This window comes from Giraffa tippelskirchi, chromosome 2 (assembly GCF_054371585.1).
Source record: "Giraffa tippelskirchi isolate mGirTip1 chromosome 2, T2T-mGirTip1v1.2.pri, whole genome shotgun sequence".
In the NCBI taxonomy this organism is placed as follows: domain Eukaryota; kingdom Metazoa; phylum Chordata; class Mammalia; order Artiodactyla; family Giraffidae; genus Giraffa; species Giraffa tippelskirchi.
Window position 1 is genome coordinate 2,636,792 of NC_137276.1, and position 66,958 is coordinate 2,703,749.

Genomic DNA, 66,958 nt, shown 5'->3' on the forward strand with positions numbered 1-66,958 from the left:
GAGCCACCTGGGCCCTAAACACCTACCCAAAGCCACAGAAGTGTCCACACTGAAGAAGCAGTGTCAGCGCCCCCAAATCACTGCCAGAACCAGGCCCTGAGCCCCAAGCCTGGCTGAACACAGTCACCCTGTCCAGGGGTACAGATGTCCCCTGCCTCCCTGGGGACAATTCTGAGAGCCACCCAAGCTCCAAAGCTCCCAGCCCCACCCCCGTGGGCTTGTGTGTGGCCTCCATTGTGGCTGTGTCAGCGTTCAAGACCTCTGTCTGTCCCATCTTCCCTCAAACCCTTAAAAGTATTGTTCTGAGAACCCCTGCGATAAACGCCCTGCACAAAGCCTTCCTCTCAGTCTGCCTCCCAGGAACTGGACCAGACCTAGCCCGATACCCTCCTTTTCCATTTCAAGGGAATGGAACACAGTTCCTTCCTCAGTCTCCTTGAGAATTCTGAACCTCCTCCTTAAAGTTGTTCTCAGATGGTTATTAGTTCTTTTTCGCTGGGTACACATCCTCCCATGTGTGTAATCTCCTGGCTGTTTCTTGAGTCTCTTCCTATGATTTGTAATTCTGTTTGCAACTTGTGCCCTGGACATTTTCCCTCTTAACCTGATTTTGCAGTTGCTTCAACCTGGCCTGCAGGTTGTGTGGTTAAAAGCAGACCTTACAAGAAGCTTTGGGGGCTTCGAAAGCCTTGGTTCCACTGCTCCCTCCAGGTCTACTTCCCTTGAACCGCTGCTCCAGCCTCTGCTCTCCCTGGACTTCTCTCCACTCCTGGGGCTGGAAGCTCTCCTCTTCCTTTTGAATGTGGCTCCTTTGTTTATTTTTTTAACAGTTCACTTCTCAGCCACTTGAGTCAGGAGCAGAGAAGCGAGGAATATGCCTGGATCCACCACCGCCTCCACCCCATTGGGGCTTGGACTTTCAGCCCAGTGCTTCTGCAGAAATATCTGAATGCTCAAATGTCTTCTGCATTTTGAGTCTAAGTCAGCCTCCTCTAAGTTGGATTCATTAGCCTTGGCCCCGTCCTCTGGAACCACAGAGAAAAGGTTTCCTTCTTCAGCATGATATCCTTCCAATAGGTGACCCCTGATGGTGGTCCTGATGATGATCCCTAATGGTGGTCCCCATGCTTTTCAGGCTGAGCATGCCTGATGCAAACACAGTTTCAAAATGTTTCACCAGCCTGGAAATCCTTCCCTGGACGCACTCCCATTTGTCAATTAAAATTTAATTCTAATATAATTCTCACCATTTTGTTTTACCATTGACAAGTCTATTTAGACTCCTAATTTCACTGCCAAAATTCTCCCAAGAGCAAAGAGCTTTGCACCCATAGCCCAGCAGTCCCCTCCAGGACCTCACCAACTGATGGCCAGCCTGCCCCACTGGAACAGCTCAGAGGTAACAACACAAGAGAAACAGCACATGCAAAAAAACCAAATCTCATCACATCTGGACCAGGAAAAGTACTGTATTAATCAACAAAGAAATGAGATATCTGGGCCCTAGAAAGAAAGAAAGTGAAGTCGCTTTACCTGGGGTCGTTATTACCTCACCAACTGATGGCCAGCTCTGCCCTGCCACTCACCAGGGCAGACTCCTGGACCACTGGGCAGACACTGAATGTGCTGGTATTTTTTCACTGAATGCAAATCTTCCTCCAATTGAAAGATGAATGTACAGGGACGTCTGATGCAATGTTCTTTCTAAATGAAATATGGGGGTGGGGGGAATGCAGGCCAGACACCTCAACGTCCATCAGGTAAGGAAGTGATTTAAAAATTGAGGTAGACTTTCCTGGTGGTCCAGTGGTTAAGAATTCACCTGCCAACATAAGAGACACGCGTTCAATCCCTGGTCTGGGAAGACTGCACATGCTGCAGGACAACTAAGCCCAAGCACCAAACTACGCACCTCAGAGACTATGCTCTGCCACAAGAGTAGCCACTGCAGTGAGAAGCCTGCGCACGGCAAGTGCAGAGTAGCCCCTGCTCGCCACACCTAGAGAAAGCCCCACTGTAGCCACATGTGAATTTCAAAAAACTGAGGTGACTTATGCCACGGAAAAGGCAACATCTGTAAATGTCGGCACTGTATGTCAAGCGACACAAGCAGGTCCAGGATATGCTGCTATACGTGCAATATAATGAGCGCCGAGGGATTTCAACGACGTGAACACACGTGGTGGATCCACATTTGTCAACACCTAGAAAAGAGATCTAGGAAGCGACGTGCCAACAGCTGACAGTGGTCCTCCCCTCCGAACGGTGCAGGCAAAGCGTGAAGCAAGTGCACGCTTTGCTTTACAATTAAATACGTCCATAGTTGAAATCCCATGGACAGAGGAGCCTGGTGGGCTACAGTTCATGGGCACGACTTAGCGACTAAACAAATATTGTTGGAACTTATGAGTATGTATTACTTTTGTAATTTAGAAAGGAAAAGGGAAACACATTCTCCAAAACCATGTGCCGATGAAGAAGAGTTCTAATCACCCACATGAGTGTTTGCTGCCTCCCAGCCTGTGCTAACAGGCCACATGCCCACACTTACTGAGACTCAGAGTAGCCACCGTCACCACCTCCTGTAACAGATGGGAAGGCAGAAGCATAGACAGGTCAAGTAATTTGCGCAGGCCACACAGCAAGAGCAGTGTTGGGCCAGAGCACGCGTTCAGGTCCAACCCAGAGGCCGCTCACCCACCCTCTGCCCTGCAGAGGGCTTCTGCAGCCTGAGTTTGTGCTGATGACTTCGGGGTACAGGGGGCTGTCCAGTGTCCAGAGCAGCTGCCCTCCCTCCCTCATGGGCTGTTCCCAACCAACACCCCAGCTGACACACATCTACCCTGGTCCTATGGGGGCCTGAGAGCCAGGGTAACCAGGCCTCATTCACCTTTGCTCTTGAAACTCCCACAATAGTTGACATTAGAAAACAATAAACACATTCTAGGATGTTCCCAAATGCATTCCATGTATTCACTGATGTACGTTATATGTTAAGCCCATTATTTAGAATTTCTGTGGGTCCCGGATTTTTGGTTTATTAGTTACATGGCTTGGATCAAGATTCTTACATCCTTTAAGTGTCAGTTTTCTACCTTTTGAATAAGAACAATACCTCACAGGGACTTCCCTGGTTTCCAGTGGTTAAGAATCCACCTGTCAATGCTTGGGACAAGGGTTCCATCCCTGGTCCAAGAAGATCCCACCTGCCTCGGGGCAACTAAGAGCCACAGCTACTGAAGCCCGCACACCAGGAGCCCACGCTCTGCAACAAGAGAAGCCCCTGCGTTGAGAAGCCCACGAACCAGGATGGAGAGAAGCCCCCACTGGCCACAACTAGAGAAAATCCCGTTCAAGGCAGCAAAGACCTAGCGCAGCCAAAAATAAATAAATATCTCCAAAACAGAAATTCAGAAAATCGGGAAAAAGAACAATGCCTCATGGGATTTTTCTGAGGATTAACTGTGGACACTGACTGCGGCCACGAAATTTAAAGACACTTGCTCCTTGGAAGAAAAGCTATGACCAACCTAGACAGCGTATTAAAAAGCAGAGACATCACCTCCTCTAGTCAAAGCTTTGGGTTTTCCAATAGTCATGAACTAATGTGAGAGTTGGACCATAAAGAAGGCTGAACACTGAAGAACTGATGCTTTTGAACTGTAGTGCTAGAGAAGACTCTTGAGAGTCCCTTGAACAGCAAGGATATCAAACCAGTCCATCCTAAAGGAAATCAGTCCTGAATATCCATTGGAAGGACTTATACTGAAGCTGAAGCTGCAATACTTTGGTCACCTGATGTGAAGAGCTAACTCATTGGGAAAGACCCTGATGCTGGGAAAGATTAAGGGCAGGAGGAAAAGGGGGTGACAGAGGATGAGATGGTTGGATGGCATCACCGACTCAATGGACGTGAGTTTGAGAAAACTCCGGGAGACAGTGGAGGACAGGGGATCCTGGGGTGCTGCAGTCCCTGGGATAGCAAAGAGTCATGTGACATGACTGAGCGACAGAACAGCAACAGCAGAAAGTATGGGGACCCTGCGCACGGTGCTGGCCACACAGAAGCATCTGAATATTCAGCCTAAGTACGCATGCATTTACCACAGTGACCCCTCTATTGCCTGAACTAGGTGGCAGGTGTCGGTCATTTGGTAACATATCAGGACTCAACCCACCCACCCAATTCCAAAGTGGTCCTGCTGCACAAGGGCAGGCCGAGCACACGCTATCTGTGCTGACCATTAAGTTACTCCAGAACTTCCCAGGCCCAAGGATGCTCCCTCTAGAAGCCTCTTCTTGCTGGCAAGCACGTCACATCAGCACTGCCCACTCTGACGCAAGAGAAGGGAGCCTCTGCCTGGACACCCAGCTTCCACCCACCGGGCTCAGGACCCCTGCCTGGCGGGGGCAAGCACGTTGACCCTTCATGATGCCTCTCCGTGAAAATGCCACCCCCTGCTTACAGCAAAATGCCTTCACAGGTAAGCGTGGCTTCTGCACAGAACATTCCTGATGCTTTTTATAAACGTCACATCTGGCTGGCTGAGTTAATTAACAGAATGAAAATAATGAGAAAGACGGAATGAGCTAAGCCATGAGCTAAGCCGCTCACCATGGCGGAGGCAGGAGGAAAACACAGCCCCTCAAAGTTCTGAGTCAGGCTCGAGCCTGTTTATCAGCCTCTGATTAAATACCTGGCTCCTCAGGAAAATAAATTCCCATCATTCTTTCCTCGACTAGACCCATAAACTGTTACTGAAGTGTTTTTCCCTTAAAAGTTCTCCTAATTCCTCACTCTCAGATCCTGAAACCAAATGCCTACATTTAGCAGCAGGTAGGTCTTCCATTCTTTGCCCTGGTCCTTCTCCACGCCCACTCCGGGGGCCACCTCGCCCTGCCTCTGTCCATGGTGCTGGAGAGGCCTGCTGGAAGAGGCCCTGGTGCGGAGCCAGGCTCCTCCGCTGACCAGCTGGGGGACCAGAGGCAGCCGTGGACCACGAGTCCCCAGCAGGGAAAGCAGAACTAACAAACGACTCACAGACCCTCCTGCTTCCTGACTGTTCTGGGGCACGTACCCCCCGGGCTCAGGGAGGCCTGTGGTTTGGGCTCAGATCTGCACCTGCATTCTGTGCCTCTCCTTACCTCCCTGAACCTGCTCCCCATCTGCAGAATAGAGTCAGAGTTGGCACTCAGTCACGCTGGGACGGTACGTGCACATGAGCGCCTGGCTCCAAGCCCCTGGTCCACGCATCCCGAGAAGCGGACACTCATCTCGGCTGAGAGTACAGAAGGGGCTGCATGCAGACTGGAGCCATGTCCTGCACCCTACCCTTGGCCGTCGACACAGAAAAATGTACGAACCCATATTGATGAGGACACTTCCTTAATTGCCAACTTTGATGCATCCTTTCAATATACTAAAACCCCTAATGAAGACGTGTACGAGATTAACAGATACAATTAGAAAGACAGTCTTTCTGTTTCATTCACTACAGAATCAGCTTTTTATTGCACAATTTATAACACCTTCACATTTCAAAGTCAGGGAACAGAGACAGGGGAACTCAGCACACCCGAGTGTATCATACATAATTATCTTTAGAGGAAAATGAGAACAAAAGTGTGAGATAAATCTCATTGCCTGTTGAATAGTGAAAATCCACAAGAAACAGAAAAGTGTCCAGGAAGTCTGTGTTCATCACAAGCTTGCGTTCCACATTGGCTTCATAAACCCTTTGTGACCTTCAAGACTCTGGTTAAGTCTCCTGGCCAGCATTCTCAACATGAAATAACAGTATTTAAGGAATTTGTAACATAAGAGTTTCAACGGGTTTTGGAGCCAAGGTCAGAAAGACAGGCCGCCAGAAGCCCTGCACCAGAGCATCTTCATCTGAGGGCAGACTGGGCCCACGCAGGCCAGGTCAGGGGCCTGCAGGCACACAGGACATGGCTGTGTCCATAACAGTGAGGATGCCTCTGGCCCTGGTCATCACCCACTGTGGCCAGAGGCCTGGAGGCCCTGCTTTCATGAATGAGGCAATGGTCCAGAAAACCACCTGAACTCCAGACCCCGCCAAGGATGCTGGGCTTCTGGTGTCTGTGGCTGGACAGACATCCTCTACCAGACGCCAACCCTGAGCCTGCCTGGCAGGCCCGAGCCAGGCATAGCGGCTGAGAGCTGCCACCGAAGCACAGGTCTGCCCCCGGGCCTTGTGGTGGGTAACCACCAACCAACGCTCAGACCACAGCCAGCATTTAATAACCTCTACTGCTCAGGGCATCGGGCACCAGACCCAGGGCGGCACATGAAGAGCCGTGTGTATTAGCCTGACAGCTGCAATCCCCAAGCCACCAGACAGGGAGGGAAGGGAGAGGGGAGAAGCGGGGAGTGGAAGGGAGGGAGGGGGCGGTGGACGGGCCGGGCTCTCCAGGGCTGACACAGCCCCGGCGCTTGAGGGAGAAAAACCACATCCAACTGCTGACTATTCCTATGCGACTCCTGTAACAAGAGCGTTAAAAACCACCAGGGGGAATTCTTCTGACTTTCTGGGAGCTCTCTAAAAGGCTGAGCATTCCTCGGGGGAGGGTCATGGTAAGATTCTCTCATGTGTTAAATACCGATTAAGGCCTACGGAATGGTCACTGCAGGTCTCAACTGCAGGAGGTTACCGTGGAGACGTGGAGAAGCCAGGAGGCTGCGGCTTTCTCCCCAACCTTCAACGACCCGCAAAGCCAGCAAAATGGGACAGTGAGTTATGAAAACCAAGGCTTGGGGGCTCCTGCAGGACCTCGGGACCTTGGAGATTTGGGGCAAAGAGTGCAGAGCAGTGTTCCACACTTAACATCACTGCACTGTACACGCGAAACAGCTAAGAGGGTACAGTCCAGGTTGTGCGCATGTTACCATGATTTAAACAATAAATCAAAAGATTTGGGAGCAGGAAGTGGTCAAGCTGAGCCTGTCAGTGCCTCACTGCCCTCCCTCACCTCCTCAAGTCCCCTGCAACGCACCTCCCTAGGGTCCCCCCATCACCTCCCTAGGGTCCCCCTCACCACCCCCGGGTCCCCCTCACCTCCTCAGGCCCCACTTCACATACCTAGGGTCCCCCTTTCACCTCTCTTGGGGTCCCCCTCACCTCCCCCAGGTCCCCCTCACCTCCTCAGGCCCCCCTCACCTCCTTCGGGTCCCCCTCACTTCCTTGGGTCCTCCATCTCCCTCCCTCACTGGCCCATGGGAACTCACCCTGGCTGACCCAGTGCCCTCCTGGGTCGCAGCCCGAGTGCTCGTGTCCAAGCCCCTGGGGTGGACACTGGTGGCTCTAGCATCCTCCGCCCCCTGCCTCGGAATGCACATCCCCAGTTCAGATGGCACTAACCTGGTCCCCATCACGGAGCCTGCCTACTCCCTGGCACCCCACGTGCCTACAGATGGACACAGCCAGCTTGCCGGGGGGCATCAGGTCTCTGCTGACTTCCAGGAGGTGGTTTCATAACCTCTCCAGCTCAGCTAGGAGGATCCCCAGGTCACGTCGCCAGCAGCCCCTGTGAGGGAGACCTGGGTCTCCTTGCCGTGACCACAGGTGGGCAGAGGGCACTTCCGGGAGAGGGCTGAACTGGCCACAGCCTCCCAGCAGCCAGGGCATAAACCTTCGCGCCCCAAGAGGTGCCAGGGCTCTCAGGCACCTTCTATTACGATGGCCCTACAACGTCACCGGCGCCAGGAGGACAACAGAGGCCCACCCGGCACTCCACGGGCATGGGCTGGGATGGGCCAGCCAGGCTGGGGCATGCGGCCACCCTGGTTACAGCGAAGCCACCCGGGAATCCGGGGACTGAGAAGAAAAGGCGCGTCTGATGCAGATTCCGAGTCTGCTAAGACACTGACGGCGCCGTCCCCATCACAGGAGGAGGTCAGAGGCTCTCAGTCCAGTGATGTGCCCAGGTTCACGGCCCAGGCAGCCTGGACATCTGCAGTGAAAGCTCTCTGTGCCCACACTGCAGCTTGGTCTGAGACCTAAGTCTGGTTTATCACATATGCTAATGCATTTCCAGGTTTACTCGGGGCTCAAGGGGTCAATGCTGAAGAGAATGCATTATTTCCTATCCTTTAAATTGTGGGGGGAAATCCAGAACCTAAAATGGATCATTTTTAACTCCTCAGTTCAGTATGAAGTACATTCTCAGGGCACTGTAACCATCACTAAAACAGGAAAGGGCCTTCGTATCCTATTTCAGGTTCATCACTAGGGGGATAGTGCCTGCAAGCTTCAATTCCACATAATGGCCCATCTCCGGGAGTCCTACGTCCCAGGCAATGAGCATTAAGCTAAACTACCTTTGCTTAGCTAGTAGGAAACATCCTGACCAGACCCACCTGTGAAGGCTGCAGGAAGGAAAAAATTAATACTCCCTCCAGAGTCCAGCTAAACCAGACCTTCACTCCCTCCCCTCTGAGTATAAAAGAAGCCTGAATTCTGACTTGGGGAGGATGGTTCTTAGGACACTAGCCGCCACCTTCTCGGTCTCCAGCCTCCAAATGAAGCCACTCTCCGCTGCCCCGATACCTCGTCTTCAATCAACTGGCCTGTCATGCAGCAAGGACTGCAAACTCGGACTCGATGACATCACCACTGCCCACCTCCAGAACTTTCAGGGGAGCAAAGATCCCACAAGCCTTGCAGCCAAAAAAACAAAACACACAAAACAGAAACAACATTGTAACAAACTCAATAGACTTTAGAAATGGTCCACATCCAAAAAAGAAAAAAAAAACTTACCAAAAAACCACACTAACTTACCATTCCCCTCCCCCTGGCCCCAGCACCCACCATCTAATTCCTGTCTCTATGAATGTGATTATTTCCGATACTTCACAGAAACGGAATCACCTGCTGCTTATCCTTTTGTGTCTGGCTTACTTCACTCAGCAGGATGTCTTCAAGGTTCATCCACGTGGTAGCAGGTGTCAGAACTGCCTTCCGTTTAATGCTAAATAATATTCCGTTGCACATAGGCATGCAGGTTTTACAAAACAGAAAGCGATCCTCAGCCTCCAAGGTGGCCTCAAGGTCAGAGGCATCTGATGGGCCGGGCCGCAGGTCATGGCGGCCATGACCTTGACACTGGGCTGGACTCTCCTCCTCCTCCTGTGCTGGGAGCCGCCCTGTCCTCTGGGACCACTCCACACAGCAGTCCTGAGAGCAGCTTTCAAACTAATAAAAGCAAATGGAGTTTTCCGATCACTCCTAATGAAGTTATGGGACTTCTGACGTTCCCTGGGAGGAGAAGTTAATTCTGAAAGATGGTGCACATCTCTGGGTGTCCTTTCAGGGGGAATGGCGCGGCTCTGGGGCCCCAGCTGGCACGGCGGATGGACGGTGGGTGCTGGTGCTGGGCTCTCACCGGCTGGCCCTTCTGCCCATTGCCAGGGCCAGTGACCTCTTCTGGGGATGAGTGGCCTGGCTGAGGAAGGCTGTAAGATATCCGCCCAGACAGAAGCGTATCTCACGCAACACAGGCAGACACGCGATGGGCCACGAGGGGACCAGCCTGGAGGCAGCCTGGAGGATGGGAGCAGGACTGTTTATTCTTGGGGTTTCCACATTTGAAAAAGCCCCATAAACCAGAACCCCGTGAGCCCTGTGGCATGTGAGGGTCAAACCCCTGAGTAAGACTATCCAAGCACACAAACGGACCCTGAACTGCACAGATAACTCAGATTCCTGCCCCGAATCCCGTGCACGTGGCTGGAGAAACTGGCTGAGGGTTCAGGATGGGCGTGGACGACACCCATGCATCAAAACCCTGATGGTCTAGTCGCCTTTCCAGCTCTTCGCTGGTGTAGACAAAGCTCTTGCTTCAAGGAGACGGGAACGTCGCGAGGGCAGGCGTGCTCATCCTCTCTCCACCTATCCACGTGGACAGGCTGCCCCCAACCACCCCCTCCCCCAACCTCCACACTGTCCCCCAGCGCAAGGCAGGGTGTGCAGCCCACCCAGCTCTGCCGCCAGCGCCTGGAAGCCCTGAGCCAGCCACTCTCCCCAGCCTTGGTTTCCCCTTCACCCCCGTCACACCCAAGTCCCTCTCCTCTAAGTGGGTCCCCCCCACACACACACACCGATGCATCCCTTCCTTCCAGCCAGCTCGGGGCACTCACTGGGCAAGCCTGACCAGGAAGGCAGCCCTCCCCTGGGGCTGAGTTAGGACTGGCCACCACCTTCACGGGACCCCTTCCCCAGGGCCAGAGTTGGACTCTGGGGCCACGTCTCCCATCTGGCTGAGGTCCAGGGAGTTGTCTGATGTCCTACTGAGCACAGGACAGGGGTTTCGTCATGAAGAGTCCTGGAAGCTTCTCCACCTCCTTTCTGCCCAGTGGATGATAACAACGGTGGCTCAGGGCATGGTCCCCAGGGACAAGAGAGCCCCTCCGGGGCAGAGGGTGCAGCCCTCACGCCAGGCTGTGAGAATCACCCCCGGGGACACTGCCCTCGGTGGTCAAGAGCGTCCCACCCCACAGGCCACCTGCTCTGACCCCCGAACCACTTGGAGGGGCTCCTCCACAAGGCCACACAAGTCACCTTGCAAGAGCAGGGGACGATACCCGACAAGGAGAAGGCCGCTCCCCAGTCGGGGCTGGTGGAGAAGCTGGGGGCAGGGTTACCCCTTTCCCTGTTCTGTGTCGAGGGTCTCAGCCATAGGCACTGAAATAAATCGCTTCCCAGTTTTTATTTCCTGATAAAAGATCCTCTCTGCTCACACGACTTCCCTGGGCAGGGAGACGAAAGTTCCAGCAAACCCGACTGACTCCAGCTGACACAGAGGATGTGGGGTGGGCGGGGGGCATGGGGGCCAGGAGACCCCCCTACCCCACCCCACCCCGACTTCAGGGCCCACAGGCCCCCTCCACTGGGAAGGGGCAGCCCGGTCAGCGTTGCCGGAGCCCAGGGAGGCAGGGCCCAGATGCCCTGAGCCTCCAGTGGGGTGGACAGGCCAGCCGGATGCCGACCCAGGCTGGGTCAGACAAGTCGGGGCTCGGAGCGCCTGCAGCCACTGTGCCCACAGATCCTTGGAGGAGCGGTCACGGAGCACAGTCACTCCAGGGCGCTCCCGGCAACATCGCCACCAGGGGGCGTGCACGAGCAGCCCCGGGGCTCCCTGGGGGGCCGAGCTGGACCACGCTCTGGGGAGCCACTCGCCCCGGCTGGGAGCTCCTGCCCAGCGGCGTCTGGACACAGATGCCGGCCCCACAAGATGTCCCGGGGCGGCGGCAGGAACGCTCATGAGATGGGTCAGAAATGAGCTGTGTCTTCCCACACAGGTGCACGCGTGCACACGTGTGTGGACATGCCCGTGGGCACAACGCACACCCACACACGCACACGTGAACCCACATACGCACCGGCCTGTCTCCCTGGGCGCTGCCTGGGACACTGAGCCGCCATCCCCCGGGAAGCTCAGCTGCCCCGGTCAACACAGTGGTCCCCCCCCGGCGGCCCCACTGAGAAGGCAGGTCCCCTCTGCCCGCCCCCAGGCCGGCTCTGCAGCTGCGGAGGGAAGGACAGGGCACAGCTCCCGCCAGGGCTCCGGAGGCACTAGATGCCTGCCGGCCATCTCGGCCCTGTGACCACCGTGAGGACAAGCACAGGCTGGCCGGGGGGCGAGGAGGGGCCCCGTGGGGCCGGCCCCCAGCCAACCCCACGTACCCGATGTGTGTGAGACCCCCCACCCCCAGCCGAGGCCAAGGCGGGACCAGAGACCCCGAGCGGGTGGTGGAGGGGCAGGGTGCCCGCTGGCACGGAGGTAACACCAGCAACCGTCCAATTTACACGAAAGTGTAACCAAAAGCCAGCAGCGCGCAGGAGGGAGGAGTCTCGTCAGACGCTGGGCTCCCTGCCCCGGAAACCAGAGTCCTGCCGCAATACCAAGGAAGGGCCGCCCGGCCCAGCGCGGTTTTGCAACATCCAGGCCAGGAGACCACACTCAGGCTGCGGAGTATCACACCGGAAGGGAGCTGCTCTCCTCCCGTCCTCTGATCCGCCCACCCAGCAAGGAGTGGGCCTGCATCATCCAACAGTGATGCACAACCCGCCCCCGGCCCCGGGGGGCTGGGAGGACGGCCCCCTGGGGTCTTGTCCGACCTGGGCTCACACCTGAGCATGGCCTTTACTGCCTCGATCGCTTCCTCCACAGCCGCGTCCAGCCACCCACACCTGGATTCCCGCCATGGCCTCCTTGAGGCCAGCCTCCCTGGCATGGCACCCCCTGCCTCCCCTCTCAGGCCTGTATAGTTGAGTGGAGGTGAAGTTCCCATCGCCACCGCCCAGGGGCCTCCGGGACTCCCGGGCCCTCTGAGTGGTCGAGGTCCAGCCCCACATTTACGACAGGTGAGCCTTCAGCAGCTGTGCTGGTTCCCCGAGTGGCCAAGGGACCTGTGCGGACGCTGGACACTGAACGTAGACAAGCAGGACATGCCTCGCATCTCAGTGGAGCCAGTGCTCGGGAGAAAGGGAGTGGGCACTTGGGCAAAGGCACCAAGGCGTGGGGGGCAGCTGACCCGGACCGGGGCTCATTGCTGTCCCCTCCTGTGGGCAGTGGGGGGTGGGGTGGGCAGGAAGGCAGGCCAGCGAGAGCCCAGCCCCCCAGGGAAGCACAGAGCCAAGGGCTGCAACTGTCACCATCACCAAGCACCACGGGCTGAGCCAAGGAGGGTCACGGGTCAGGAGAGGAAGGGGAGAGCTGGGGAGGGCAGCGATGTGCTTAGAAGCAGCCTCACTGGCCAGCTGAGGAGCGCGGGAGAGGTGGGCCTGGGCACGCAAGGGCAGTGGCAGGGAGCCCCACGGGGACCAGGCTGTTCTGTGTCCTAACAGTGGGCGTGAGTGCATGAGTTCACACATGTGGTAAAGGGCAGAGAACCAGACACGTGCACGTGCCCACACACACGCATGCATGCCGGGGACCCCCAAGAGCACACACACGAGCACACGGCAGGCACACAGGCGGGTGAGACCTGACGGAGGGGATCGGACGGTGCTGTCGCTGTCCGCCTGCCGTCACTGACCCCGCGTGGGCGCCGGGTGAGGACAGCCAGGACTCCTCGGTTATTTCTTACCCTTGCTCGTGAGCCTACAGTAATCTCCAGTTTTGTCAAAGTCCTGCTGGCCAGCACTCGGACAAAAGGCTAGAGGGAGGCTGGACTCCTTAAGGGATGAGTGGATGTGGGCGCGTGGGGCCTGCTGGGGACTGGGGGCCGCGGGCGGGGCGGCCTGGAGCAGCAAGGATGGGATGGCTGCCTGGGCTTCGGGAGGAGGATGGAGGGACGGGCTTCCCCAGGTGCCCGCGTCACCCCCTGCCTCTGTGCTGAACTCCCCCCAGACAGCAGAGGCTCAGATGGAAATGAACCCAACTTATAACTTTGACGGGTCATTTGAGTTTGCGAACAAGGCTAGTTTGCCAAAATGATTCTTCCCTCTTTAATTAAAATCCTTTATTAACTGCCAAGCTAACACCGTCCTGCAAGACAGACAAGATAATGAGTCCACATCCTTCAGAACAGGCAGGAAGCCGTCCAAGTGAGGCGGGAGGTTCAGCAGAGGGGCGGGCCCCTGCAGACGCGCCTCACTCAGGATGCGGTGCAGCCCAAACCCCAGCAGAGGTTCCACCTGGGGCACAAATCACAGACCTGACCAAAGATCGTATGAGGAACGGGGTCCAGCCCAGGGCTTTGCCAGGCCACACGATCCTCCATGGGCCCCATGCAGGCCAGCGCTTGGCAGGGTGAGTGCCCAGTTAGGGCACCTGGAAGGGAGGCAGCCTGGACCAGCGGGGCCCGGACTGGCTCTCGGTCTGTGTCAGCTGAGTGAGGACCCTGAAAATGGCAGGTTCTGGATGCCAAGGGAGGGTGGGCTTGCACCGCAGTCACCCCGGCCATGACCACAGACAAGAGGCAGGGCCAGGGAGAAGGGGCGGGTACAGTCATCCCTGCCAGGCGGGCACAGGGGGAAGTGACTGTCCACCAGCCTGGTTCAGCCCCAGGACGTCAGCCCTACACTCACCTCCCATTCACTTCATTTGAAACATTTCAAACAGACAAGAGTGGCTCATACAATGAGAGCCATGTACAGGCCACCAGCCTTGCTCAACCTTAAATCACACTGCCCGCTACCCTTTAAGTGTAAAATAAATACCTGAGTCCACACCAACATAAATACGTTATTAGAAAAATAAATACACAGAGAAAAGAGACAAATCTCCCTAAATCTCCTTGTAGAAGAACTCCAATACTCTGCCTAACGACACCCCTTACATGTAGGCAGTGCAGATGGCTTCCTCCCAGAGGACACTGAACAGGGGAAACAGTGACCTGACTGTGGAGGCATCTGACAGACCTCGGCCAGGTGAAACCTCCCACAGCCCCATCTCAGTTCAGTTCAGTCGCTCAGTCGTGTCCAACTCTTTGCGACCCCACGGACTGCAGCACACCAGGCTTCCCTGTCCATCACCAACTCCTGGAGTCTACTCAAACTCATGTTCATTGAGTCAGTGATGCCATCCAACCATCTCATTCTCTGTCACCCCCTTCCATTAGTCCCAACTCAGCACAACAAAAAGCTCAGACAAATCCCAACAGAGACACGTCTCACAAAACACCTGCCCAGCACTCCTCAAGCTGCCAAGTTTATCAAAAACAGGGAGTGTCTGAGAAACTGCCCCAGCCCAGAGGAGCCTCCGGAGACATGACCCTAAGTGTCAATGTGGGATTCTGGATGGGACCCTGGGACAGAGAAAGAACATTAGGTAAAAACTTTGTTGTTTAGTTGCTCAGTTGTGTCTGACTCTTTGAGACCCCATGGACTGCAGCACACCAGGCCTCCCAGTCCTTCACCAACTCCCACAGCTTGCTCAAACTCATGTCAGTGATGCCATCCAACCATCTCATCTTCTGTCACCCCCTTCTCCTCCCACCTTCAATCTTTCCCAGCATCAGGTCTATTCCAGTGAGTCAGTTCTTCCATCAGGTGGCCAAAGTGCTGGAGTTTCAGCTTCAGCATCAGTCCTTCCAATGAATAGTCAGGACTGATTTCCTTTAGGATGGACTGGTTGGATCTCCTTGTAGTCCAAGGGACTCTCAAGAATCTTCTCCAGCACCACAGTTCAAAAGTATCAATTCTTCAGTGCTCAGACTTCTTCATGGTCCAACTCACATCCATACATGACTATATGGACCTCTGTTTGCAAAGTAATGTCTCTGCTTTTTAATATGCGGTCTAGATTGGTCGCAGCTTTTCTTCCAAGGAGCAAGCATCTTCTAATTTCATGGCTGCAGTCACCATCTGCAGTGATTTTGTACCCCAAGAAAAGAAAGTCTGGCACTGTTTCCATTGTTTCCCCATCTATTTGCCATGAAGTGATGGGACCAGATGCCATGATCTTTATTTTTTGAATGTTGAGTTTGAAGCCAGCTTTTTCACTCTCCTCTTTCACTTTGATCAAGAGGCTCTTGAGTTCCTCTTCACTTTCTGCCATACGGGTGGTGTCATCTGCATATCTGAGGTTACTGATATTTCTCCTGGCAATCTTGATTTCAGCTTGTGCTTCATTCAGTCCAGCGTTTCTCATGATGTACCCTGCATATAAGTTAAATAAGTAGTGTGACAATATACAGCCTTGACATGCTCCTTTCCCATTTTGGAACCAGTCCAAATTCCATGTCCAGTTCTAACTGTTGTTTCTTGACCAGCCTATAGTTTTCTCAGGAGGCAGGTCAGATGGTCTGGGATTCCCATCTCTTGAAGAATTTTCCACAATTTGTTGTGATCCACACAGTCAAAGGCTTTGGTGTAGTCAGTGAAGCAAAAGTAGATGGAAAAGTAGATTTTCTGGAATTCTCTTGCTTTTTCGATGATCCAACAGACATTGGCAATTTGATCTCTGGTTCCTCTGCCTTTTCTAAATCCAGCTTGAACATCTGGAAGTTCTTGGTTCATATACTACTGAAGCCTAGCTTGGAAAATTTTGAGCATTTCTTTGCTGGCGTGTGAGATGAGTGCAACTGTGCTGTAGTTTGAACGTTCTTTGGCATAGCCTTTCCTTGGGACTGGAGTGAAAACTGACCTTTTCCAGTTCTGTGGCCACTGCTGAGTTTTCCAAATTTGCTGGCATATTGAGTGCAGCACTTCACAGCATCATCTTTTAGGATTTGAAATAGCTTAGCTGAAATTCCATCACCTCTACTAGCTTTGTTTGTAGTGATGCTTCCTAAGGCCCATTTGACTTTGCACTGCAGGATGGCTCTAAGTGAATGATCACACCATCGTGGTTATCTGGGTCATTAGGATCTCTTTTGAACAGTTCTTCTGTGTATTCTTGTCACCTCTTAGTATCTTCTGCTTCTGTTAGGTCCATACGCTTAGAAAATCTGAATGAAGTATGAACTTATATCTGATAATAATGTATCAATATTGGTTCATTAATTATAGCAAATCATCCATAGTGGTGTAAAATGCTAATAACACAGGAAACAGGGTGTTGACGGGGATACGGAACCCTCTGGATTTTGTGCCCCAGTTTTCTGTAAATCTAAAACTAGTCTGAAAAAAATCAAGTCTATTAATTAAAAAAAAAACAACTAACCCCTGATGGTCCCGACTGTTCCCCCAGGTCCCTCAGCTGCCCCTTTGTAGGCCAGGGAAGGTCTTCTGAAGCTAAAACACAAGACTCAGGGCGGGGGAAGCTGACCCACAGGAGCCAGAGGCCTGTGTGAGCTGCAGCACCGGGCCGGTCACCTGTGCGCACCTGGGCGGGGCGTGCGGGTCACCAGCCGCGGGGCGCCCAAGAGCACGTGGGGCTCGACGCCCCACCCCCAAGAGCTGTCCGGATAACCCGGGCGGGCTGTGAGGGCGCCGGCTGGGGCTCCCCGCGGCCAGCCGGGCAAGGAGGGGTCGCAGGGTCCCTCCCCCGCAGAGGCGCAGCCCCCGGACGCCCAAGGACCCCCCAGGACGGCGGTCTCAGGTGCCCGCCCTGTGGGGGCGCCCAGACCACAGAGGCCTCCGAGGGACCCCCGAGGGCCGGGGGGGTAGCGGGGCTGGGGAGTCGTCGTCCCGGCTCCCTGGGCACCGCGGCCTCCGTGTGCTGGTCTAGAAATGAGGCCCACGGTCGGGCCCAGGGCGGAAGCCTGAAGAGAGGCAACGCCGACGAGCGACACCGACACAAGCGCGCGCGCGAGGCGCCCTCGCGAGAGTCTCCGGCTTCCGGTGCCTCCCCCCGCCCCCCGCGCGCGCGTGCGCACACGGCCCGGCGCGCGCTCCGGGACCCGCTCCCGCGCGCGCCTCGGTCCTCGCGCGCCCCCTGGCGCCCGGCGGCCGGCCTTGCGGGCGGCGCGCGCCGGCCCCGAGCGCGGAGAGCAGCGCCCCCGCGTGGATACGCGCCGTCTACGCCCGCCCGGGCGGCCGCCGCCCACGTGAACGCCACTGCCCCGGTCCCGCCGCCAGCTAAGTGCGCGCCCACCCCCGTGATCCGGGAGCGGCCGGAGAGCGAGCGCGCCGGCCTGGGCGGTTCTGCAGGCGGCAGAACGGACGCGTGAGAGCCCCTGGAGGACCTCCTGGCGTCTGTGGCCGTCAGTGCCCCGGCCTGGCCCCCCCGAGGCCGCCCGGGCGTCACGCGGGGCCCTGGGTGTCGCCTGCCGTCACTGGGCCCTGTGGCTGGAGCAGAGGGGCGTCCCTGCGACCGCGGCACACGGGGCGGGGGACGGGGGTCCGGGCGCAGGGACCCGCCCCAGCCAGGCAGGGCTGGCCACGCGCTCCGACCTCTGGTTATGGGGCCGGTATCTGCGCGCGTCCTCCTGGGCAGTGCGCCCCCCACCCCAGCCAGGCTCAGCGGCTGCGCGTCCCCAGGAGCGAGGAGACCCCCCACCTACCCACCAACCAACCCCCGCCAGCACGGACGCGCCCAGGCCGGCCCTTCCAGAAGGCAGGCGCACAGGGACCCCCCCCACTCCAGAAGAGGGGCGCAACGGGACTTACCTCTCCAGAGGCAGGGAGTGCCTCTCCAGAACAGGGTGCATTGGGGTCGAGCCCTCCAGAAAGTGGTCTGCGCAGCGCCCCTCCCCCCGCACGTGCTCGGCGCGCCCCTCCCCCGAGGGCGCTCACCTGTCCCGGGCGGGGTGGGCAGGGCCTGCACAAGTCCAGGCAGCGGGCCCTGGGGGATGGCGAGGGAAACAGGGTGGGGAGACAGGGGCGGCCGGGTGGGGTGACTGCCACGACCCCCGGGCAGCTCTCCAAGGGCTAATTCAAGTGCAGGCCTCCGGGTCACTGGCTGGGTGTGTGTGTCAGGTTAAGAGAACACAGGGTAACGCTGTGTTCCCTAGATTTAGCGCTTGAGTGCACAGAGGGCGGGAGCCTTGCTCCATCAGCGCCTGCTGCTCCCCAGGCTGCCCCAGGGTGACCGCGCCCGGCTGGGACCCACTGGGCAGAGGGGCTCGCCCGCGCAGAGAGGGGGCCTTGCCGACAGCAGCCGCTTGGAGAGCCAAGGGGCTACTGGCCGGCACCCCAGTCTGAGCACAGCGCTTGCTGATAATGACCGTGCACTGCGCTCCGGAGGTGCGGGGCCTGGGAGCTCAACCACCCCCTCAGAGGGGTGACTTTGGCAAATTTCTGCACCTGTTCCCCCCACGACAAAAATGACACCTGTGACACCCATTGTGCCGAGTCCTCAGCAGTTTCTACACGAGAAGCACCAGGCTTCCCGCAGACTGGCCTTCGGCAGGGGCAGCCCCCGGGACCCGCAGTCTTCTCCCCAGCCCCACCGCCTGCACCAGCTCTCTGCCCTCTGCTCAGTCCCCTCCGACTCCCGGAAACGTGAACGGCCTCCCTCTGCGGCACCTGGGAAGGAGCTGAGTCAGCAACTCCATGTACAGGATGCGCTCTGGGGCCAGGTGACCCGGGCGGGTGCTGTGTTACCTGGAGCAGGTGGCTGACCCTCTCTGTGCTCAGTTTCCCACATATAAAAGGGGGTTGATGATGCCCACCTCACGGGGTCATTGTGAGAAGTAAGTGATTCACGGTATCAAATATATAGGAGAGGACTTGACATGTTATCAGCACCAGGTAGGTGGGGGCTAGCTGCCGTTACACCGCGTCACTAATTCAGGAACGCAAGCTGAGCGAGGAGCCAGGACCCAGTGACCAGGTTGAGGGTAACGTGTGTTTCCCTGGCGAACAGTTTCAGTCAAGTTCAAAGAGAAGACTCAGGAGGCCGGTGGTTACCCCAAGTGGTTCTTTAACAGAGTCCCTAGGGAAGAACACTGATCCCCCCACAGACCACACCCCCAAGGCTTCTGTGGCCTGTGCAGGACCCCCTCAGGGAACCCAGGCTGTTCAGCACTCCCTTCACCTTGAAATTCTTCATCACTGTACCTTTGGACTTGGGTTTGCTAAGTGAAGTCCTGTGTGGATGTGAGAGTTAGACTATAGTCCTGTATATATAGTCAGTAGTCACGTATGGATGTGAGACTTAGACTATAAAGAAATCTGAGCACGGAAGAATTGATGCTTTTGAACTATGGTGTTGGAGAAGACTTGAGAGTCCCTTGGACTGCAAGGAGATCCAACCAGTCCTTCCTAAAGGAGATCAGTCCTGGGTGTTCATTGGAAGGACTGATGCTGAAGCTGAAGCTCCAATACTTTGGCCACCTGATGTGAAGAACTGACTCATTGGAAAAGACCCTGATGCTGGGAAAGATTGAAGGCAGGAGGAGAAGGGGACGACAGAGGATGAGATGGTTGGATGGCATCACCAACTGGATCGACATGAATTTGAGTAAACTCAGGGAGTTGGTGATGGACAGGAAGGCCTGGCGTGCTGCAGTCCATGGGGTCACAAAGAGTTGGACACGACTGAGTGACTGAACTGAACTGAAGTCCTACGGGACAAGGGTGTGTGTGTGGACAGGAGGTGCCCACAACATGCATTCATACCTATCCCCTGCCCCCCGTTCATACACAGCATAGAATCCCAGTGCCCCATGCACGGGACGCCCTCAAGACTCAGAGCGAGTGCAGGGGAGCATGTTACACCTGTGACCCCACAGCCCCGAGGCCATGCTTTCCACTCAGACCACAACTTGCCTCGTACACAGAAAGGAGGCAATGGCGTTCTAAGAGCCACACGGGACCCGGAACCCTGTCTGCCCTTCTGACCTCCAGGGATTCATATGGGAAACTTGTAATTTACTCACACAAAATGTGTTGTTTTAGGAGATGATTAAAAATTATCTACAAATGGTAGCCGTTGAGATGAAGGCGGGGGAGCACAGGAGAAGCCCTTTTGGTCCTAAGTGCTAGTCCTGGCACCTAATTTTAAAAATCCACAGTACTCTTGACGGATGTAAAAGTCCTATCATTTCAGAAGCCCAAGACCTCTGGCTGAAGCTGTCGTGTCAAGATGCCTAAGGCACAGTTCCCAGGGCTGGAGTCAGTGTCTTCCTGATTCAGACCCCGCTGCCAGCCCCAGACCCCTGCAGAGTGACTTAGACACCCTGGAGTTGTCCTCGGAGGATTCCAATGCCCAACACACACCCTCTCTGTTGTGGCCCGACTGACCTGAAGCCAGCTGAACTCACATCTTCCAGATCTGAACATCTGTAGATATCGGACAAACCTCTATGAAAAAGCCCCTGGAATTCTGAAACCAGTGTGGGGCTACGAACTATAAAACCCTGTCTTTGAAACTGCCCATTTAGTGAATGAGGCAACAATTTATATATCCATTCCAACTCACCATCTGAAATGTGGTATAAAAAATGAATTTATCTGCAAGGTGGCTCAGATGGTAAAGAATGTGCCTGCAATGCAGAAGACCCAGGTTCAATCCCTGGGTAAGGAAGATCCCTTGGGGAAGGGAATGGCAACACACTCCAGTATTCTTGTCTGGAGAATTCCACGGACAGAGGAGCCTGGTGGGCTGCCTGGGGTCTCAAAGAGTCAACACTTTGACCTTCAGGGGAAAAAATGTTTGAATTTTGGTAACATGTATCTGTTGTCAAGTTTAAGAAAACTGACTCATTAAAAATTAAGCCAGAAATCATGCTTCATATTTCGGTCTTAAGCTTTGAACTTCTGACTTGGCCACAGGATAGGTCTTATTTCTGTAATTCCTTCCAGTGAGGCAGGTGATGATCACCTGTGTTAACGGCTTTAAATGCATTACAGCTGTTTCCGAGGTCAACTACGCTTCTCTGCAGAAGTTTAACCTAAGAGAAGCAGACGACATTAAGAAGAGGTGGCAAGAATACACAGAAGAACTGTACAAAAAAGATCTTAATGACCCAGATAACCACGATGGTGTGATCACTCACCTAGAACCAGACATCCTGGAGTGTGAAGTCAAGTGGGCCTTAGGAAGCATCACTACAAACAAAGCTAGTGGAGGTGATGGAATTCCAGTTGAGCTATTTCAAGTCCTAAAAGATGATGCTGTGAAAGTGCTACACTCAATATGCCAGCAAATTTGGTAAACTGCAGTGGCCACAGGACTGGAAAAGGTCAGTTTTCAGTCCAGTTCCAAAGAAGGGCAATGCCAAAGAACGTTCAAACTACCACACAATTGCACTCATCTCACACGCTAGCAAAGAAATGCTCAAAGTTCTCCATGCTAGGCTTCAACAGTACGTGAACCAAGAACATCCAGATGTTCAAGCTGGATTTAGAAAAGGCAGAGGAAATGGAAATCAAATTGCCAACATCCATTGGATCATCGAAAAAGCAAGAGAATTCCAGAAAAATATCTACTTCTGCTTCACTGACTACTCCAAAGCCTTTTAGTATGTACATCACAACAAACTATGGGAAATTCTTCAAGAGATGGGAATACCAGACCACCTGACCTACCTCTTGAGAAATCTCTATGCAGGTCAGGAAGCAACAGTTAGAACTGGACATGGAACAACAGACTGGTTCCAAATTGGGAAAGAAGTACATCAAGGCTGTATATTGTCACCCTGCTTATTTAACTTCTATGCAGAGTACATCATGAGACATGCTGGGCTGGATGAAGCACAAGCTGGAATCAAGATTGCCGGGAGAAATATCAATAACCTCAGATATGCAGATGACACCACCCTTATGGCAGAAAGTGAAGAGAAACTAAAGAGCCTCTTGATGAAAGTGAGAGAGAGTGGAAAAAGCTGGCTTCAAACTCAACATTCAAAAAACTAAGATCATGGCATCCGATCCCATCACTTCGTGGCAAATAGGGAAACAATGGAAGCAGTGACAGACTTCCTTTCCTTGGGGTACAAAATCACTGCAGATGGTGACTGCAGCCATGAAATTAAAAGACACTTGCTCCTTGGAAGAAAAACTACAACCAACCTAGGCAGCATATTAAAAAGCAGAGACATTCACTTTGCCAACAAAGGTCCATCTCGTCAAAGGTATTTTTCCAGTTGTCATGTATGGATGTGAGAGTTGGACCATAAATAAATCTGACTGCTGAAGTATTGGTGCTTTTGAACTGTGGTGCTAGAGAAGATTCTTGAGAGTCCCTTGGACTGCAAGGAGATCAAACCAGTCAATCCTAAAGGAAATCAGTCCTGAATATTCATTGGTAAGACTGATGCTGAAGCTGAAGCTCCAATACTTCAGCCACCTGATGTGAACTGACTCATTTGAAAAGACTCTGATGCTGAGAAAGATTGAAGGCAGGAGGAGAAGGGGACGACAGATGATGAGATGGTTGGATGGCATCACCGACTCGATGGATGTGAGTTTGAGCAAACTCTGGGAGTTGGTGATGGACAGGGAGGCCTGGCGTGCTACATTCCATAGGGTCACAAAGTGTTGGACACGACCGATCAACTGAACTGAGTGTAACTTCTCTGCATGACTGGAAAATTGTTTTCTTTAAAAAAATGAGATTTTCTAATTATAAAAATGTGCTTTTTAAAAAATCAGTCTCTATTTCAATCTCATCAGTAGGTGTCTGAAAATGGAGAATTGTTCTTCTTCCTTCTTTAGCAAGTTTTCCATCAGTCAAGATGGGCAGGACCTGAAGTTCCTGACAGAGGCCAAGAGCAGCACAGCCGCCCCGCTGACCCAGAATGACACAAGGTCTCCGTCACCACTAGGGCAGGGTCACCCGTCCTTTTATCTTCCAAGGACCACTGACATTAGAGCAAGTCTCTACACATTTGCCTACTAGCCTTTTTCAGGCCAGTCCTTGGATTACAGGAGTGACGGTGATGAAGAGGTGGTACGAACTGCCTCCCTGACACTCAGGAGAGAGAGACAGAGTGGAGCATGCTGGCCAGTCACCCTGCACTTCTCGTCACAGGCAGAAAGGCAGTCTGATTCCATACCCCTTGGTGGGGCGGCCTCATGCAAGGGGCGAGCCTCAGGTCTCGGGGGTCGTACAATCCTGGAGTCACACGTATAAGCCCAACCCTGCACTGGGTCCTGCAGCTAGTAAGTCTCATATTTCCCTGAGTTCCTCACCTGAATTCCTAACTCTTTTCATTGGCTTCATTTTTTTTTTTTCCATGTCTGGTTAAAAGCAAAATCAAAGTGGTTCTGTTGTTTTTTTTAAGTCTATTCCTACAAGCTGTTTCCCCAAGTGGATACCAGTCCTGTAGGAACCCTCACCAGGAGGCGACCTCAGGGTGGGCACAGTCTAGAGGAGCTGCCTGCCCTTCCCCGGTGAGCCCTGCTGGTTGCCGGAAGGGCAACCCAGACGACGGGAGGTTTGGTTCCCCAGGGTCCAGAGACAAAGTCCTAGCAGCAGCCGGTGCCAGCGGCCTCAGTGACCTGCCATGCGGTGACCTGCCGCTCCTGGCCCCTGGCCTGGCACGAGCCCTCAGCCCACCGTGCCTCCCTGAATTCCCACATCAATCCAAGCACAGGGAGCCCTGAGGCAAGGAGCTGGCAGCGCCGGCCCGTGGGGAGGCCCCTGCCCCCTGGCAGACAGCAGTGATGCTCAGCCTGTCTGTCCGCACGCACACCTGCTCCTCCAGTATCCGGACTCACTAGAGCCCTCCCACGCACCAGCCCTCAGTCTGCTCCCAACAGGGCTCGGCCTCAGGCAGCATCTGGATGACACCCTGCCGCCGGGATGTCCCCGCTGACGTCTCTCGGATGCTGGGAACTAGTTTGTCTCCAGAGAGAAGACAACAACTCTGACAAAAGGTGATGACGAGGGCTCGACTGTTAGGAAACCTGATCGGGGTCAGCCTGTGGAATGTGAAGCTCCACTGGGCACTGGAATCAGCTGCCTTACTCCTAAAATACATCCAGAAAGTCAGCGAGGGATGGCTATCAGTTTGCATGAAGGTCTCCTGGACTTCCCGACGTCCAGCTGCAAACACCTGCAAGACAGAAACCTGCTCCACGGTCACTCCAGCATGCCTGGAGCCACCGGAGCCACCAACCAACAGGGCTCAAGAGGTCAACCTCATGTTCCGTTTCGGGGACAACTCCCCTAAAACGCTCCCAATTCAAACCGGATGCTCGACCGAGGACGATACTGCCAGAGTTCTTCATCGCACAAGTCCCCTTAAGGGAGTCTGTCCTAAAACGCATGCGGCATCTTACGTTATCACAGTAACACCTCTGAGCAGAAGGGTAGCTCCCTAATTGGAGGTCAGAGTTTTTGCTGAAAGTTACGCATTTTATTTGAATATGCAAGAGGAGAAAAAAAAAATATCTTTTCACATTGTTGTGACAGCAGATACTGTTGCTTGGGATAAGGCAAGGTTAAAATCTGATTTAGCAGAAAATACAACGGGGCTGACAGCATCCATGGAGAGTGCAGAAATCACGAAAGCAGTGTGGGGTTTAGATGGTTTGGGTTTGGGATAAAGGAAATCAGGGCCCCTCCATGAGTCACGCACATCCCTGGAGCCGACGGCTTAATAAAATTTCAGTCAAAATCCATTTCCATCTGCACTGTAGAGGTTTTTCTTATATAGTTATTTTCAAAGTGGAAGGACGCAGTTCATAGATGAATGCCCAAAAGAGCCCCATCTAATTATACATGGTGGCAAGAAAACACTAAACCATGAGGGGAGTGCTCCTCGTGGCGGGAAGCAAGGCCACGTGTCACACAGCAGGGCATGTCTCTCCTCTCTGCACGATGCCAACAGCAGGGAGATGGCCTGTCGCCTGAGAGACAGGAAATGCCAGCGTCCTGGTGGGCGAAGGCTTACCTGCGCTGGAACTACCTGCATTTCCTCCTGTCTCTGCTCTCCAAACTGCTGACTGCTGCACCCCTTTCCTTACAAACACCAAATTTCTGGAGCCTTAGCCACCCAGCTCAACAGGCAGGGAAAACTCCACAAGGATAACATGCGCCTCAAGTACTGACAGAGTCTAAGAACATGGCGATGGACTCAGCCTTCAGAATCAAAAATACTACCGAAGTATTCATGGACTTCTGGATGTTCTCAACTTATGTGAGGACTAAATCAATATTTTTAGTGCAAAGATTAGAGTAAGTTGTGATGCGTAACACAACCCAACACCGCCATCCTGCTCTCTGCCACGCTACCTATCCTGGGACAAGTTACGAAAGAAACCTGCTGACACCCTACTGAGAAGGCCCCCTCCTCGGGGAGGCTCCCAGGTCCTGCATCTGCAGACGCCGACATGGACACAGCCATTTCACCAGGGCCCAGCTCAGTGATGCTCAGAAAAAGGCTGGCAGCAGAATTTTCTGAGCTGTAGAAAGATCTTCGGCCAGTGAGGGGAGCCATTGGTTTGGTCTATGAGTGGCTCTAAATGCTGGTGTGGTTCAGATTCTCAAGTTCCCCACTCTCTGAAGTCTGTCTATTTCTTAACTGCAAGATGCCCACAGATGATGCAAAAGAGATGATAACTGGGGCCAGTGAGGGGAGCCATTGGTTTGGTCTATGAGTGGCTCTAAATGCTGGTGTGGTTCAGATTCTCAAGTTCCCCACTCTCTGAAGTCTGTCTATTTCTTAACTGCAAGATGCCCACAGATGATGCAAAAGAGATGATAACTGGGTTAGTTACAGTAACTACACGCCTAACATCACTATAAAGACACACTTTTTTACACAATTATTTTTAATTGAACTTGAAGATGTTTATTGCGTTCTATTTTTGGTGGAAAAAAGGTCACATACATTATTTAGCACAGCCTTGTGAAATACACAAAGCGCAAATGGGGATAAGCGTTTTCTCCTCCTAGTCCATTTCTGAGGACTAAATCATGAACTGCTCCGCTGGAGGAAGCTTCCTGCAGTGGGTGGGCACCAAGTCTAACGTTCATTAATTTTCTCCTTTCAGTATAGGCAGCAACTCCCCATTTTCTTTCAGTTCCTAAAAATAAAGAAGGAAACAGTATCATGCATATGTATATATAGAAAAGGAAAACATCTAAACAACGGCAGATTGCATCTGTATCTGAGAACTGAAAGAAACACCTTACTGGATGCAAACTCCAGTCCACCAGCACACTCAGACTAAGAGCGCTGCCATAAACACGGGCGCACTACCACATAACAAAGTTAGGGTTACAAGATGTTCGGAAACCCACAGATTTTTCAGCATTAGCAAACAGAGCAACTGGAGCAAAACAGTGAAGCTTTGTATTTAAACAACAGCAATTAACAGGGAAAATGAACTTTTAAGTGACTGAAGAAACATCGGGTCCACTCAGATACAATGCACACGACACCTGCTGCCCTACAGGTAGTAAAGAGGCTGCACAACCCAACCTGGGAAAGCCCGGCACTGGTATGTAACTATAAAGGCCGGAAACCATTAAAAAGCTGAAGTATTCAGAAAGGGTTTGTGCCTATCTTTCAGATCTAAAATTGGAACACAGCCATCAAGTTTAAAATGAGATGGTAGAGGATAAATAAGATTTTCTAGTTTAAGATAAACAATTTGACAAGACATTTCAGGTTATTCTTAAGCTTCATGAACATCAATCAATAAGACCACTAAAATCCACTGGCACTGCTCTCTGGATTAAACCCAGACAGGCAGGTCTTGGGATCTTGTACCCATTTAACAAGCAGACATCCAAAAGCCATGCACGACCTCTCAGAGCACAGGACTCGGAGGCAGCAGACCACACAGCCCGAGGGGCGGGCGGGCACCGGGAGCCAACGGCCCCCTGGCCAGGAGGGGGCGCAGCACTCCCCTCACGTCCCTCTGTCTCCTCACCTGCCGGGGGGTGTCAGGCAGTGACCTACGGGAGGCACCGCTCACCTAATTCCGCATCCCCACACTCTGCAGGGGTGTGCTATGCCCTCTTCAGAGCCAGTGTTAGCTCTCTGCGTATACACTGACCAGTCGGCGTTTTTCCCCAGGCATCAGCCTGGCGCTCACCAGGTAAACCACTCACTCATCACCCATTCAACCAAACCAGCACTCACGGCTCCTGCTGAGGAAGCCAGGGGTGAGCCGTCAGCAACGGAGCTAAGGCTTTAAGTGACATACAGATGAAGAGCTGCCCTCTGCCAGAACAGACCAACAAGGCAACATAACATTAAACCCATTATCTTCTCATAGAACACTGTTAACAATATCACAAATTTCCAGTCGTGTAAGTTCTTAGCAGGTGAACACAAAAAGTCATGTAACACACACTGTTACACACCTAAAAAGAAGCTGCCCGTGCAGCTCAGCTTCAGAGTGAAATGAGACATCCTGACTGCATCTCCCCCAGAGCTGCAGTGGCTGAGGGACAGGCTATAAACCTTCAGACAAGAACAGGCTCAGGAGCGTCTGGGCTCTGAATGCTGCCTGTGTCTCACACAAACACAAATAGATACAGAACAACAAATGCAGACCTAGTTTTGCTGCCTCAGGGCTCTTCACAGCTACTATGTTATACACTGTCTTCCCTCCAGGAATGCGAGTTTACTGGGGAAATGATTCACTGGCTTCCTCAAGAGGTGTGAGGTCAAACCTGGAACTCAGCAGGGGACAAAACCTGGGCAATGAACCCGCAGGACCGCAGCTCTGCGACTCGGAAAACCCACCAGCACCCAGCGCCGGTGGCCCCAGGGCTGCGCCAGAACTCTTCCATGGGATGACGGCGTAAAGTCAAAAACTGACAGAGGCAGCAGCAACCAGACAGCAGGTTATACGACAACCAGAGGCAGCAGCACTTCCTACGTGCTTTCCACTTAAAACATCAGGGACCTGACCTCAGATAAAATCCTCTGACTGGCCAGGCCGAGGGCCTGAGCCCTGGCAGCTCCACTCACCTGCCTTCCATGAAGGCTGGCACTCCTGCAGCTGAGCCCTCACTGCTGCCCAGGCCTCCCTGCGCCCACCACTGCCACCATCCCCCCTCACTGCGACGCCAGGGTGGGCCGGGCTCCAGGGAGGCTTCGAGGATGTTAAAGCTGCAGCTGCCCCCTGTTGTCTTGGGCTGCCCAGGAAAGCTCCAGAACACATGGATGCTACCAGGTGGCATGCCCTACGTTCTGGACTTGAAATCCTATAAGCAAAGTCATGTCTGTTTAAAATTTACTTAGAATTTACTTAAAGCCAGTATCTAACAGAAGCAGAAGGTATTAAGAACAGGTGGCAAGAATATACAAAAGAACTGTACAAAAAAGATCTTCATGACCCAGATAACCACGATGGTGTGATCACTCGCCTAGAGCCAGACATCCTAGAATGTCAAGTCAAATGGACCTTAGGAAGCATCACTACAAACAAAGCTAGTGGAGGTGACGGAATTCCAGTTAAGCTATTTCAAATCGTAAAAGATGATGCTGTGAAAGTGCTGCTCTCAATATGCCAGCAAATTTGGAAAATTCTGCAGTGGCCACAGGACTGGAAAAGGTCAGTTTTTATTCCAATCCCAAAGAAGGGCAATGCCAAAGAATGTTCAAAGTACTGCACAGTTACACTCATCTCACACACTAGCAAAGTAATGCTCAAAACGCTCCAAGCCAGGCTTCAACACTACGTGAACGGAGAACTTCCAGATGTTCAAGTTGGATTTAGAAAAGGCAGAGGAACCAGAGATCAAATTGCCAACATCCGTTGGGTCATAGAAAAAGCAAGAGAATTTCAGAAAAACATCTGCTTTATTGATTACGCCAAAGTCTTTGTGTAGATCACAACAAACTATGGAAAATTCTTCAAGAGATGGGAATACCAGACCACCTGACCTGCCTCCTGAGAAATCTGTATGCAGGTCAAGAAGCAATAGTTAGAACTGGACATGGAACAACAGACTGGTTCAAAATTGGGAAAGGAATACATCAAGGCTGCATGTTGTCACCCTGCTTATTTAATTTATATGCAGAGTACATCATGAGAAATGCCAGGCTGGATGAAGCAAAGCTGGGATCAAGATTGCAGGGAGAAATAACAATAACCTCAGATATGCAGATGACACCACCCATATGGCAGAAAGTGAAGAGGAACTAAAGAGCCTCTTGATGAAAGTGAAAGAGGAGAGTGAGAAAGCTGGCTTAAAACTCAACATTCAAAAAACTAAGAGGATGGCATCTGGTCCCATCACTTCATGGCAAATAGATGGGGAAACAATGGAAACAATGACAGACTTTCTTTTCTTGGGCTCCAAAATCACTGCACATGGTGGCTGCAGCCATGAAATTAAAAGATGCTTGCTCCTTGGAAGAAAAGCTATGACCAACCTAGATAGCTTATTAAAAAGCAGAGACATTACTTTGCCGACAAAGGTCCATCTACTCAAAGCTATGGTTTTTCCAGTAGTCACGTATGGATATGCGAGTTGGACTATAAAGATAGCTGAGTGCCGAAGAATTGATGCTTTTGAACTGTGTTGTTACAGAAGATCCTTTCGAGTCCCTTGGACTGCAAGGAGATCTAACCAGTCCATCCTAAAGGAGATCAGTCCTGAATATTCACTGGAAGGACTGATGCTGAAGCTGAAGCTCCAATACTTTGGCCACCTGATGCGATGAACTGACTCCTTGGAAAAGACCCTAATGCTGGGAAAGATTGAAGGCTGGAGGAGAAGTGGATGACAGAGGATAAGATGGTTGGATGGCATCACCGACTCGATGGACATGAGTTTGAGCAAGCTCTGGGAGTCGGTGATGGACAGGGAAGTCTAGTGTGCTGCAGTCCATGGGGTCGCAAAGAGTCGGACACAACTGGGCGACTGAACTGAAAGCCAGCCACACAAGGAAATTCATCATCACACATGTAGAAGAAACAGAGTCCCTGAAATACACTTACAACCTGACAGAGGTCTCCAGTTTCCTAGCATCTGAGAACCAGTGGGGGACCTGGAGATGACCTCATGCAGTCCCGAGGTCAGTGACCTCAGGCCTCAGTGGCACAGCTAGCAGGGCCAGGCCGGCACTCTTCTACTCCATCACCGAGCACATGTGAGTAAGGCAACCGAAATGACGCCAGAAAGTAGTATCATTATAATAACAGAAATGGAACAGGCAGGAAAACTTCAGAAGCAGATGCAAAACAAACACTTCTGGCTGAAAAAAATCTATGATTCACAGACAAGAGGGGCCTGAAGGATACAGAAAGCATATTTAAATATGGACTATGCAAGGAAATTCAAAGGTCAGACAGGGTGGAAAGAAGCTAAAAGGCGGAAGAACTTAATACGGTGTGAGCACACCAGGTTTGGAGCCTGGCCACACCCAGTGCTGCTCGGAGTGCCGAGTCTCCCTGGGGACCCTGGCTGGCAGCCCCTCGGGGCCGGAGCAAAGGACCTAGAGGGCAGGAGAGGCCGTACAGTGAGGGGCTGATTCTGACTGGCTCAGGTGAGAGGTAAAAGACAAGATATTCTTGTCGGAGAGATGGTAACTCGGGGCTGGAATGGTCAAACATGAGGCCAGAAAAGGACACCAAGGACACCAAGTCCCGTGAAGTGAGAGTTTTCAGACCCGCTCAGGCTTTCTTTCCTCCAGGCTCCCAGTGATTCCTGACCTCACCTTAACGATGTCCAGTCCTCCAACAAGCTCCCCCTTCACATACAGCTGAGGGTACGTGGGCCAATTGGAGTAAGCTTTCAATCCTTGCCGAACCTATGGAAACAACAGGCACCCTGAAATCATCCTATCAGATTAGAATTAAATACAATCCTAATGATTAAAACTAAGACAAAGGACAAAACCTAAAACACAGAACTTACTTCTTCATCCTCCAATATATCAAATGTCTCATATTCAACCCTACAAAAAGGAGAAAACATTTTAATAAGAAATACAGTTTTAGACAAAAATTATAAACTCTATTTGGTGTTTCAAAAACAGTCAAGAAAAGTAAAACTATTTTGTTGCTAACAAAATTTGGGGGAAAACAGAAGTTATTTTACTTCTTTACCTGTCTTGTACTTGACAGAATAAGTCATCTCAAGATATAAATTTTTCTGGATTTTCTCTGCTTCGGGAGCAGGAGGGAGCAGCCCTGTGGCGCCCAGGGATAGAGGCTGGGGGCTCACCAGCTGGGGGATACACCCCAACCAGCTCCCCCTCTGGAGATGAGCTTCCTACAGAGCAGGAACGTACTTCCGAACACACATGCTATTTCCACGACGCACACAACCAGCAAAAGGGCTGTGGCTTTATGCTAGGTAATGAACGCTACTAGTGTAAATGAGTGAAAATTCAACCACATCTACTCAGGAGGATTTCATTACAAGGTGGTCAAGGAATTAGTAAGCATGTATGACTGGATCCCTGCAGGAAGTCTGTGAGTATATGTGCAATTTCAAACCGTGGCCAAAGAAAATGCCACATATGAAAAAATGAATTTCGTTTTCCATAAAAACCAAAGCCATTTTCATAGGGAAATCCTGTTTACTTAATACACAAGTTCCAAAGAAAATGGTCCATAATGCAAGAGTCAAAAAAAGAACTTGACAGGATAAATCAACAACAAATATCAAGAAAGTAATGTTTGAAAGAAAAGCAAAAAGGATTAAAAAAAGAAAAAGAGAACCGCACGGTGTAAGTCCCCCTTTAAGGTGAGCTAAAGAGGCGGATCTCCTAACTGGCACAGTGTGATAAAAGCACAGAGTCCTGGAACTGTCCACTGATCAAGGGGTCTAAGAAGCGCTGGGCCTACATGTGCACAGGGACCCCGAGTCACAGCTGCCAGTACACCTCCTGAAGTCCCAGTAAAGGGTGCCTCTCAGGGCACACTGCGCACTCAGCCCCTCAGGGCAGACATCTCTTTCCTACGGAAGGAACAGACAAGAGCAAGAATGCAGGAAAGGAATAGAGTGCTAGAAGCGCCCCCCACATTCTAACACCTCCAGCAGGATCACAGTCCTCCAGGTTAACAGACCCCAGGAGGTGTTCAGCCAGCCTGGAGTCGGGAGGGTACTCTGACCCAAAGAAGCTCCCTGCTCTGGGGGAAAACTGGTGCTTCCAATCCAATCCAATCCGGCTTAGACAGACACGGGACAGAAAGTAAGCGATGGAGACTTTCCACCAAATACTTAGGCTGTAATGGGCCCAGAACTGTCCCATCCTGGCCTCAGAGCCCCAGGGGACTGGCTGGCGCTAAGGACAGGTGGCCTGAGGGTGACTCCCGGGAGATGTGGCAAAGGGCAGAAAGTGACCAGAGCCAAGCCAGCCTCTCCTGCAGCTCAGGGCGGGGTGAGGACGGGGCAGCTGGAGGCCAGAGGACAATAGCGACTAGACTCTCCCCTGTGAAGTGTCACAATCACTTGAACAGAATGACTGTTCTTTTATCCCAAAAGTTGCATTTGGGGCTGTGTTACTCCACCCAGCCCACAAATGCCCACACACTTCAAAGGTGACTTTCCCTGTCAGGTCATAGGGTTGGCGAGTCTATCTAAAGCTACTGTTAGAATCCTTACAATGCTGAAAAGAGGCAGTTGAGAAGTAATAAGGAAGAAAAATAAGCAAAAACATTGGACAACACAGAACATGTGCTAAGTATCTCTTAAATAAGTGGTGTGACCACAATTCCAGTTTTCCTACCTGGCAGCTTCATCACTGAGATCAAAAGCACGAGCACCACAATCTAACTTACCCACCTCTCGGATCCAGATAACGGATCTTCATGTGCTTCCTGTTTCACAAACTATTTGGAAACTAAAATTTTTTTTAAAGAAAATTAAAAACCTATAATACACTTTCCCTAAAATATCTTTACGCACGCTAAGAACTCAGTTGTTAACTTTCCTCTGTGAAAGTAGACAAATAGTTATTTCAATGGCTGCCAAAATACCTCCTTTATGTTACCAATAGGTTGACATTGGTCAAAAAAATTCTACTGTGGTCTAAGTTAAAGCATTCACAAAATGTTACAGCAAAAAGAAATAGATAAAAATACATGAACAGATATAACAACTAAGAAGCATCAGTGTCAGAACTAAAAAGTTAGAATTTCTTAAATATACCCTCTGAAAACAAGATTTACTTACCCAGTACTATTTAGTATTTCCAAAATCTGTCTGCTGAAGCCACACTTAGCTTCCTAAATTTAGGAAAAACACAAACTTTAGGATGCACCGCATGCCCACACAGCCCACCAGCACGGTCCTGTCTGAGGCTCTGTCGGGGGGACGGCACCTGCAGAAGATGGCCGGCTCCCAGGGCCTCCTCATGCCAGAGCCGACAGAAGGATGAGACCCGCCCCTTCAAGAAGGACCCATCCAGACGTCACCCCGGGCGCACGGCCCCAAGCCTGACTTGGGCTTGTCACCACTGGAGATGACTGTGTTCTGACACTGTGACCTTGTGATCAAAAAGCCCCCGAGTCAAACCCTGCCGCCTCTGCTCCACTTCACGCAGACCCACAGCCGCAATGCCTCCTTTCTGCAGTGGCTGGGATCATCCTTTTCTTATTCCCGCTTTTTAAATGTATGTTTACATTATGGAGGGACTTCCCTGGTGGCTCAGAGGTTAAAGCGTCTGCCTCCAATGCGGGAGACCTGGGTTCGATCCCTGGGTCGGGAAGATCCCCTGGAGAAGGAAATGGCAAACCACTCCAGTATTCTTGCCTGAAGAATCCCATGGACGGAGGAGCCTGGCAGGCTACAGTCCACGGGGTCGCAAAGAGTCGGACACGACTGAGCGACTTTCCTTCCTTCCTTCCTTCCTTACATTATGGAGTACTAAACTTTTCTGAAGTTATAGAAAAGTCTAACAGTTTTTTTCATGCCAGAGGATCCCAAATCCCAGTCCTATAGAAAAGACTTGGCACCATGAAAACATCTTACAGCACTCACAATTCCATTCCCAGAATTCATGATTACTTCCTGCGCTTCCAGGAACAAAATATAAAAATCTGCTTTAAGTAACCGCCAAGAACAAGAAAAAAAAAGGTGATTGGGAATTATTAACTTCCTTTACTTTGTTTTAATAAATACAGTGAAGCAGTCAAGGACTCTAGGTCCCAATCTAGTGGCTGACACGCCCCCCAGACAGGTGAGGCAGATGGAACGGCAGCGCTGCCCTCTGCCCAGCCCTGCCCACCCCAGCACTTGGTTGCTGCTGCTGCTGCTAAGTCGCTTCAGTCGTGTCCGACTCTGTGCGACCCCACAGATGGCAGCCCATCAGGCTCCGCCGCCCCTGGGATTCTCCAGGCAAGAATACTGGAGTGGGTTGCCATTTCCTTCTCCAGTGCACGAAAGGGAAAAGTGAAAGTGAAGTCGCTCAGTCGTGTCGACTCTTAGCGACCCCATGGACTGTAGCCCACCAGGCTCCTCCGTCCTGGGATTTTCCAGGCAAGAGCACTGGAGTGGGTGCCATCGCCTTCTCCACAGCACTTGGTTAGAACAAAGGAAAGTAACAGAGGCTGGCTTCTAGAGACCACCAATCTACTTCAAATACACAGGATAGATGGTTTTGATCAACCTATCAGTGGGGGTGAGCTATCAAACTTGATACTCAGCATGATGCACACTCAACACAACTCTCATCCGTCAGAGCGACAAGAGCCACCCAATTACAAACAGAAACTGTCAGACCGCTCCACTCATTCATCACCCAGGCTCTGAGCCCCCTAGGCACAGCCCTGTTTGTTTCCCCATCGCCAGCGCTTTAGACCATGGTCCAGGGCTGCAAACCAAGAACTGTGAGGTTCCCAGCCCCGAAGTGCACGCTCTGGGAGGAGACAGCAGCTAAGGGAACCCGTCCAGTGCTAGCAGTGCTGACCACATCCGCTGACAGTTTAGCAGCAGAAGGAAATGCACCCCGCTGAGATGCTGATGATAAAGTTAAGGAAAATGTAGATTACTTTGTTTGATCTCCATAAGCACCAATTAAGGCCTGGATAACTTCCTGCTACCACCACAGCTTCATTAGCTAAAGCTAGGAAAAAAGATTTAAGTGTCCCCTTGTTGCAGATGTTAACATCAAAAGAAATTACAAATAAAACCATTTTTGAGTTCTTTACCTGTTTGTTTCCTTTCATAAAGAGCATCACAGAAGCTTTATTTGTCAGTACTTTGAGCCTGAAGAGAGAAAATTGATATGAAAGGGCTCAGCTCAATTATTAAACACCACTTTTGCTCCGCTTCACGGGTACCGTGCACATTTGAGGGACGGCAGGATGAGAGTTCACAGCACTGAGTGCAGCACACAAGCAAATGCACTGACATTCCCTTTATTTCCCTGTCTCCCTAAGCCGCTGTAAAACACAATATGGCTTTTTAAGGCAACAAATGTGCCTTCAAATTGCAAATTTAAGCCCATCAACTCACAGAACTAAAAAACTAATAATAACCAACTCAGTAAGGAATCGCCGATAGGGGCACAGACTGAGCCCGCTCGGGGTTCCCAGGGCAAGACGCGGGTCCTTTCCCGGCACGGGGCCGGCACAGCCTGGCACTCGTCACGCTCCCGCCTGGGGGGAGACGCGCTCAGCATCAGCAGCTGAAGTCTAATGCTCCCATCTCCACTTTACACCATCTTTCAAACCTCCTGATCTACCTTGCTGTCCAGAACACTGACCATCTGCACACACCCTGGAGTCCACAACGCATCTCAGGACCCACCCACATCAGGACCTGGGGCCCCGCGGCAGACACGGCACCGCGTTCTCCTCCTTCCATGTGCTCTGCAACACTCGTGGCTCCAAATCTCCTCAGAGGAAAATGGCCTCATAAATGAAGCACACAAATCATGAAGAAGCTGCGTCACACACCCTTTCACACGGCGCAAGCAGCCGATTTTCAGGAAGCCCCCTATCACTCACCTGGAGACCCAACTACGGGGATCCAAGGAACCGAAACAGGTCCCTCTGTCCCACCAGAGACGTGGCTGAGGCCAGAACTCAGGCTCCGACACTGTGCTTTCCAGCAGCCCTTTAAATTATGACTCAAAATGTACTGACTATGACTCTCTGTATGATTCTAGACAGTCATCTTCTGGTGCCTGAACACAGCACATTAGGAAAGAGCGGTCTACTCAAAACAGGGACACAAACAACAGCAAAGGGGCACTCAACACAGAGGACAATAAACTCAGAAGACACAAGTGTGTCTGCAGAGAGTCTTCTGAGGCCATGCCCCGCGTTGAGCCACCCAGGCTCTAGAGCAAACGCTAACCAAGGACACGAGAGTGCCACAGGGGCTGGAGCCGCACCTTCCTGTCAAGAAGGCACAGAGGGCGCTCGCCGTCTGAGAGCGCGTGGCACTTCCAGGTCAGCTTGACATACGTGCTAACTATGAGGAGCACGGTACTAACCAAAGCAGGTTGAGTGAGCACTTGCAGGAAATCTCAAAATGCTAAATGAGGAGACAATTACGAGAGAAAGTTTTACCTTATAAACTCAAGCCCCAACTATGAATGGCTGACATGATGCTGTACTTCAAAATAAACTGCTTTTTAATCCTCCACATTAATATTTATTATAACTATTTATTACAATTAATATTTATTAAAATTAAAATCCACAGACCCAAGTCCAAACTTTCTATAAGATAGAATCTCTAAAAGCAGATTGAGATCCTTCAGAATAAGACAAAGCAATTTTACAGCTCCAAACAAAACCTCCTTGAATTTTAAGTTACCACAGTCCTAACAACAGCAATGAGAAATCCCAGCGAGTCTCCACACGACCTCCATGCACAGCCCCTGCCTTCATTCAACACGTCTCACAGAGCCCTACCAAGATGGAGACAGCCGCCGGCCCGGGGCGCCGCGCAGGAAACACGAGTAAGCAGCTTCAAGCTGTGAGCAGAACCTTCACTAAACCCTAACACCAAGACTGGAGCCCGGCTCCAAAACGCAGAGAACTGCAATTTGGTCATTTCATGGTGACAGGGACATTTCTACAAAAACTAAGAATATCCTCCACATAATCATTAAATTGGTGCAAAACTTTCTCCCAGTCCAAATGAGACCTTTCCAAGCTTGCATGGTTGAGTTTGCAACAATTATGACTTTGGCATACAATAGCAAACCTCTGATTTCTATACAGAAAGAGTAATACAAAAACTGAAAACTCAAAAATATTTTTAAAATAATAGCAGACTGAAACTTTTAACACACTTACCTTTCCTCTAATTTGGGGGCTTTGGGGCAAATCGTATCTAGTTCTTTAGATGCTTCTAGCTCCTAAAATAGACACATATGTTTATTTATACATTTATTATAACAAATCTCCTCAGTCATACCATAAATTAGTGAATCACCTCTTAATGAATTTATCAGTGAATTCACAGGAATGAACCAGATATACTGTATTTATTCCAGATTCATAAATGTAGATTCTACAAAAATGTACACTTTTAATTTAATACAGCACTTATAAAAGTATGCTTAAATACGAAAATACCAAACTGGTGGTTTACTGGTAAAGAACCCGCCTGACATCGCAAGAGACACAAGTTCAATCCCTGAGCTGCTAAGATCCTCTGGAGGAAGAAATGGCAACCCACTCCAGTATTCTCGTCTAGGAAATCCCTTGGACAGAGGAGCCTGGTGAGCCGCAGTCCATGGGGTCACAAAAGAGTCAGATACAACTTAGCGACTAAACAACAATAAACATGAAAATTCTTTACAATGGTCTTCTCAATTCTAACCTTAATTATATCAAGTCCTCCTATGAGCTCTCCAGAAACATACAGCTGGGGATAGGTGGGCCAATTGGAATAGGTTTTGAGGCCCTGACGAACTTCTTCATCTGAGAAGATGTCGAAACTGCTAAACTGAATATTATGTTTGTTAAGAATTTCCACCATCTGCTTGCTGAAACCTGCACACAGAAAAAGAAAATACAGAATTTTACTTCTCTCATGTACACACAGTTTTATGTTAATTCAGAGTGTATATCACCTACTGAACACAGACATCTGCCTCTATTTTACCAATAATTTAATTAGCATGGCTGACTAGTGTGTAAGGAGGAAACCAATTCCAAGAACCCCTTCTCTGACCTTGAACCACACTACATGTTCAGGTATGGCTTAACTTTTTAATGCACTTTTGAGTTTTTTTTAAAACGTGTGTTTATCTATCCAAGTTCCTCTTCAACATTAGGTACATTTTCTTGTAGGGGAAACAGTGCCGGCCAAATAGCACAGGCCTCAAGCCCAGGCACCCAGCTCCGTTCACCAAGCAGAGGCCCAGCGCAGGCCCGGAGGCCACCTTCCCCTCTGTGCACTTTGCTGTCAATCGGGAGACTGACCTGGACACCCAGACAGTGCCCCCCGCCCCAGGCTCTGCTGTTCTGTAAATCTGTGAGAATCAGCACCAGGTGAAGAGAAAACTCTGCAACTGCTCTTTCCCACCCCTCCTGGACCATACTTGGAAACCCATTCTGTCTGGTTTCTGCTGTCCTTTTACTACTTCCTGTGCATCCGTTTCAATAGTTCTCAATTTTCATCATCCCTAAATAGAATAAATTAAAAATCAAGAAAGCAATATGTTCTCTTTTAGTCTAAAATGACAGAGCACATTGAATTTTAAAGCTATCTCCTCTGCTGTTGTATATGAACTGTCAATAGACTGACAGTATCCTTTCTCATCCAGCGTAGTTACTTGACAGTTTCTTTTCTAAAACTATTTATATTCCCCAAAGCATGTAATGCGATTTCTGTTTTTTAACCACACTGCGGTGACAATCTTACGTTCCATGACTTGATTACACTTTTGTGACACATTTTTGTTCTGTACTTTTTTGACATCATTTTCTTATTACGACATTAGTACTGAAGAGTAAGAGTGTGCATATCAGTCTTTTATAAACCTATTTAGTCTTGTCTGAAAAGAGGGTATTTTTCTTCCTGTAAGCCGATTCTTCCCGATTGTTTTCAGCACTCTGTACTCCACTCGTTCATTCCATCATTCCTCTTTCCAAACACAGTCGTAATCCATCGGAAAATAACCTACTCTTCAGATTCAAAATTCCTAGAAGGTAACAGCATCTGCAATTATTTTTAAATAAAATCAAATCATGAATAGGCTTTACCTGATGTCATGTAAAAGCACTTTTACTATTAAAATGTGGATCTATTACTGAGCTCCAGACATTTTTAGATCTGCCATTCACTGAGATGAAGCACCAGTGTTTATTTTTGTATAGCATGTAAGTTGCTTTTCCTACAACTGAAGTGTTAAGTTCATGTACAGCCTGAAGTAAAACACTGATTCTGAAATTTTTTCATTCATCTGGGAGTTCATTAGTAAACAGCTAACGGCTGATTGCTGATGGTTATTCTGTTGCCAATATATTAACTCATTTCTACTGTAACTGACTGAGAAAAAGCTTTATTTTTGCTTTAGGCAATTACATGCAGACTAGAGAGATTGATTGGTAGTGTTTCATTTTTAAGGGTTAAAGTGGTAGACTGGAAATGTTATGCTTAAGGATAAAATAGAAGGCTTTATTTTAGTAACAAAATATTTACACATTTTTTTGAAGAAAAATGCATGAATGCAGTAAAAATATTTAGAAGTAGGAAAACCATGTTTAACTGTTACAGAACCACCGTTTTTCTCCACAATCATTTCCACTCATGACAGATGACATGAATAAGGAGCCTAACTGCCACATTTCATCACTATCTAACAATAAAACCCTAAAGAATGTTTCAGAATCTGTAATGTGTCTATGTCCGATTTAGAAAGTAAAACCCAATTAGATGACTCTCACTGTAGGAGAAATTTCTGCACTGTGGTTCAAATACCTTTTGTTTTACTAAAAGCGCTGTTAAGACAGAGACAAGAACTCCCAGACAACTTAATTACCCTGCAAGAGCAAGGGTTCTTCATTCTGTTTTAAAAGATGTGCATCTCAGTGCTCCTTGAAAATCATCCCAAAGCACGACAGCCTTCTTTCCTGTCCTCCCGGGCAGCACAGAGAAAGGACAGTCTAATCCTCTGACAGCTGAGACCCTATCAGCATGCCAGGCTCCTTAGACACTAACCATACTATAGGCAGAGCCCAAAAGTTAAGGTTGAGAAGACAGAGATGTGCAATGTGCAGGGGCTGGGCTGAGTCCAACGAGATCCCAGGGCAGGCCCTGAAACGGTTTTCAAGGTTTCCTTGATAGAAAGTTTAAGCGTTATTCATTCATGTTTTTCTGTTTTACTGAAAGCAAGGTGCGGACCCGCTAATCAAAATCAAGTGTAGCTCTACTCCCAAAGGGAGTCCAAAGGGAGTAACACGTGTTAATGACAGCAGTGCTTTCAAAGTGAATTCTGTGCAAACTATGGAAATACCAGCCTGAGTTCATGAGAGCTGACGGCCATCCTTTTATAAAGAAAAGTTTGCCTACGCCTCATCTCTAATGTACCATCAGAAAAGCAAAAGCAATTTTCCACTAAACAAACTCAGAAAGGAGGAGGGTAAAAGTTGTGTACGTTCCTATAAGAGAACAGTTTCAAGATGAAGACAGTGTGTGGAGCCACGCACACAGACAAACAGTGGGAGCAGCATCAGTGAGGGAAGCAGCAGGGCACAGTCGCAGCAACAGACTCCCGATTAAGCCTCAACGAGGCGCTTCTGTACAGAACACCAATACTCCAGAATAATCTATTTACTGCATGTGACAGACATTCTGTCACGGAAGCCAAAATACTGGGAAACAGAAAAGCCTACTAAAATGTAGTTATAAAAATTCTACATGGCATATATATAAAAACAATAAGGAATGAAACTGTGTTTATCATATGTATCTAAAAACCTTTTTTATATCTCCCAAGGATTATCTAAATGTGGATAATATAGTGTTTTGCCTATTGCTCAGAAATGTTTCAAAGCTTCTTTTTCATTCTAACTCATTGTTTGTACAGCCTTTTAAATGCCACTCAGGCAGTTAATATAAAAATGGCTAGAAATACCTCATAGATTCAGCCTAATAAACAGTAAGCAGAAACATGATTATTTCTAAGTCTAACTCTGTTTTATTTGAATAATCATTCAGCATCTGGATGGCTCTCCAAGGCTGACTCCGACCTTCTGACACTACCAAGGAAGAACTGAAGGCACAAGGAAGGCGACCGACTTGAAGCTCGAGGCATCAGGGCAGGCGCAGTCGGCAAGCGGCCCGCCTGCCAGCATCTGGTCTGCAAGGCATTCCAGGACATCCCCGTCCCCTCTGCCGCTTCAACTACCTTCCCCAGCTGCAGTTTCACCGCCTGCCAGTTTTACCTGCTTCATTCAGAAGAGATTAAGAGAATATCACTGCTCTATTCCAAAGAAGAGAACATGCTACTGGTTTTACTGTGGGTCTACTGTGTACAACCTGTCACACAGGCTCCTCCGCGCCATGGAGCCAGTTCTGCAGCGGTTCAGGCCTGATGAAGGCACTGACTGCGACCCATGGGACTGCTGTTGTGAGCTCAGCACAGAGAGTGCCAGAAACGGTGCTCCTGCCTGATGGGGGAAGGCGAGCCAGTCGCAGCATCCATTAAAAACAAACAACCAAAACACAGAGCCTGTCTCTGGCTCTCTCTGGCTCACTCTCATAGAGACTAAGTCAGCCTTTCAGCACATAAACAGTAGGCATCTGACATGTAAATGCTGGCAAGGAAAATTTTCAAGCAGAACTGAGAAAGAAAGGAACCATTTCTTTATCTAAGACAGAATTCACCATGAAACTTTATGTTTAAAACTAGACTTTTTCATAATTTACTATGTAATTTGCTAACTATATAGGGAAGAATCTACAACTAACTTTATACTGGAAGTTTTGCTGTATTTATAAAGTCACACTGGACATGCAGTAATGACATCATAGCACATTTAATTTCCCTGCCACCTATCTTTAACAAATCCCTCCTGTGCAGTTGAAACCAACATTCTTAGATTCTCAACAGCATCATCGAAAGGCATTAAATGCTCAATTATGCAGCATAATAATGTTGCGCGAGGCACAGTAAAAAGAAAACAACATAAATTCAATACCAGAGGGGTCAAATAGCTCTGAAACTTAAGGACAAAACTCCATGCATATCTGAGGGAAGACAGTAAGAGTAACTATAAGCCACAGAATTAGGAATCTTTACATCCCGAAAAGCAATGAAGTGGAAATGACAGCCATGAGTGAATACTAGTGTCATCAGACGCTGAGAGACAATAGGAAAGGCAAAAGCATACAGGGTGGACACTGGAACACTACCGTAATTCTTTGCATTTCTGAACTGCTGAATCTGAACCATACGAATAAAAGGAGGCTGCCAAGAAAGAGAAGGTAAGTGTTAAGAGCAAGATAACTGAACAGACCAAAAGCCTATTAATGGAGACAGCAATATGGTGGCCAGGACTCAATCCCAACTCTGCTACTCAGTCACCGAGCAAATTGCTTCACTGGGAATTATGCAGACAACAAAGGTTTTGAATTAGATGATTTCCAAGATGCCCTTTGGTTCCAACATTCTCCAAGTCTAAACCACAAACAAGTTCTCATCACCTAACTACAAAGTCCACTGGAAATTACAACCTCTATGCTCTTCTAACAGTGTCTGAACACAAGCATCGATGTAAGATGTCCAGCACGGTCTGCACGGAGCACGTGGTCTCAAGCCCAACCCCCATGAGGCTGTGGCTCAGAGCAGCCCCTTACCGCAGCGCGGCTCCTGAGGAGTTCCCTTCATGAACAGCATGCAGGGGGCGGCGTGAGTTAACTTCTTCAGGCGCAGGCTGAGGTCTTCCTTCGGGTGCTCAGTACCACTGGGTGAGAAAGAGCCGCTAGACGCATGTCGCTGAACTTTTTTGGTCAACTCTGGGGCATGGGCACCATCTAATCGGTCGATTTTCTGAGAATTCTAAAGTTAAAGAAGTCATTTAGAGTATGTGTCCATTCCATCATCATCTATTTTAGGCTCGAAAATTATAACAAGCACAAGTCCATAGCTCTAGCCAGTATTTAAAGAGGTCAACACTACCACTGTAGAAATTTTGTAAAACTCAGATTACAAACTGCCTGCTATGCATGTCAATTTTAGAAATAAATAATTGGTTTCTTTTTTCCTTTTTGGAAACACTGGGAAAGCAGCACTATTCCTCAAACCAGATCAGAAAGGATCTCCCCACCCCTGCTGTGGTCAAACCATTATAAAGTATAAATGAGGTACTTGGGGAACTACGGTGACACCCAGGAGCGCCCCGAAACACAGATTTGCACCCACTTCCTCAGAGAGTCATTAATCAAACCAGAAGAAGCAAGATGTTTCATCATGTCCAGGCACATGCCCCAACCAACTTCTGACCCAACTCAGGGAACATTTTGGGTTTACAGCCATGCATTCTGGTGGCTGGACCTCCACAGTCCATGTCACTTTTCCAGGACCCCCAGGGCAAGCAAGCAATGAGACTACAAGACAGGTCAAGGCGAGGAGGAAGCAAACAGCTAGTGCTCGGCCATCAGGGGAAGGGGAAGGAACTGGCAAGGACAGCCCCACGGCACTCGGCGCATAATCTCTCCCACCACCTTCACCCTTACCTTGAAGAACAGGAAGGTGGGAACCGAACTAATTTCATATTTTTCAGATACTTCAGGAACAGCTTCTGCTTCCAACTTTAAAATAAAGGAATTTAAGCGTGATTATAAAAAGGTCTTTTCTTTTTAACTACTTCAACATGTACATCAGTTTCACATGCATTATCCCTTCAGGTAGTTGACGTTTTTAAAGAGTACAGTACAAAAGTTTATGACACATTTACATTTAAATGAGACTCACTGGGCTGGCATGTCATCCACTGAGTCTGCGGTGTCAAAACAGGTTCAGAGGTTTTTATTTTGTTGCACATTTCAAAAGATGCCTGGAGGCTGTGAATAAAATTTTTGGTGCACTAGTGACCTAGTAAATTTTCAATCATATGCAGCTACTACTATATTGAAATCCATAAATCACTGACCCCAGTTATGTCATGATTACAGTGCTTATTTTCTGCCCACAGCAATTCTTGCTGTTTGCTCTATTGACTAATTTCAAGAGGCAGTACATCATGACTGACAGTTGCAGCCTTCTGCAAATTATGAAGCAAAAAGGAGTATTTCTTCAATAAACTATTGATGTCTGATAAATTTTACTTTTAACTCCTGCAAGGCTGCACCCTAAGCAGATAGATATCTTGCTAGGTTACTTGCTTCTGGGCCTGTTCACACATTTAAATGCATTTTAAATAAGATGATCACATTCTATTTGAAAATTTCCTTGAAGCCCTTCAACAAGATCTGATAGGTATCTGACACATAAATTTAAACGTATTTAGTAACATGCTCTCTAAATAATGAGAGAACAATTACTGTAAGCTTTTTATGTGGACTTTATATACATTGAGAAAAACCAAGACATATTGTGTTTTTCCCTCACAGGACTATCAATGTAATATAAACTTTTAAAACCAATAAAAATCTGTATCCACATTATGCCTATAGGAAACAAAATTTATTGAAAAATTATGTTATTAAACAGTTTTTAAAATATATACACTGTGTTTTTCCAAGAGTAAAAGATTTCCACTGGGCTTAAAATACTATCTTTATCCAGAGCTTTAACCAATCCGGTGTTTCTAGCCATAAAAATGACCATGACAGGGGGAGGCTATCCTATGTCTGTGGCTTGTATCTTCCATCTCATATATTCCTGGGTGCTCTTTTACTGCCTTAATTCTATTTTCTTTAGAACACCCTTTTGAAACAATATTTTAAATTATTTCCATTTTTAATGTGAGAAACCACATATATTTTAAAATCAATGTCAACTGTCCAATAAAACTGAAAAAAAGAACAAAGAGAAGGTTAAGCATTCGGAGACAGCTATTCAGAAGACACTCTTTCTAGAGTCTAAGGAACTTCTGTACCATATTCTTTCAGACAATTCCACACTAGACCACAGAAGAGCAGAAAGGTGGTGACCGAGGCAGCACTAACATCTGGTGAGTGCCCCCCACACTCTGGGCACTGGGCCAGGCTCAGTGAAGATCCCCATCGCTCGCACTCCGGGATTCTAACAGAAAAGTAATACGAATCAAAAAACAGGTGCTACTAAGTAGAAGCAAGGTAATAGTCTTAAACAGAACAAAACAAGTCACATCCTGACTCCTAAAATCAAATTTCTATGTGCTTTTAAAAGCTGATCTCTTCTCCTATTTCTGCTGGTTTACAGTAGGCCCCTTACTGACAACTCTTCTGGGAAGCAAATGATGCTCTCAAAATTCCTGCTGAAGCCAGGAGGATCACTACACGTGCCTCCCCTCAAATGAGCTCCCAGAAGACGGAGCTTAACAAGACAAAGGCAACAGTGACAGGCAAATCCTCCTGAGTCCAGACCAGGAGGGCCATTAAAGGCAAAGCCGCTGCCCAGAATAGTAAGGGCAGCTGAAGTCCGAAAACCTTCACAGCACTAAAACTCCTTGGAAATATTTCTGTTGGATGTAAAGCAACATAACAGTTATAACAATGAAAGTAGAAGATAAATGCATAAATATTCAAAACCTTTAATTTCAATTTTCTTCTGCATTCTGAAGAGACCAAAGATGGCCGATAAGAGCTACGTTCCTTGGAGGCCTGCTCTGTGCTATACACCAGACTTGTCACAACCTGGAGGTAGGGGCCACGTTATCATCTCAGCTCCACAGGGGCCCAGAGAGAGGTCACTGCAGACACAGTTAATTAGCAGCAGAGCTGATAAACAAACCCATGTCTGTTTGACGACAAACCCTGTGCTTTTCTTATTATGCTACAGTTACCTTTTCTACCACAACAAATAAGAAACAGCAAATTTAAAAGACAGGATTATATATGACTTCAGGACCAAAAAGACACGGACACTTCCAGGATGATTCCCAGCCAGAGTGCCTTGGGGGAACCACGTGCTTCCTACACTGTGAATCTCAAACTTGGACCCTTCCCACCTAGGCTGCTGCGTGTCTGTGGAGAGGGAAGGAGGGCAGGGGAGCCCTATTACAGCAGGATGAATCCAGAGGAAAGGAATCTCCATCATCTCCTTCGATATATCAGGGGTCCCCAAAGACCACCGTGAAGGTAATGGCTAAGAGCTATGGTGTATTCTAAGCCAGACAACATTCTGAGTGCGTTCACATACTGAGTTCATTTAATCTTCACAGTGAGTGAGTGAGCGTTAGTCGCTCAGTCGTGTCTAACTCTTTGCAACCCCATGGAGTGTAGCCCGCCAGCCTCCTCTGTCCATGGAATTCTCCAGGCAAGAATACTAGAGTGGGTAGCCAATCTCTTCTCCAGGGAAAGCTTCCCCACCCAAGGATCAAACCCAGGTCTTCTGCACTGCAGGCAGATTCTTTACCACCTGAGCCCCAGCAGGGATCCTCACAGCGGGTACTGTCATCACACCTGGTTTCTAGGTCACTACACTGCTGAGCGGGAGAGTGAGGCAGTCTGGCTCCAGGCACACTCCACTCTACACAGCCCTGTTACCACCTCACCAGACCCAACGGTTCCCCCTCGTCTCCTCATTTTACTGACCTTTCAGTCTCACCCAGTAAGCGTGACCACAGCTGCCTTCTCGGATGCCCTTCCCTCGGCTTCCCGCGTCTTCTCTTCCTCTAACTCCTGGGCTGAGTGTCTGGTTTCCTCCTTCACCTCTGCCAACCACGCCATCGCTGCACATCCCAGGACTTGGTTCTGCACCTGCCTCTCTTACCTACACTCACTTTCCTAGAGTGGCCTCAGGCAACACCCTGGCTCTAAGGAACTCCAGTATGGCACCGCAACCTCTACCGAGGACAAACCTCTCCTCTCACCTCCAAGCCACACACTCGACATCTGCCCGCAGATCCCCAGGAGATATTTCCCACCATACCTGTTCCTCCCCAGGGCAGCCCCAACCTCATTTAATCCACCGAGCTGCTCAGATCAAAAGGAGACAACCTTGACGGATCTATTTCCTCCACCCTGACATCCAATCCATCAACAGGTCTCCTGGGCACCCCCTCTAAAATATAAGCCGATGCAGACGACGACAGCATTTCAACAATCTCCCCACTAATGTCTGAGAAATCTCTTACCTGGCCTAGTGAAACAGCCTCCTAACAGAAGACCTGCTTCTAGTCTGCCTCCTTACCCGCTTCAAACCATCCTCCACATGGCAGCCACAGCAATCGACTTAGGAATCAGACTGCATCAGACTGCACTTGCAATAAAACCAAAACTCGACACTGCTCACAAGGCCACGTGGCCCTCCCTGCCTCTGCAGCTTCCGGTCAGGGCCTCGACCCCTTCCCTCTTCTCCAGCCCCGCTGGCCGCCCACTGCTCTTCTGAGGTCTGCACCTGCTACGCCTCTACCGAAAGGCTCTCTGCCAGCTCCTCCAGTGACTGTCATCTTTGCGTTTTTTAACTCTCACTTGTTAGATAAACCCTTTTAGCACAACCTACATAAAAGCAGTCCACCTACCCAAGACCCCCTCTTCACAGACTGCCTATTTATTTCTTTTGTTGAACTTCATACCACCTGAAATTACCTTGGTACTATGTTACCCATTTATTGTCTATACCCTTACTGTCCTGTATTTCCAGTAACTAGCATCCTGTGTGGCATATAATTAACTGTTCAAGAAACAGAATTCTGAACAAACAGTAGTCACTATTCCTAAGCCAAAAACACAAGTGACTACTTGCCAGTGGCGGCACTGAGGCTCCAAGGTAAAGGCAAAGATGAGAAAACTCAACATTTCAACGTAAATCAACTAGACTTCAAAAAAACAAGCAAGCAAACAAAAACACCTGACACTCTGGGACACTCTTTATACCTCATGCAGGGCTTCTTTCTACTCTCTGATGTGCTACAAAAGGTAAATGTTTCAAAGTCAAATTCTTTGTCAGAAAGTCAAATATAAATTTCAAAATAGTACTTAAATGAACATTTCTAATAATGCTTTTTATAGCACTCTGCCAAACTTTACCCAGTAACAGCTAATAAACTATGTCAATTATGTTGTTTTTTTTTTTTTACCAAAACAGCACAGATTAAAACTTGGTTATTTTTAAGATTTAACCATCCTACTAGAATTATCTGAGACATATTTTTATAGTTCCTAAAAAATGGAATCCTACATATGCTCTGTAAGACACCAAATAAACTGATCAATATTCTGAAACACACACACAAAAAAAACAAGTTCAGATAGTCAGCTGACACCTAGTTATACAACCAGTTAGCCAATACTTAGTTATACAGCTAGTTGGCACCCTTCTGAAGACTGCCCTACATTTTCTGCTTACACACACTAATTGTACAGATTATTTAGAATTTAAACAGTGTAACCTACAGAAATTATCTATAGTAATTTTACAGACCTTTAGAAATTACAGTGTAAGCTGTTCTTTAAGATGGTTGCACATTTAAGAATATATCAAACTATAAAGATTCCTACTTTTTAAGGATTCAAAAAAAAACTTAAGTATATAATTCCTTCTGTACCCTTGATTTCATATCTGAAGATACAATGCGCATAAAATGCAAGAACAGCAGCTACCATACAAACAAGATTAACAGTAAATGAAATACAATAATATAAAATCTCACCAACCAGATGGTTGATCAGTCTGACTTCATGAATAAATTTTTGTACCCAAGTGCAGTATATGGTTAAGTTGAGTATCAGAGCCTAGCAGGATTAAGCTAGAATTAGGGGAGGGAATAAAGAGGAGAAAGGGCTGGCACGTGAGGTGGGAGCCACCCGCACAAAGAAAAGCAGTTTAAACAAACATGGTAAAAGGTGAAGGTCCCCACCTCAAGGAGCTCACCCCTAGTCAAGAAGTCAACAAAACAGGAAAGAAACGACAGAGCTGATGAAAATACAAGAGACTCACTGACAGTCCAACCAATGGAACAGACTAAGTTCAGAAAATGAGGAAAGGGGAAAAAAAGTCACGGAGGTACACACAAAAGACATCACACAAAATGGATCTGATTTAAATCATCACGTTGTACACTTTAAATACACACAATCTTTACTTAAAAAACAAAACTAATAATAATATTAAATATAAGAATTTAAAAATAAATTGCCACTCCTATTTTTTTCAAAAATGGCTTTGATTTGGACCATGAATTTGACCAGTGGCCCCAATTTCACCACCCAAAACTATTCTTCCTCTTTCCCACAGCACCACCAGACACTGTATCTTGAAATAGTCTACTGACCAAACAATTTGATTTAATGATAAATGTGTATTCCCATTGTAGTTAAAGTGCTAACAAACTGACTATACATAATTCGAAATGCAAAGACACTGACATTTTAATTAGCTATCTAATCTTATTCTGAATAAATGTAAGGTTTCTGTGAGACTTCAAGCAACAGAAATAACTCACGTTATCTCCTCCAAGCTCTTGGAGGTGTGAGAAGGTAGCGAAGAACCCAGCCCCAGGACCTGACTGGACGTGGCAGCCGATGCAGGTGAACACAACGGCAGGCGCCCTAAACGTGGCACCAGGAAAGAGCACACGTTCTTTATCATCATATCATCAGTCCAGGAAGTGAGGGGATGCAAACGCAGTAAGTGAAAATCTTGCCTTTCAGCAACCTATTCCAATGAGCACAAACTACTGGGATAAAAAAAAATGTATGCTAGGTCTTCTCAGATGTTATTTTACCATCTTCTACAAAATAAGGAATTGATGATCACAAAACTTTAGAATCAAAGTATTAAAAACACAGTGTTTAAGATCATCCTATGCAATAATTCTATAAATCTAAGTCATAGAATGAACTAATCTCTATACTTCAAGTCAAAAATGCCAAATAACTGCAGTGGTTAAAAAAAGAAAAAGACCAAGAAATCAAATTATAAGAAACAGAGAGTAACACAAATGGCAATTCTACAGACGGGAAGCGGCGCAGAGCCCTCACTGAGGAAGCTGCGTTTAGATGGACCACAGGCCCTTCCTCTGGGAGATGCCAGCGCCCTCTCAAGCACTTCACCTCTGCTAGGCTGACTACTGCTCAGCACTGTGGCCTGTAAATCACCTACCTTCCGAATCCCATGCAAATGATCTTTGCCTCTGAAGATGTCTAAGAAAAGAAAAACTATGCCACAGAGTGACTTCCCAGAAAGTAACAACACCTGAGCAAACTACCCACGTAAACCTGTCACCCTCTCTCAACGGCAGGTGCAGTTGGGGTAAGGTATCCCCAACAGATAAGGGCTCCCAACCCTTGGCTTGCCGAGACACTTAAGCACTTGAACAACTTAAAATCTCACTGCCAAGTTCAGTACTGACGTGATAAGTAATCCTATAGTCACTTTAAATAAATCATTCAAATGGCAGCTAAGAACAATGTGTTACCTAAACCAGTAACATGATATACATAAAAGCAGACTTACAACAATTACCATTGTCTTGATTAATCTTACGATTGAAATGTTTAATCATTTATTTCACTTGTAATCGTTATCTTTTATCACTGACCAAACATGCAGTTTTAATGTCTGCTTCTATTATTTATATTGGACATTTTAAGGTTGTATTCTAAGGTTACATTACACATTTCACTGGAATTTTAAATAAGTCCTTAAATTTTAAAAAGCTAACTATTCATACGTGCTCAATCTGCATAAGGAAACACTGCAAGGATTCATACAAAATTATTACAAGCGCTACTTATGGGCTGGGATGGCAGGGCTGGCGGGAAGGAGTACGCTGGGCCTTCTCAATGGACTTCTTCCTACACTGTTTTGATTTTGAACCATGTAAGTGCAATCAAATTTTGAACCATGTAAGTGCAACCTGTTCAAAGGACACATATTTAAACAGAAACTGTCTGAAAAGTGTATCAGCCACTATACAAATAAATTAGTGTGTCAGAATTCTGGGTCTTCAGTTCACACAAAAAGTGCCACACAGACAAGCACAGCTGATGTCACTGTTAACCCCACACACCTGCCAACACACCCTCCAGCTATTGTTTTAAAAAATCAGGTTTTGGCGTTTTGTCTGCTTTTTTAGATCCTAAAGATCCAGCTTCTGAATACAGGGTATGGCTCCCTTCCCAAAAGTTCATTTCTAAAATACTCAACTCACATGTTGGCCATGGTGCCTCAATAAGTCCTGACTGACACATAAATGTGCTAAAACCAAGCGAGCTCATCCTTTGTAACTCTCACTATCCTAGTCCTGCCTACCCAAGAAAGACACCAGGAGTGTGGAGCCTGGAGCACCAGGGCAAGGACCAAGAAGGTCACGCGCAAAATGAGCGAAAACAAAGGCAGCCAGGAGAAGCGGCTTCCTTCTCCCCCTGCTTCCCCACCGGTCAGAAAGACTCTGGCTGCCCTGCAGGTCTGCATCACCCGACCCCTGGCAGCAAGCTCTCCTTACTCCCTGTTCCCTGCAGCCCTCACACACCCTTTCTTGAATCACTTTCCATGTCCCACTTAGCTTTTCAATGAAGCAAGTCTTGTTAACATTTCTACTGTATAAAATCACAATTACCCACAATGAATGATCTCGCCTGCGAGTGCCCGCGTAAACCCTCTCCTGACTGCCCATGCTGTCCTCCCACCCAAGCGTGTATTCAGGAAAGTGTGGTGAGTTTTACACCACTCCACTTGTAAAATATAAAACCATTTTAAGATTTTTAAGAATAATCTACTTTGAAAATAACAGATCCCAACACTACCTATGAATACGAGGAATCCCACACCACCACTCCTTTCTATGTCAATAAAATGTGGTCTAACGCATAAATCATAATTAAATCCCTAAGACATGACACTGAAAATGCAGTACCTTCACAAACGAAACTTGTGGGTGCTCTTTGGCGAGCTCTGCCATCACGTCGTTCATCTGAGTGCACTGAGGAGCCCATGGTGCCCAGAAATGGACCACAAGAAGAGACCTGTAAATCCATAAAATGCTGTTTTTAAAAATACAGTAGCTTTAGAAATAAGCAAATAGTGATAGATTAAACTCTACTACCAAAGAAACCTTTCAAGGACCACCTGAATTGTTTTTGTACTGCTAGAATCTTGTATTAAACACAGACTGAAATATAATGATTTCAAGGTCTTGGGAATCTTTTGGATGAATTTTCAAGTTAATGATAAATTTTTTGAGTCAATATTTAGCTCACATGAAGTGGTTCTGAATATTCACCCACCTCAACTACTAGCCATGTAAATTAACTCTATTTTGAGACCCTGCCTGAAACTAGATTTCTGCAGTCAGGGCACAGTGTTTGTGAAAAATGACTACTATTAATGTTAGTATGTTTAAACATGGTATTATGGTGAAGTGATCCTAGGAATAGGAATAAAATGTGGCAAATGAAGTATATAAGCAGAAAACAAGGGAAAAATAGAACTGCTTTTTACAGACAAACTTTCTCATATTATGCTACAAAGTATTTTCTAAAACTTGACAATATGAACAGACAGAATAGTGGACTAACAAACTGTTGACAAAATCCTTGGGCATCTCAGTATGTATCTATTAACTATTTTCATATAAAATTATCTTGGCAAAGATACCTTTAAGTCTAACCTCATACTCAACTGAAAAACCCTTCACTTTTACAGAATTCTAAATTGAAATAGTTGCTTCAGTCATATGCGAGTCTGCGACCCCATGGACTGTAGCCCTCCAGGCTCCTCTGCCCATGGGATTCTCCAGGCAAGAAGACTGTAGTGGGTGCCATGATCTTCCCGACCCAGGGGACGAACCTGAGTCTCTTATGGCTCCTACATTGGTAGGCAGGTTCTTTAACACCAGCGTCACCTGGGAAGCCCAAATTCAAATACAATCTCTCTCAACTACAAAAAATCTGAAAACTCAGGAAAACACATTGAAAAATATGTCACAAGGAGGAAAAAAACAAGGACAATTAAACCTGGGCAAGGAAAGAAGTAATCAACTGTTAAACCATTGAAACAATACAGCTGAGAAAAGAAGGGGCTTAGTAGCTCCAAGTTTCTGGCTTAGTGACTTAGGTAGTGGTGGCACTCGCCACAAATCACAGTCCAGAAGCTGGCAACCTGAGAGGAAAGAAATCTAGTGGGCTGTTAGTGACCATCGAGCTCAGGAAAGAAGTCCACACTTGATCCACAGATCTGCGAATCATGACAGTGGGCACCACACTCACCCACGCCACAGAATAAAGGGTCCAAGGGCAGAGCCTCTGGAGCTCCTCAACACCAAGTCAAGAGAGATGGAGGGAAAGGAGTCCTGGCGGTAGACCAGAGAAGGTTCAGGGGTCTCACAGGAGTCAGGAAGGAAGGGAGACAACCATCAAATGGAGCAGGAAGAGCGACCAGTAGTGGGGAGTCATTTCAGCAGGTGAGAGAAGCCGTGTGAGGACCACTGAGCTGAGGATGAGGAAGTAAACTGCTAGGAACCTACTAGGTAAGAGACTGGGCTGTTAATAGAGAGAGAGCAAGGATCCAGACAGCTCAAGGGATGGGCTTTTTTTCAATGCAAGCATCTTCATAGTTTGTTTTGTGAGGGGACAGTGCAAATGAGAGGGAGAGGCTGAAGACATGAGATTCAAGGTCTCAGAGGTGGCAGGACAGGGAAATCTAGAGCAGACAAGAATTCACCTTGAGAACAGGAGTTTCCTCTGGGTCAGGAGCAAAGGAATCAAGAATGGGTAAAGTGAAGAAAGTGTTAGTTGCTCAGTCGTGTCCAATTCTTTGCAACCCCATGGACTGTAGCCCGTCAGGCCCCTCTGTCCACGTGATTCTCCAGGTAAGAATACTGGAGTGGGTTGCCATTCCCTTCTCCAGGGGATATTCCTGACCCAGGAATCAAACCTGGGTCTCCTGCATTGCCGGCAGATTCTTTACCATCTGACCCACCAGGAAGCCCCTAGAGTGGGAAAAGCTACAAGTAAATCTGTTGTGTTGGGGGAGGGGCAAGTAGAAGCAGCAGTCTGATGAGGCTACTGAAGTCCTGTTTTCCCAGGTAGGAAGCAAGGTCTTGTGCTGAAACAAAGGAAAATGGAGGACAAGGGTCACAGACAGGACGGAGGAAGAAGGGACAGCTGCCTGGGACACAGAAAGCAGGAGGCTCCAAAGGAACAGCCACCCAAGGCAGGAGAGGAACACATGGTAAGGCTCCCACTCCATGGGCCCCCACTGTATCTAGAACTCAGGAGCTTTGGCACCTGGGCAGAGACTATGGAGGAAGTATTGATACTTCACCAATTACTGCTTCCTCTTCCTCTCATGCACGCAGCTGGACTACATTACCACTTGTTACCAAACTGAAAAATGATTTTTAAAATCATAATATTCAATGATAAAAAGGACAAAGTGAGACAACACTTTCATATCCCACTGGTAAAAGTTCAGTTGGAAACTTTCAGAAATCTCTTGTCAAGGATCTATCCTACGGGAGTCATTAAAGAGACAAAGATGTATGTATATAAATACTTCCCCAGTATTTTACATAGCTGCTGCTAAGTCGCTTCAGTCATGTCCGACTCTGTGCGACCCCATAGACGGCAGCCCATCAGGCTCCCCCGTCCCTGGGATACTCCAGGCAAAAATACTGGAGTGGGTTGCCATTTCCTTCTCCAACGCATGAAAGGGAAAAGTGAAAGTGAAGTTGCTCAGTCGTGTCCGACTCTTAGCTACCCCATGGACTGCAGCCTACCAGGTTCCTCCGTCCGTGGGATTTTCTAGGCAAGAGTACTGGAGTGGGGTGCCATTGCCTTCTCCATTTTACATAGCAATTAACTGTAAAAAATCTATTGTTCAACAACATAGTTTTCTTAATGGTCATAAAATATTATAAGGTCATTAAAAATTGTATCTCAAAGAACATTTAATAACATGGGAAAATGCTCACAAAGAGTACATTTTAAAAAAATTAAAATAGGTTACAAAACTTTTTAACAGTATGTGCCAACGTATGTAAAAAAGAAAAAGTACACATATACAACTTAAATTCCATCACTACTAATGCGGCTCTGAAAAGTAACATAACTTCCACATCTATGAAACAGCAATAATACCCTGGGAGGTTCGGAAGATCAAACAAAAATATGTAAGCCCTTTAAAAACATTAAAGAATGATATTAATGTTATTTTAAATTATCCACGCTATTCTCATATTTAGATTCTTAACTTCCACTTTCCAATTAAGTGAACAACGACGCCTAGTATCATGAGGACATAAACCTGAAACAAACATAAACGCTGTCACTCTCTCCTGACATCACACTGTTCTCTCCATCTTCATGGATAGGGTGCAGGGTGGTGCACTGTTTAAGGAAAAACCTTTTAGAGAAGAGGAGGTTCAAATCCTAACTACTGTGCTTCTAAACAACGTAATGAACCTCGGTTGTCAGTAAAATAATTAGTGATCAATAAACAGCTGTTTCTCTGTTATTTCAGATGTTCTGCTCCTTAAGTTATTCCTGTGCAGATAACACCAACTACCAACTACCATGTATTAAAATCATATAGTAGTAGACTATATTAGTTAAATATTTTACAAATGGGCAAAACCTTAATTACTCTGCAAATGGGTATCAATATCCCGACTATATAGACTAACTGAGGTTTCCGTAACACATAAACATGTGATTAGACGACTTAGGCAAAAACTATTTTCAATTCACATGAAATTTTTAAATTGAGAAGCGATGATCTGTCAAACAGACGTTAAATGGCATTAACAAGTACTGTTTCATGTTCTGAAAGGCTGCCGTTTCCACCAAAAGGCGCAGAGGTCTGCTCCTTCCCCAGATGCCAAGCGTCACTTCCCACGTGCCCGTCTGAAGGGATCATTTCAGTGTTAACACCATTTGGGTGTGTTCTTGCCACTGCTCTGTACTTGGGTCATTTCACGTACAGGCCAGTAGCAAGAACGCATCCAAACGGTGTTAACACTGAAATTTTAACCGGCTGTGACGTCTTAAGGACTGTTACCTTTAAAAAAGAATGAAACATAGAATCAAAAATGCCAAATACACAAAGAGCAAAAGAGTCTTCACCCTCACCGGAAGAGGGTGACCGCGTTTACGTTTGCTTCAGGTTTCTGTCCTCATGAAGTCAGGCGCTGTTTACTTACGATGCGTAAACTGAGCGTTTATTAAGGACAGATCCACAGAAGCCCGGCTCCTTCCAGAGGCCGCATCCCTTGTCATCAATGAGTCAACGTCATTCCCCACGCACCCGCCTTCCAGGGCCCCCCTCTTTCAACAATTTACCAAGTGAACCTGAAACGCCGAAGGAGCTGTTCTGATGAACACTTTTCGGCACCGCGGCCAGGAAGACAGGGCTCACTTCTCTCACCGGCACCCCCACTCCCCCCGGCCCCGTGCCACGCTCCCAGGGAGCTCCCCAGCTGCCTCCAAGTCAAACTCGGGGCTGCATTCAGGTCCACACGCCCCACCGCCCTGAGCTCCGCGCAGGCTCTCTGCCCCCTGGAGCCTCCGAGAGCGCTCCCGCCGGCCGGCCTCGCGCCTCTCACCGCAGAGGACACCGAGGCCCGGCCAGGGCGCGAGCGCAGAAGGCGCCCAGGGCTAGCTGGGGGCTGAGCCGGGAGCGGGTGCCCAGGCGAGGGCTGGACGTGGAGGCGGAGAGACCGCCCGGAGGCCCCGCGCGCCCGCCGGCGCCGACCTGCAAGTTGGGGGGCGGGGGGCGGTGTTTCCGGGTATCCCCCAAACGGGCCCACCGCACCCCGCGGGTCTACTTCCGACGCCTCCCCCCAGGGCGAGAGGCAGGCGGGCCAAACCAGAACCGAGGGCGGCGGAGTGCGCTCAGGAGACGGGAGAGCCCCGTCCAATGCCCGAGCAGGCGCGCTCGGCCCCGCCACGAGCGCCCTCAGACGCCAGCTGCCGGCCCCGCTGGGCCTCCCCGCAGCGTCCGCCCGGGACGACGCGGCAAGGGGCCGGGGTCTCCGCGCCCACCCTCCGCCCGGGACTGGGTTCCCGCGCCGTCGCCCCCCGGGGCCGCCGGGCCTGGCGCCTCGGGGCGCCCGGCGGCTCCGGACCTGGGCCTGCCGTGGACCCGCTGCCTCACCGGGGCGGGGACCCGGGCTCGGGGTCCGGGCCGCCCAGGCTGGGCCGCGCGTGAGGGAGCCGGGCAGTCCGCCCGTGAGGCCGGCCCCCGCCGCGTCCCCTCACCCCTGCCGCCCGCCGCCTTGCTTACTTGGCTCTAAGGCGAAGCAGCTCCTCAAACTGCCGGGCTGAGCCGACCTCCACCACGGCCGCCGCTGCCTCAGCCGCCCCCGCCGCCATGCTGCCGCCGCCAGACAAGAGCAATCGAGTGCGGGCGGCCGATGGGGGCGGAGCGCGGCCGGTGGCGCAGAAGCCCCGCCCCCGGCCTTCCCGGAGGCCCCGCCCCCCAGGGCCGCGTGCCAGCCCCAAACTGGTGAACACTCTGGGGCTGTGGCGTCCGGCGGGCCCAGTAGGACCCTGGCTCCCGGGGCTCTGGACCCTCAGAAATCCTGACCTCCGGGGCTCCTGGAAGTCAGGGCTTTCTGCGATCCTAGCAGCTCCTAAGGCAGCTGGGAGAAAGGTGTATGCGGGTATGCATGTGTGTGTGTGATGTGAGTGTGTATTTGAGTGAAGTCGCTCAGTCGTGTCCAACTCTTGCGACCTCATGGACCGTAGCCCGCCAGCCTCCTCTCTGTCCATGGGATTCTCCAGGCAAGAACACTGGGGCAGTTTGCCATTTCCTTCTCCAGGGGATCTTCCTGACCCAGGGGTCAAACCCGGGTCTCCCACACTGCAGGCAGACTCTTTACCATCTGAGCCACCAAGGAAGTGTGTATTTAACATGCTGAAATTTTAATCCAAAAGATGGGGATGGAAGAATGGGAGATCAGGGGAAGGGAGGTTGCGCCCTCTCCGAACCTCAACGTTGACAAGGAGTCTCGAATTCGGCCCTGAAGAACCGGAAGCCGAGTCAGCGCAGGGCCCACCATCACCCACTGTGAGGTCAGGCCCGGCTCCAGGACCCGCTCACTCAGGCCCCGTGCCCCTCTAACCTCAGACCTCCCTCGGATTCCCTGGCACCTCCTGATGCTGACGATGCTGACGCTCCCACCACTGCTTCGCACACCTCCAGCCTGGGTGACCTTGTCCATGGTCCCGGTAGCCTCCATCACCAAGGAAGCCTCCCGCAGAGTGCCCTCCCCTGCCTCGGATGCCCATGCCTGGGGGACAGTGGGAGGGGAGGGTTGGTCTCTTTAAGTTTCCCCGCAAACCAGCCCCGGCCTTGTCTCCAAAGTGCCCCTCGTCCTGGATCCGCCGTTCACTACTGCCATTGCTTCCACCCAGACACGTGGAGCTCCTCCTGGGGTCTTCTGGGTCTGTACCTACCGGGTTGGAGGACAGGCCCCATGGAGCCACCCTCAGGTGTTCAGGGCTCTTGTGCGCCTTGTACTGCGGGCACACCTCACCATGTTAGAAGCGTCTGTGGTCTCGCATCAAGGGCAGGAGCTGTGTCTCCATCCCAGAGCCTGAGTGAGAGCCCAGCATGTGGTAGGTGCTGTGAACCATGCTCTCTACTTGAGGCGGGGGGGCGGGGAAGGGGGGGGCGAAGTGGACTTATAGAGTTTCAGAGACTCATTACCAAAAGAAGTTCATGTAGTGTATCCCATGAATAGTCTTTACAGGGATTGCATGTTGAAATATACTGGGTTGTGTGAAATATATTATTAAAATTAGATTTACTTCTTTCTACCCTTTAAATGGGGCTTCCCTAATAGCTCAGTTGGTAAAGAATCTGCCTGCAATGCAGGAGACCCAGGTTCGATCCCTGGGTTGGGAAGGTCCCCTGGAGAAGGAAATGGCAACCCACTCCAATATTCTGGGGGATTCCATGGACAGAGGACCCAGTGGGCTACAGTCCATAGGATCGCAAAGAGTCGAACACAAGTATGCTACCAGCTGTCACTTTTCACTTTCACCTTTTAAATGTGGTTGCTAGAGATTTCCAAAGTATGCAGGCGCCTCATTTTTGGCTCGCTTTGTGTTTTCTCTTGGGCAGCATTGTTCCTCGGCCTGAGAAGAGGTAACTGAAGATGGTAAATTACATTACTTAAAATGTAAAAAGAGAGGAACTGTTTTGTATTCTGACTGTGGTGGTAGATACACAAAATAGCATAGAACAAAAAAACACACAAAAAGTAAAGCTGAGGAAATGGAGAAAGATGGACAGATTGTATGACTATCTGCATTCTCCTTATGATATTGTACTACAGTGTTTCAAGATGCTGTCCTTGGGGGAAAAACACACACAGAATCTCCTCATGTTATTTCTTATACCTGCATGCATTAGTGCGTGCACGCTGAGTCGCTTCAGTCACATCCAACTCTTTGCAGCCCCACGGACTGCAGCCTGTCAGGCTCCTCTGTCCATGGGGTTCTCCAGGCAAGAATACCAGAGTGGGTTGTAACTGCATGTGACCCTACAATTATTTTTAAATAAAAAGATTATTTTTCTTAAAAATTAAATAAAATCTAGAGATTACTATGAAAAATGCAACATGAGGGGAGAAAACAGCATGTTGCAACACAAGGTGTCTGCTCTGATGACCAACTTTAAACAGAACTATATAAATACAACATATTACTGTATAGGTGAATGTAGCAAAGAAAAGGCTTCAGAAGGATGTGCCCCAAAGAGTTAGGAGAGCTTGCTCCCAGAGAGTGAGAACAGGGGAGTTTTAATATTTATTTATTTGACTGTGCCAGGTCTCAGTGGTGGGGGCACAGTGGATCTTCGCTCTTCATTGTGGCATACAAATTTTTAGTTGCAGCATGTGGGATCTAATTCCCTGACCAGGGATCGAACCCAGGCCCCCTGCATTGGGAGCACAGAATCTTAGCCTCTGACCACCAGGGATGTCCTCTCCTTGGAATATTCTGCCCTTTTTGCATTTACCACTGTTGACAGCAACAGGTCTAATGTTCGGCAGGTGAATCTCTGAGCTCGGCAATAAAGACCACTCCACGAAGCCCTGAGCCCCAGTCACGGACCAGGGCTTGTCACATCTGAGTTACAGGTAGACAAGGTTATACACAGCCACAGAGTGCTTTTCAGCTTTCCAACGCCCCTGCTCTTTCCAGTTCGTGATGCAAAAACGTCACTACCTGTGATACCTAACCAAACTTGGGTCCACTCGCCTGCCCATGGTAAAGCCAATCTACTGGCCCCAGGTTGGAGGGTGGGGAAGAAAAGTGCAGCATTTATTGCAGCAAAGGCGCTGCACCCTGCATCTGTGAATTGACTCCAGTTCAAAGCGAGATGTGTGGGTGTGGTTGAGGTGTAATTATGTTTAACAACAGCTAACATTTCAGCACTTCTGAATAGGTGAGGACATAATTTTAGCCATCCCATTTTTGAGATCACATTATTCCCTCTTGGGCCCAAGGGTTACTCCCCAGCAGGGCAGAGTGCTGAGTGCTAGGTGAGCACAAAAAACCCAGGAGGAGAAAAACACCTACCTGGTCGCTATAGACGGGACTTGGAATTGAGTTCCCACCTGGCTAAATCTTTGTAAACCCTATGTTGAGGAGCTGAGAGACACACAGGTTTTTAATGGGCAAAGCATGGCATTGAAAAGTGTTGTTACTCAGGTAAAATGGCCAATACTTCCTTTGCTTTAAAAGAGAGTCTTAAATCCTAATTACTCCTCCCCCAAAGACTGGTTGAGGATAACACAACTGGAGGAAACTAATTTCCTCAGGAATTTCACTGTTACAAGATTAATGGAGCCCCCCTGCAGAGAAACAGTAAAACTGTAAGTACAGCAGATTTTCACCTGAAGGATACATGTTTTAATTTCTGTTCTCAAGCTGCGATAACATCTTCTCAAGCTACTGTAAAAGGCATAAATGAGCACCCGCACCTCTGCTGAGAACTGCCAACACGGAGCTCCCGGGGAGTCATCCTCCCAGACGGGCTCAGCCCACTGGGGTGGCCCCGAGCAGGGTGGGGTGGTGGTGTGACCACAGACCACGGCTGGCCGCAGGCCTGGGAGAGCTGAACAAACGCTCCTCCCCAGGAGCCCCAAAGGGTCACCCCCATTGGACAGCCCCAGCCCTGCCACCCACCAGGGCACAATCCTGCTGAGGGACCCCTGGCCTGGAATGAGAATGAGGTAACTAAGAGGTGGATGATCTGTGTTCTGCTCCTCAGGAGCCCCCAGGGAATTTCACCCCGCTAACCATCAGCTTTGGGGGCTCCAAAGATGGGCCTTGGGAAGGTCACCTCACAAATGATGTTGAGATAAGCTGGACACATGGGGGTCCCACCAAGTGGCCACCCCTTGTTCTCTGTGGCCCAAGAGCCTCCCCAGCAACTGAGATGCTCCAACTGTCATCCTAATAGCCAAGAACTAGTCTGGGATAGGGAGGTGGAAACGGGTGTGAGGTTTCCTCTGTCAACCCTTGGGACCCTTGCACATGATCTTGGCAAAGTCTGGCCAATTTTCTGTCCCCTTCCTTACCAGGAACTGCTTTTATTGGAAGAACTCTATGTATATGCTGGCTATAAAGGTTGTTTATGCTGCCATAGCGAGATTTTTATTGGTTGTATTTTTGCTGCACTTGCTTGAAAAATAATTATTTTCAAAGAAAAGAAGAATTACATATCCAGTAAACTAAATAAGACTCATGTTTATTAGGGACCTCTGACAGCTCCTCAAATGTGAAAAAAGATTTCGAAGCAGTGAATGGACAATTTATGGGCAAGTTTATTTGTAAAACAGATTTCAAGACATACTTCATCTTGGCTCCGCCAATAAAAATACATTTCATTTCTTTTCAGAAGTGTGTGCTCTCTGATGGTTTCATAGTAATCCCGTTTCCCCTAAGAAGATAGGACAATGTGGATAAGTGTGTGCCCACTAACCTAATCTAGGACTGGGCTGAATGATTTGGGATTGCTATATGCAAAAAAAAAAAAAAAAAAAAAAAAGGATGTGACCACATCTTATAAGGTGTACTCTAGAAGAAATATATTTATATTTCTAATATAAATCCTGATCTAATTGCTACAATCCTCAAAATCTCTTTAGCCAAAATCATTTTTAAACACACTTCTAGTTGTTGGCAATTTATCAGAGGAGATTCATCTTGAGAGCTGACGGCCCATTTTCCATCCCCTGCATCAATTCTAATCTGTCCTCCTCGGAGGACCAGCCAGGGCAGCAGGTGCGCGTTGTAGAGCCAGTTTCCAGGCTGTAGGTGGCACCAGCCGCTTCTTCAGCCTGGGGAAGGAGCATCCTTTGTTGAGTGGTTTCTTTATTCAACCTGGAGACGCCGCAATTCAGAATTAATCCAAACTGATGCTCTGTCTTGATGCTCTGTCTGTAGAGGCTCTGTGGATCCTCCAAAAACATGCTTCACCCTCGACCTGCCAATTTTTAACACCTTCCCTTGCCTTCTCAGTTCAACCGGCAGCGTATGTGAGGTCCTGTAAAATGTACCGAGTCTGTCCTGTACAGATGAAAGAGGCTGGTACGAGGGCCAGGGGGGCTGGGATGTGCGGTGAGAGAGGAGGAGAAACTCACACACACGCTGCTCTGCACATCTTTGTCTACCCGATGGTTCCGTTTTCTGCGTTTTCACCCAGATACAGACGTGATGGCACTTTGTTGATCATGAGTGTACAGAGTCACTGTGCATGTTTGTATGCAGCTGTGTGTTGTCTTAAGTCAAATGTTTTACATATAAACAGTGGTGTGTGTGTGTGTGTGTGTGCGTGCGCGCACGCGCGAGGGTGTATTTGTGTGTGCGAGTGTGTCTGTGTATTTATTCTCCAGGTTATTTTGGAGTTAATCTGCTGCTGCTGTTGGTAATTCTTGTTTCAAATTTGAGAAACTAAGGATACAAATGGCTTTGCTGTCACAAACAAGATCCCTTGTAAAATCCGAGGTTAATTCTAAAGAGAGCTAAGAAGTCTTAAGCAGTCAAGCCCCTTGGGGCTATGTGGCTCTGAGATGTCCTGTCTCAGAGGGGACCCTTCCACCCTGGAGTTCACAGGCCCTCCGTCCCACTGACCTTGGCACTCCTGTGGGCTGCTTCTGCCTTTAGCTCTCTCCTCACAGAGCGGATGTCTGGAGTGTCCGGCTAGCTCTGTGAGCAGAGCTGGCCCTTCCTACCTGTGTAAAGAATTCAGAGTATGCTGAGAACACACACCCCTTAAAGAATACACCCTACCATACAGTTCTGGGGGCCAAGCCATGGTCAGTCAGTGATTCTCTCACACGAGGCAGGAGCCATCCCAACCGGGAGAGCTAGCTGGTTTAACCAGTGACCACAACAATCCTGTTTGACAAAATGCCTCACAAGTCTGCTACACCTACAAAGGCCTTCTTCCCAGCCTCTCTGTTATCTAAAAGATAACGGTGGCATTTCTCCCAGGTGTAGGGCAAAGGAACACCAAGTATCTTTGTTTAATCATCTGATATCTGTATTCTTTTAAGTTTATTCTAACTGGAGGAAAATCACTTTACCATACTGTGATGGTTTTTGCCACCCATCAATATGACTCGGGAATCGGTATTCTTGAACCTCTCTGGTGCTGTCGGGCAGGTTGTCTGAGCCTTGGCCGGCCACTGCCCCGCTGGAGTCCAGTGGGCAGGACAGGCAGGGACGCTGGTGGTCTCCTGCTGAGCAGCTGTGGGAGCCCCCCGCCCCACAGTGTGGCAGCCGCGGCTCTTGCTGCAGCTTAGGGGCAGGGTGGTGAAATAGTACAATAACCCCGGATGATGGGAACAGACCTGGATTTGCGTCAGATTCTGCAAGTGTTTCCAGTTCCCACGGTCTCTCAACTGGCTCACCCACCTCAGATTACAATGGCTGGGATGATTTTTCTGTTAAAAAAAGAAAAGAAAAAAATTGATGACTTTTGAATTTCTTCCTTTGCTGCTGCTGCTGCTAAGTCGCTTCAGTTGTGTCCGACTCTGTGCAACCCCATAGATGGCAGCCCACCAGGCTCCCCCGTCCCTGGGATTCTCCAGGCAAGAACCCTGGTGTGGGTTGCCATTTCCTTCTCCAATGCATGAAAGTGAAGTCGCTCAGTCGTGTCCAACTCTTAGCGACCCCATGGACTGCAGCCTATCAGGCTCCTCCGTCCATGGGATTTTTGCAGGCAAGAGTACTGGAGTGGGGTGCCATTGCCTTCTCCATCCTTCCTCTAGCACCAAACAAACAAGAAAGGAAAAAGCAAACCACTGATTTTTAAATGGTGCTTAGGCTCCATTGCCCTGTGAAAGTGAAAGTCACTCAGTCATGTCCGACTCTTTGCAACTCCATGGACTGTAGCCTACCAGGCTCCTCTGTCCATGGAATTCTCCAGGCCAGCATACTGGAATGGGTAGCCATTCCCTTCTCCAGGGGATCTTGCTGACCTAGGGATCGAACCCAGGTCTCCCGCATTGCGGGTGAATTCTTTACCAGCTGAGCCACCACGGAAGTCCCCTGTAGTGTGTATAAAAATGGGTCAGTTCCTGCCCCATTACTAGCATCCACGGTCCCCAACACACACATTTTTGGGGGTGCTCTCTTGCATGCATTTATCATCTTGGACAGCAAATAAGTTTAACTTACACTCAAAACACATTTTGTACATTTTTTCTTTATCCGAGGATTCGAGTTTTATCCTCTTGCCATGTCGGTACCAATGCCACCCAGTCTCCTTTTCCTGACCCTTGGTATCCTCATGTTCCTTCCCGACGACTTGGTAGACCTTTATTTTGTCTTATTTCAACTTTTGAAATAAAACACAAAAGTCTGAAAAGATTAAAATAAACCTGGGTCAGGATTTCATATTCTCATGATAAAGCAGCCAAACCTCCATCAGAGTAAAGCAAAACACTTAGCGGTAACTCCATCACTAGCTTAAGCTTCAGTTAGGATCTATTCTTCACTCCTCTGCATGAAATACGCTTCACTATTTTAATCAGAATAAATACCTCATGTAAACATGTCGGTGCCCACATGACCTTCAGACTTTCCAGCTATGAGATAGATTCTTTTTTCAGTCCATGGTCTGTTGAGCTATGAGATGATTAACAGGAGATACATGATGAGGACCGTCTCCTTCCTAAGATAAGAGGAGAAGTCGGGGCCTCCCAGCAGGCAGCCCTTTACGGTGTGGACCTGAGGGAAGAAGCGACAGGACCCCCGGCTCTGCCAGACACCGACCCCTCAGAAGTCAGACCGCAGCGGCTCCAAGGCTGAGAAGGACGAGGCAAAGCCCCCGGGGCCTCGGGGAGGTCTGCGGACGCAGCCTGCTACCCCACGTCCCCCGCCCCTCCACCCCCGAAAGCCCTCCTCCTGCACTGCTCTGTCTTATGCCAACTGCCCCAAACTCTCGGGCCTTTCTCTCTGACGGGTGAGGACCCAGAAAGGGCTCCTGCTCACCTGGATGAGAGGCTGGTTTTCCAGTTTCTGCACATCCTCTGTTGCGGCTTCGCGGCTGGAAATGACCAGACGCGCGTCATAGGGATTCCTGGCTGCCCTGCTCTTTTTCTCCCCTTGAATCAGGTCTTACCCAGGACCGAATTATTATTGGGCATAACTGTATTTACCCTACATACACATGTCCTTTTACGATGGGACATAAATATTAAATAACAGTGTTCTGGAATTCCTGTCCACTGACGCAGCTAGGGGAGCTGAGTTCAGAAGAATCCCGAGGCCTACTCTGATCCCTAAATGAGATGTTCTGTTTTAAGGACAGAGATAAAAATCTTTAACACTATTTAGCAATCCCTTTGGAGGGATTTGTCTCTTCTTTACCGAAAGATGCAGTATGTGAGTTTGTGTGCCTTTGCTTTTGTTTTATAATTTCAAACAGTCAGAAAAGATGGCATCCGCTGGCAATCAATTTATTTTGATTGATAAAAAGGGGTTAATAAAAGCCCCTCAGAAATAAAAAGAAGGTGACTAGTGATATATCTTTCAGGGAGCCTTCTTTCAGCTGCGCATAAACCGAGCAAGCTGTCTTACTTCTCCCCAATAAGTCTCCTCCCCTTGTTTTCTCTACCTACCGAGTCATTTATAATCCTTATTATTTCCAACCCACATGCTAACGCGGCCTCAGTCATATTTCCACAGCCTGGGGCTTTCTCCTTACTATGTTGTGAAAGCCGAGAGGCAAGAACACCCTATAATTTATATGAAAATACATGCCAAAAATGGATTGTCAAACATAGCCAATGTGACTTCATACACCTGCAAATAAAAAAATTTTAGGATGAAATATAAAACATCATGCTAAAATTTCCACCTACTGCCGAAGCACAGCACAGCACAGAAAGTACACTCGTGTCTGACATTTAACACTCATTATGCAGCCATTAGAAGCAGAGGTGAGTCAAAATGAGATAAAATGTTCAAATCTAAAGCTCCTGCTTTTGCAAGAACATATGTGGTTTATTAATATTTTAATTTTTCGACAGCACCTATGTAGAAAATGCAAAACGACAGACTATAAAATCTCTGCCCACTGTATGTAGCAAGTGTTTACAGTCCCATTATGGGATGGACGGAGGCACATGTGTTTTACAGTATTGTACAAATCTCTAATTTGCACTGGTTGTAAAGCCTTTCAAATAATTTTCTATTTTTGATCATCCCTGAAGAG

The 66,958-nt window shown here is 48.9% G+C and overlaps 1 protein-coding gene across 5 annotated transcripts; it reads right to left on the reverse strand.

The window, feature by feature from the left end:
- Positions 1 to 26,072: 26,072 nt before the first annotated feature.
- GLRX3 (glutaredoxin 3) lies at positions 26,073 to 57,607 on the reverse strand. Of its 5 annotated transcripts, none has more exons than XM_081572983.1 (14): positions 57,503 to 57,607; positions 52,137 to 52,245; positions 46,883 to 48,186; positions 45,231 to 45,376; positions 44,105 to 44,193; positions 43,867 to 43,941; positions 42,988 to 43,189; positions 38,002 to 38,174; positions 37,473 to 37,534; positions 35,370 to 35,427; positions 33,394 to 33,446; positions 31,129 to 31,168; positions 30,929 to 31,021; positions 26,073 to 26,330 (listed from the first exon to the last, which is right to left on the reverse strand). In XM_081572983.1, exons 7-14 carry the CDS (start codon positions 43,025 to 43,027, stop codon positions 26,280 to 26,282), a joined length of 570 nt encoding a protein of 189 aa, XP_081429109.1. In that variant the 5' UTR covers positions 43,028 to 43,189; positions 43,867 to 43,941; positions 44,105 to 44,193; positions 45,231 to 45,376; positions 46,883 to 48,186; positions 52,137 to 52,245; positions 57,503 to 57,607; the 3' UTR covers positions 26,073 to 26,279. The 5 variants fall into 5 exon arrangements, with proteins under 5 accessions (XP_081429109.1, XP_081429107.1, XP_081429106.1 ...); XM_081572981.1 differs by having other exon boundaries at positions 46,870 to 48,186; XM_081572980.1 differs by lacking the exon at positions 45,231 to 45,376 and having other exon boundaries at positions 46,870 to 48,186.
- Positions 57,608 to 66,958: the final 9,351 nt, after the last annotated feature.

Excerpts from the sequence above, each read along its gene's own strand:
- GLRX3 (XM_081572978.1), bottom strand. The coding sequence starts at position 57,591 with ATGGCGGCGGGGGCGGCTGAGGCAGCGGCGGCCGTGGTGGAGGTCGGC. Across the intron at positions 37,535-38,001 it reads GAGGACTTGATATAATTAAG|GAGCTAGAAGCATCTAAAGA; the intron begins GTTAGAATTGAG and ends TGTCTATTTTAG. Across the intron at positions 31,022-31,128 it reads ATATATTGGAGGATGAAGAA|GTTCGGCAAGGATTGAAAGC; the intron begins GTAAGTTCTGTG and ends TTGTTTCCATAG.